This window comes from Sarcophilus harrisii, chromosome 5, assembly GCF_902635505.1.
Source record: "Sarcophilus harrisii chromosome 5, mSarHar1.11, whole genome shotgun sequence".
NCBI classification, from domain to species: domain Eukaryota; kingdom Metazoa; phylum Chordata; class Mammalia; order Dasyuromorphia; family Dasyuridae; genus Sarcophilus; species Sarcophilus harrisii.
This window is the reverse complement of record NC_045430.1, coordinates 37,077,741-37,140,629: the sequence shown is the minus strand read 5'-3', so window position 1 is coordinate 37,140,629 and position 62,889 is coordinate 37,077,741. Positions and strand designations below refer to the sequence as shown.

The following is a 62,889-nucleotide window of genomic DNA, read 5'->3' as shown; positions in this document are numbered from 1 at the left end:
AGTGAGGGAGCAACATTTCAAGTTGAAGGATTTCATGGCTGCAGAATATATAAGCCATACTTCAGCCAAGTTCAACTATTTTTTATACATTATGGTATATTCAAATACAATTTTTGGTTTTGTGGAACTTTGAGACTTGAGCCGTTACATTCAAAAGTGAGACTAATACGATATCAGGATAATGTCACATAAATTTTAAGAAACAAAGAAATTATAGGAAAAGCTCATAAACCAAAAAAGAATGGGGGCTTATTGTGATCCTAACACTGTCAGGACAGGACCTGAATTAACTGCCATAGCCTGGCGGTTTGTTTCTCTGGCTCCCAGTCCAGTTCATTCACCACTAAGCAGTCAAATTATCTCCCTAATCGATACATTTTAATTTAAGTTTAATTTAATTTAATTTTTCTCTTTAAATGAGATGGGGTGGAGAATCTTGGCAAATTTCACTGGCAAATTCATTCCCAAACAAATGTAATAATGAAATTCAAATTTAGAGTAAGTAAAAAGATTAAACAGAGGCAGTTAAGTCTAGCCAGATGGAAATAGTTTCAAATTACACTTTTCCCCCAATCAAAAAGGATTTATTGATGATCATTCACTATATTCCAGACACTAGGGACAAAAAAGAAATCACTTCCCTCCTTAACATATTAACAATATTGGTGGGGTTGTTATGGACAAGCAAATTAATGCACTGTGAATAGAGCTACATATTATCACAAAATGGATTTTGCCCAAAAAGTTGCCTAACAGGGAACTGTTTCTCCTCTGACCTAGCAACAGGTCCTTCTACTCTTCTAGTGGAAAAGAACCAGAAACTAAAGGGATGTTAAACCTTTGAAAACTCGTATGATCTGCCACAGGGTAAAATGAATGCAGTGCGGTGACCATTTTAATGCCAGGGTTATGCTATTCTACCCACTCCTGACAGTGAGGTAATAGACTCAGGATCCAGAATAAAACAAATGGTCAAATTGGGAATTCATTTTATTTGGCTATATTGATGAGAATTTTGTCTTTCTCTTTCTGCCCAGGTGAGATCTCTTGATCAGAGGAATAGATTTATTAGGAAAAAAACAAATTTGAAATTTTAGTTTAAAAAGTAAATATAAAAGCAAAAACTGGAAAACAGTGGAGAATCAGAACAGATGTCAAACATGGGAAACTAATGGGTAATATTTGAAAAGAAAAAATACTAATCAGGGATGTCAGTTACAATTTCATGGCCCCTTTTCTATTTGGGTTTGACACCACTGAATTAGTCTGCCAGAAATATATTAGAAAATGAACTTTTAAAAATGAGATTGATAACTCTCCAGGTTACAGTAAATAGGAGCACTTAGTACTTACAAATCAAAAGCTCTTTTATGTAGTAAATAAAGTATCCGTACCATTCAAAAGCAAGTTATGTGGCACTAAGTATGTTTGTCAGGATAAAGTACATTATTTGGCTCAATCTCCTGGAGATCTTTGAAAGGAAAAAGAGTTCTCACACCCAAAGCACAAATTGATTGGGGGGGCGAGGGGAGAGAAGAAGGGCCTTACCTACTGCCAGATTTTCCTAGGAGTGTTGACATACTCAATATTCAGGAATTGTGAATACTGGAAAACTGAATTAGGAACCAATATAATTATGCACTGATGCTATCACATTCAAAATTTATTTTCATTCTTTAAGAATGAGCATAACTTGGCCAGGGTAATGTCTAAACAGCTGATATTGGCATTAGTATTTTTTTTTTTAAAACCAACTATGGTTGATTTAAAATAATAATAGTTTTCTTGAGGGAGATCCAGATGCTTATTTTCCAACTCTCTGCAATTTTCAAATTCAAAGCTAAATTAAGTCAGTCTTTTCTTCTCCAGTACAGAGGAATAGGTGAAATGAGAATGGAAACCTTGTTAGGTTGTCCTGAAATCCTCCAATCTTTCTTTTCTTTTATGCAGAAATGAGGAAATCTACTAGTTTGTCTCACTTATTTTGTGGATTAAAAAAACCCAGTGTAGTCACACCATCCATCCATTATTGGGAAAGCTAGCCTTTCAATACTTTTTGCTCCTCTGCAATGTAATTTCACTCCTGCAAATAGCTAGTGGCTCCTTCCTTTCACAAGAGGGTTGGGATAGTTGCTACAACTCTAAAAATACATTAATATATTCATCTAATCAACATGAGGGCGAAGATACATTTATATTTTTACTTATTATTCTGCTGCCCCTCCACCTCTACCTAACTATACTTTAAAAGAATGCATCCCCTTCCCCCAGTCTTTTATTTTCAAAACAAAACACTGATTTACAGTAAATGTTAAATGTGTTTAAAATTCAATTGATCAGAGCTGTGTACAATTAGCCAAAAGAAAATAAGCATAGGATATTGATAAGATAGGAATTGGCTGTAACTATAAAATTCTAAATTTAAGTACCTCAGCCACACAACATTTATTTAATTTTTATTCTGATATTTTATCTCAAATATAAAAAGTCAAAATTCTTACACCAATCTTCAAAAGAAAACCATGCAGAACAATTAAAAATGTTTACAGCCTTTTGTTTCCTTAGTTTGCTTCTTTATAATAAGTGGTGGTTGTCAACAGAACAGACTTTTCTTGAAAAATTCCACATTAGGCCAACCCTGGTCCTGGGTCCATATATATGGCCCCAAGATTACTGCCTTAGTGGTCTCCGACATTCCAAGTTCTTAAGTGTTAACAAGTATGGCACTTACCCAGCTGGGAAACTTCAATTGTCCTTTACAAAACGGGCAGAAAACAGCTTTCTCCTAATGTCAACAAATCAAAATTACTAATAGTCTTTTTCTATAAATTAGTTTTATTTCTAATCCTAACATGGCATCCTGCCCACTCCAAGATAATTCAGGGAACAAGGATCAAGTACTTGTGAATCTTTATGCAAAGAAGACCACAAGTAATGTACCAGTGACTAACTGGCCTACTATGTGAGAACAATGTTTTAAAAAACAGAATGTAGTTTTAGAGGATTGGGATGAGAGAGAACATTCAGCCACTTCACTGTAGCTCATCTCTGTTTGAGCTGAAGGTGTCTTCAGCTGTCTCTGTACCCAGAGAAAGCTATCTATCCTCAGGATTTCACAAATGTGATTTTACTAAACTGGTCTGAACTATTTAACAAGAACCAATGCTGCGGTGATAACATTTTACTTTGAAATATGACAACTGTAAAATGTTCTGTTAAATTATACAAAGAGAAGCATTAGGAATCAAAACTAAATTAAAGGAAAACTTGCAAGTTGCATAGAGACTAAAGAGATCTGTACACTGAATGGCATTAAGGAATCCGAATATGGCACTACTAAGCCCAAATGTGCTGACCAAAAAAATTATACAACAAAATATTTATAGGCTAACAACTCTTAGGAGTTGGTTAACATCAATACTGTACATTTTTACATTTTTATCAAATACATAGTTTGAGTTACAAAATAAGAGCATGCATTATTACCTCTAAGAATACCATGTACAAGCTTTTTAAAAAATCCCCAGTGTCATAGAATGTTAAGTGGGAGTAGTTTTATGTACAAACATTGAGTCCATAAAACAAAAATCCAGTTTCTTTTGGCTGTTTGTAATTCAAAGAAACTTCTCAAATGACTAAGTTACTCTGAGAAACATCTAGCCCATGAAATTTTTCTAAGTCAATTTATGGGATTGCAAAGGGTTTGCCCAGAATGTGTTTTTTGGTTTTTTTTTTTTTTTTTTTTAAGATGTTTAACTTCCTGTACAAGGAGAAATAACATTTCTCAATCAAGTTACATAATTTGGAATAGGAAATTCTCCAAATGTTCATTTTCTACTTTCGTCATTTCTTTTGTTTAGCAGTAATACATTTTCAAAACCTATTTTCATGTTGAGTTAGAACTTGTACTTAAGATCTGGTGTGTTTGAATGGTACAAGATCTCATTTCAAACTGTGGCACCAATAATTCCTAAAAGTGTAACAGCACTCAATTTTAATTTATAGCAGCATTTTACACAATTGTGTTTTAAAAGTAGGTTAACGATTTGTATACTGAATAACAAAGTGTTTAAATTACATGGACTTTCCACTTTACACTCACTATTTACCATTTAGAATATTTACAAATGTTTATAGAATGATTTTTAACCCCACATCTCTTCAAAATGCTTTAAATTTAAAACCTCAGTTCTGACCTGATTAGGCTAGAGGTATTTGCATTTTAGATGGGACCCTTGGTTTTAGGTATCTTGTTTTGAGAGTGAAAAGAACTTAAAAACTCTCAGTCATAATCTTTTTCCAAATGAAGAAATGCAAAAGTGTCCCACTCCTAAATTTTTATTGGGAGTGAAATTTGAGGGGTTTGTAGAACATTTAAAAGGTTCTATAACGAGGTAAGCTCTCCATCATATACCTGGATATCTTAAATTCTGTTGGCTACTGATTGCCAGGAAAGATAATGAAGAGGTGGCCAGGGATTAAAAGGAATGGCAGAAACTGAATGAGAAAGTATTTGAGCTTGATGCCAGTGTGCTATTTGTAGCAGTGGATTAATGAAACAAACCAAATGAAAATGTCATGAAAATGATTAATTGTATAAAGAAGGGTTTTTTCCCCATTAAAAACAGTAACATGCTTTATCTAGGAAATTCTGCACAAAAAGGAGGTTGATGATGAATCTTAATGCTGTTTTTCATGAGCCTATTTTATTTATTTCCAGGGTGTATGTCTTATCATAGTGGTATCTCATAATGAAATGTCTTCTATACTCAGCACTGGAAAAAACTGTTTGAATCTTGAGGGAAAAGATACCACATGTATACAAAACAATACCCTCTAATAGAAGAGAAATGGTGTTTAATACACATCTTCTCTCTCTAATTTCCAAGTAAACAGGAGGGCTATCTGAAACAAAGTGGCACTATAAACATTTTAATATTTTGAAATTAGCTCTAAAATCTAAAAAACCACTATATAGAAGGCTTGTTTTCAATGGGTCAATGCTTTTAGGAAAGTACCCAGTCATCTCTCCCCTTGACTTCCTTTAAAAACAAAAACAAAAAACAAAACAAAAAACTTCAGACTACCACACTAGGTAAGTTGATGTGAAAACCAGAATGCAGAGTAGTCTGAAAAAACAAAAATAAAAATGCATTTTAGGCAAGGGAGAGGGCACACAGTTAAGGCATCTTAAAAAAAAAAAAAATTCCATATGGCTTTGGTTTACTGAAATATTTTTACACTGTCAAAGAAAAAGGGAAATATTTAAAAAGCATCTGAAAAATATGAAAACTGCTTGAATAAACAGCATTATGACAATTCAGGCAGTTTAAACATGTGGATGTCAAATACAGAAGACTTCTCCCTGTGAAACTGGGTATGGTCACCTAGATATTTATCTTACAGAAGATGGCAACCCCGAAGTCTGTGCAGAAGTTACATACAAAGAATTGTTGTCTGGAAGGGTGGGAACCATGGAATTTCCATTGGTTGGTGAGCAGCCCAACTTCAATTTTTCCAAATACTCAGCATGCACGGGTTTATGACACTGAAGAACTTTGATGGCATCTTCAACCTTGAACCATTCTCTCTTTCTTCCTAAAAAAAATAAAAATAAAAATAAAATTAGAATAACTATTAAAAAACTCATTTTAATCGCAGTTTGTCCCCATCAAATCAATTGAATAGATTAAGAACTCAATGCCTCTGGCATTTTCACTTTTTTTTTTTTTGCACATGACAAATATAGAAATATATTTTAAAAGATCATGCATGTTTAACCTATATCAAGTTTTTGTTTTGGGAAGATAATGGAGAGATGGAGAAAAATCTGGAACACAAAGTCTTAAAAAAATGAATGCTGCAAACTATCTTGTATGTGGAAAAATAAAACATTACTGAGGGGAAAAAAAAAAGTTTAATGCTGCCTAATGATCAACAGAACCAATTCCTCAGAATTTAAATAAAGTATCAAAAAGAATAACTTCTAAGCCATGGCTGTTAACTAATATATAAAAGTAGGAGTTTATCATAATACATTTTTTTTTTTAAAACTTTGGGTCATTTCATATAGAGTCTAAATGAATGAAGGTGAAGATGGTCAGAACCTGACAGGGAGAAGCAAAAAGTAGGGCCCCAAAACATGTATTGGCAGAGTGCTTAATTAGCTAAAATTACAACATTCTTTTACTGAACATGATCCATAGATTTTAATGGCTAAAATCAGGAGCCCAGATAAAATAACATTTAAATAATGTATTTTATTCCCATACTTTCTTCACCCTATCACAGCATGTAAAGTCAACTGGCCTATTAAAACACGAAGATTCTTTCTTAAATATATGGATGCCTTTTAGTCATATGATAGGTGATTTGACTAAGGCAGCTCCAAATATTAAATGACATGCACTCTGAAAACATGAGAGATAACTAAAAAAAAATTTGACAGAGCAGTTCAGATACAGTCCTTCACTACCTTTAATCCTCCCCAAATTTTTTATGCATTATGACTTTAATCAAACTAATTTTTGGAATTAGCTCATGGGTACCAAGACAGTCAATTCTATTTGCTTCTTTAAAAAATATTTTAAGAGATTATGAAGTGGAAGAATTTAAAAAATATTTACCTATGTTAACAGAATCCTCCCAGTCTTCCAATATTTCAGTGACAGTAAGAACATAAACATAAGTGCGATGCTTGCGGTCTTGATTCTGCTTGAATATGAAAAAGATGACATTTTAATCTACAGGCTCATGTTTTAACTATTATACAATATTTACCAATAGTAATATTATAAAACATTGTCATCAAAATTAAAAACAAGCATATATTTACTTTTTAATGATCTTGATGAGAGAAATAAAAAATGTATAAATCATCATGTAACTGAAGCCCAAAGTCACATGAGGTGGTACAAGGACAAGCCACTTAAAGAGACTTTTAGATAATTTGCTGCTCTATCAAGTTAGAAGTCTACTAATGTATCAAAAAGAGATGGTAACTAGGGCATAAAAAACGAGTGAAGCCAACACTGTCTCACTGCAAACCTCCCCCCAGGAGGAGGAAAAAAATCTATCATGTAAGAAAATCAGATTTCAAAAATGTTTGATTTAGTTTTCTTGTCTCTGATCCAAACAGTATTTAGTCATTCTTTTTTCCTTTCCTAAGTCACTGCATAGACAAGTATCAGAGTATTTATTTAAACTAGGGTTATGATTTTTTTTTCAGTTAACTAAAAATCACCAATTTCTATTGGTTAGTGAGCAGCCCAACTTCAGTTTTCCCAGAGGTTTATGACATTGAAGAACTTTATTAGCATCAAATACTTTGAACCAGTCTGCTTTCCTTCCTAAAAAGTATTAAGAGCAGTAACTGAGATTTTGGGGGGATTTGACGAGGCAACTGGGGTTAACTGACTGGCCAGAGGGTTGGTGTTTTATTTACTGTGCTGTTAAAACTTCCTTTTAAAGATAGCTTGTCCCAAACCATCTCTCCCACATTAAAAAAGACAAAGTATTTTTAACCTAAAGAAAGAAAGAGGAAGATAGGAAAGGAAGAAGAAATAAAATTTCTACGTTGGACACATCCAAAAAATTATCTTGACCAGAGTCCATCCACCACTTGATCGGGAGTCATGGAAATATTAAGATTTTGTTGAAATTTTGTCTTTATTAACTATTAATTGAACTGGGTTCAAAATATTCTTTTCACTTAGTAGTCAAAGCTAGGTGGTTAACCATGCTTTCAATAATCTTTAAATCCTGTTCTGCTACATTACCATATGGGTGAAGGCCAGGGTTCTTGTTCATGGCAGTGGAGTATAAATGATAGAAATCTATCAGAGATACCAGTGACAAATTCTTTTGCCACAAAACTGATCTGTGTCAGAGCAAATCAATGACAAAATCATAGGGGCTCTATCAGTATGTGAAGTGTTCAAAAAACCCTTCATTACAGTATAATGTGGAATTTTAAAAATAGTAACTTTCTATGAAAAAATATATGGAACTTTTTTCTAAATTAGCAAAGGTAGCAACTAGTGAGTGAGAATCTACAAAAATTCCCAGTACTTACCAAAAATTACACTAAAGACTTAACCCTGAAGAAACAACTTCCACATTTACCAGAAGATGGAGTTATTTCATCATTCAAGTTTAAGTATGTCATGATACAATAAGCAAGTCCTCATGACCAAATTGAAAAGGTCCTCAGAGGGAAGTATGCTAGTTCCAAGTCTTACTCGAACAGAGTCTCTTCTCTTAGCACTATCAAATGGTTTCAGTGTTCTGAGATGTTACTGTGTACTTTTAAGGTAGTGGCCACAATTATTAAGTAAAGGGGAGGCACTTCAGCTTAATGAAACAGACTTCTGGAAAGCCTCCCAAAATTCAGGTCTAGTGACGGAGCTTTGGAAACATGACTGATTTTTCTGTTACACAGAAAAGTGGTTGTTCACTAAACCTGGTACATTTATAGCAGATCCTTTGGGCCAAATAACTGAATAGTTCAAAGAACACTGTTAATCTGTAGAAAAGCTTTTACAAAAGGATTAACTAGAGACATCTAAGAACAATCCTAATACCTTTTAGTAACTATTTTGATTCTTAACATTATGACATGAACCCATCCCCAACAACATAGGCTGGATATTTTTATTCAAGCAACCAGCATTTATTTCTAATTTTGTCCAGTAAAAGTTTCACAGATCAATAAATTAATGAAGCTTCCTATCTAAGAGTTCCTGGACACATGTTTAAGATGTAGGGCTTTAGGGTTCTTTTAATAAATTGGGTTAACTGCTGCCCACTTTCCCCAAAAATATCAGCTTCTCAACTCTCCCCATCTTGAAATACTTGTAAATATATTTAGTTCAGTGCCCTATAATAAATGCTTGTTTTCCCCGCTCCTCCTTCTCTACCATCAAATATTGGGACTACAACAGGTCTAGACATCGTTTATTTCCATGGTACAAAACACCTATAAAATCTGGATATTTACAAGGTTGGGGTTTATGTGTTAACCACCCCACCCAAAAATAAGATCCTCTACTCTTGGCTTTCAGGATACAAAGAAGCTATGTGTCTCTAGACTGATTTGCCTACAGCCTCCATTCTTATTGCCTATAGGCTTCTGGCTAACTTTTTATAGAGTTCTTTTAGCTTCTTAATAGAATTTCTTAATCAGAATTCAGTCTGATGTGATTTGGGGGGGATTTAAGTATGTAGGAGCTAGACAATTTATCTCCTTTTCTTTCTTTCTTTCTTTTTTTTAAAGCAACTTGGTCTTCTAGAGTTGATATAGTTATAATTAAATTTGAAGTCCTTGTATTATCTTAGTTGGCTAGTCTTCAGAAAAAGAGATGGTTTATTTGCTTTGTCCATCCTTGAAGCCCTTATGGTTTGGTTAAGACCTGCCAGTGCTCATAATTTTGCTGGCCTAGTCTTTAAGAACCAAGCCTCCCCCTTAATGAAACACTAGAAAGTTCTCTCTATATCAAGATAGAGTTTAACAATTTTTGGTGACAAAAATTTTCTTGTTCTTAAGACATGCAAATGTATCTCTGCTTCATCTAGCTATGAGTTTTTAATTTGTCTTTGCTACAGAATAGCTGCCAATGATCTCAATGTGAATTTTCAAAAGCTACAAGGATTCTCCAGAACCTTGATGTGCTTATATTTAGTACTTCAGAAAGAACATCAGGTTGCAATCTGGAAACTTTTTCAAAGCTGGAAATGTGGCAACCCCTCTTGCCTACTGGGCCTGAAGAAGAAACTCATGATTTGTGTATGCTAGGAAAACAGCAATTTAAAAAACATTAAGCAGCTGAACAGTGATATTTTTAGAACTCACCTCAAATATCCCCAGAAGTCTGCCTAATTTTCCTCTGACACCAGCCTACAAATAAATAATAAATTAACTTTTTCAAAACACCAGAACTTCATATTGAAGTTTTTCACTAAAATATTTTATATTTTTATTTCTTCCTGCAAATGTTTATTAACACATTGAAATGTAAAATTTTTAACTAAGTTAATACTAGTTCTTTGAGTGAAATGTCAGAAATACTGTTTTCATTCATACCGTTATAAAATGAAATAGTCTCAATTATCCTTTCATTTAGGATATATTTCAAGATACTCTGCATTTCACCTTTTACCTGGCTTTGCTAGGTCTTAACATACCTTAATTAGGTGATGGTAACTAAATATAGCTACAACTTGTTTGCTTCAAAGAACAAACAAAATCAATGATTTCTTCCCTTAGATTGAAATCTCTATAGTCTTTATATTCCTATACTTTCAGTTAAGTTTGTTTCATAGCTATGGTTATGCCAAATGAGACTGGCTGTTCCTAGAACCCTTAGGGAATTTCCATTTCTCAAACACTCTAAAAGCTTGTAAATTGTACCTGGAAACAACAAGGTAATACAGGCAAGGGCAACTGTTATGCCTTTCCCCAGGGGAACTGAGTGTAAGTGTGACTTATCCCATCATATGACTGCTAGAATGTAAACCAGAAGAACCTGTACACCTCCCCTTTACTTTTCTGGACAGACAAACTATTCCCTGGGGGAAAGGGGAGATATTTTAAGTCACTAGGTTAATCCTTGGTCTCACCTCCTCATACACCTCTCTTACTGCAGCTCCACCTGGCTCTTCCTCAGGTTCCATTCCTCCACCAGGAACAATCCATTGATCTGGATACCGACTACTACTCACTAACAGCACCTGTTTGTTAGAACAAAGAGTAAAGCTTTTAAGTGTTAAATTAAAGTTAGTCAACCAAACATATATATATATAAGAAAAGGACACTACATGCAACTAACACATAAACTATTCCCTTTACCTAGAAAAGAACAGATTTCCCTCCTTGGGAATCCAGTTAAACAAGAATTCATAGCTACATACTAAAAAACAAAGCAACAACAAAACCCTAACATACCTGACTTTTTTTTTTTTTTTTTTTTTTAAAGCATTAAAGTATTTCATCTCTTAGTATTATTCAAAGTAATTAGTTAACCACCTCTGTATCTCTCTCTGGAGTATCATTATTCCTATTTTATAGATAGGAAAAGTTTAAGGGACTTACCAGCCAAAATTAACATACTGGTCTGTAACCTAGTCTAAGACATTATCATATTGAAGTTTTGCCAAAAACGTAATTTTAAAACATTTATTCATACCTGTTCCATAGATTACATCTTAATCTTCCAACATGAAGTTTTTTCTAATCCCTACAACTGACACACAACCATGCTTAATTTTTTTGACTGAATTAATAACTGAAGCAAAGAAAAGTATCCAAAAATCTTGACACTAAAGGCTTTAATTCTGACAATAATTCAAGTTACAGAACAAAAGTACCAATGCCTATAAGGCATGATACTTTTGCTGATGTTATAGAACACGTTATCTCAAAAACCATTTCACCCTTTCTCTTAGATAAGAGAGGTCTTAAGGGAGGAATGCTTTCTCCCTTTAATCTTCAATCATTCCTTAAATTAGAATTAGCTAAAGTTTATCATTCCTGACTTGCTGGAATCTCCTTTATGTTTCTAACCCACAAATATGAAAAATGTTTGGAAGAGGTCAATTCTGCAAGTTTTTCTAGTTTTTGAGTACATTTCTAATAAGGTTTAAGAGCTACCTCCCCCCCCCCCCAAAAAAAAAAAAAAGCTCCACAACCTTTTAATTATATTGTATTTTAGATTTAGGCTATATATATTATTACAAATAAGGTAAAGAGGCTGAGAGGTTTAATGCTGAATGCTGATAACAAAAAAATAATCTGGATTTGAACACAAACCTGTGCTTCCCTTCCTTCCCAAGAGATACCATTAGGACTAGTGTCAAATTGGGACTAGCTGTGAATGAATGGAATGAAAGGTGAATGTCAAAGACATCAAGACAAGACAATGATTTGCTTGTGAATTAGCAATTTAAGATTAAAAAAAAAAAAAAAAAAAAAAAAAAGTCAGGATGCAGTTAATGATCTTGCCCAGTCTGACCATGCCTTAATTGCTCCACAGAGTCTGTTGAATGTCATGAATGTCACTTTACAGCCATTACAAATTGTTCTCATCCATCCATCCCATTGCAAGTCTTCATATCTTCCTAATTCAATGCTAGTTACCTTCTACAGAACTGTTTTGGATAACATTCAAGATAAAAATTAAATCTGTGATTCTAAAAAAAACAAAAAACAAAAACTCTCCATTACTCTACAGAACTGTTTTGGATAATATTCAAGATAAAAATTAAATCTGTGATTCTAAAAAAAAATCTCTCCATTACTGGAAGTTACCTTCAATCTGGTTTATAGCTCATTTGCCAACTTTACTGGGCTGTGGCTGCTCTGCATGTTACAGCTTCTTGGAACCACAGTTGAGAGTTGGCTGAAGAGGAACACCAAAGGTAGATAAGGAGCCCTGAAAAGGACTTAGTCGCTCTCACACCAAAGTTACCAGTGCTCTCTGAATACTCTACACCACCCTTACACTGTGGTTCAATTAATGGCAACTGCTAATAAGAGAGAAGGCTATGAACATGGGTGATTAAGAAGATGGAAGCAAGTATAGTGAAATTAATATCCTGCATGGACTATGCTAATATTAATACTATTTGACCTTTACCAGCTTTCCTTCCAAGAAAGTGGCTAGGCAGTGTTAAGAGTGGTAAAGAACTGCTTGAAGTGAAAGTTACAACTACCACCCACTGGAAATTCTTCTATAGGCTAAACTTTTGACAATTATTTTTTAAACTTCCATCTTATATAAGGACAGTTAAGGTCAATTATACCACAAGTGACTGACCACATGTCTTCTACAATTCTGTATTACCAAATGAAAATCTAAAACTGTACAGCTGGCATTTGAGGTGCTGTGATTTTATGCAGTCAAAAGCAACAGCCCTTTTTCTGGCATGGACTCTTTTCTTATTGGACCTCAGGTTTCTTTAAGGAGCTCAGGTTCATATGCTGGTAAAGGCAATCTTCCCATGTTATTTTCTTTTTATTCCCAAGGTGATAACAGCCACAACATCAGCATCCAGTCTACCCAGTCTCTGGCCCTAAGCCAGGACAAGATATACTAAATAAGTTAGAAGCAGACCACTCTGAGACACACCTTCCAGAACATGGGTTGTAGGTGTTGAGGTGGAGGTCTTGGTATCAGAACATTTGGGCAGAAATCCAGCATTATTTCCATTGGTACCATGCTGACTATTATTAAAGGCTAGTGTTGACTATGGGGTAGGGTCACCCCTTCCCCCCCTTAGCATCAGTTTCCTTATCTGTAAATTAAGGATACTGCTTAATGGTATAGTACTGACCTCCACAACAGTGTGAGGAACTTTCAAAGTACCATAAAACAACTATTTGATTTCTGATTATTTAAAACTTTCTGTAAGCTCACCTTTCATGAAGTAGTATCCTGATTCTCCTGGTAAGTAAAATCGGGTGACCATTGATTGAGTTCCGGTTAATGTCAGAATAAGTCCAAGGAGATCTTTGAGGTGACTAATTATGTCCCTACTCTAGTACATTTTCATAATTTGTATTTCAGAAGCAAAGAACTCTCAGTATAGTTTTTATTTCTGACTCAACTTTGTAGTTTAAGTAAGCATGCTATTAAGTTTCTCATGTATTTCTGAAAGTTACACCTGTTGTGAAAACATGTTTTACACTTCCTTTTCTGAGTTTTAAAATGGTCTCTTTTTACAAGATGCAATTTTAGACAACATGATTCAGACATCTTTTTTTCCTAATTTTTTTTTTAAATTAAACTTTTTATTTACAAAACATATGCATGGGTAATTTTTCTTCATTGTCTCTTGCAAAACTTTTTGTTCCAAATTTCCCCTCCCCCTTCCCCTAGATGGTAGGTAATCCAATACATGTTAAACATGTTAAATCTAACATATGTATACATATTTATGCAGTTATCTTGCTGCCCAAGAAATCAGATCAAGGAGGAGAAAAAAACAAAGAAAATAAAATGCAAGCAAACAATAACAGAAAGAGCAAAAATGCTATGTTGTAGTCCATACTCAGTTCCCACAGTCCTCTCTCTCTGGGTGTAGATGGCTCTCTTCATCACAGGATTATTGGAACTGATCTGAATCAACTCACTGTTGAAGAAAGCCACGTACATCAGAATTGATCATCGTATAATCTTTTTGTTGTGTACAATGATCTCCTGGTTCTGATTTCACTTTGCATCAGTTCATGTAAGTCTCTCCAGGCCTGTCTGAAATCCTCCTGCTGATTGTTTCTTATAGATATGTTATTCTAATTATTGTTCTGTAAGAAATGACCAACAGGATGATTTCAGAAAGGCCTGGAGAGACTTACATCAACTGATGCTGAGTGAAATGAGCAGGGCTGAGTGAAATGAGCAGGACCAGGAAATCATTATATACTTCAACAACAATACTATATGATGACCAGTTCTGATGGACCTGGCCATCCTCAGCAAAGCAATGAGAGCAACCAAATCATTTCCAATGGAGCAGTAATGAACTGAACCAGCTACGCCCAGAGAAAGAACTCTGGGTGATGACTAAAAACCATTACATTCAATTCCCAATCCCTATATTTATGCCCACCTGCATTTTTGATTTCTTCACAAGCTAATTGTACACTATTTCAGAGTCTGATTCTTTTTGTACAGCAAAATAACGGTTTGGTCATGTATACTTATTGTGTATCTAATTTATATTTTAATTAATATATTTAACATCTACTGGTCATCCTGCCATTTGGGGGAGGGGGTGGAGGGTAAGAGGTGAAAAATTGGAACAAGAGGTTTGGCAATTGTTAATGCTGTAAAGTTACCCATACATATAACCTGTAAATAAAAGGCTATTAAAATAAAAAAAAAATTAAAAAAAAAAAAAAAAAGAAATGTTATTCCATAACATTCATATACCATAATTTATTTAGCCATTCCCCAACTAATGGGCATCCACTCGGTTTCCAGTTTCTTGCCATTAGAAAAAGGGCTGCCACAAACATTTTTGCACATGTGGGTTGGGTCCCTTTCTCTTCTTTAAGATCTCTTTGGAATATAAGCCCAGTAAAACACATCAGCCATTTTTTCAACCAATTTAAGAATTACATTAAGATTTGACTCAAGATCTGGATAGCAATGTAACATGTGTAGTATCAAATTCTCACATATACAAAAGGAGGTAGACTAATTTAATATGCTTAATATTATGCCTCTTCAAATTAAGAATTTCCGTAAGACACTAAAACCCATTTATATCCACCACAGCCCTCCTTTTGAAATTACTTAAAATTTTGTTCTTTTAAATGAAGTTATTCCATGATTTATACATATTTAGCATAGCAATTTCAGCTTTTGTGGCAGTAACTCCAGCTTGAAAATTTCCTAATTGCAAATTAGTTTGCTTGATAAATCTATTTGATTTGTCTATCAAGCAACATTTGTTTCAAAAATATGTGACTGATGGATCGATTTAATGGGCTACTCACCTTGGTAACTTTAATTCATAATCTGGGGAATAATTCAATATTCACCCACCTGTTGGTATCTGAATAGAATCCTCATTAAAAAAAAAAAAAATCATGATTTATCTCATGGTATCTGTCCTATAAGCACCTTTTCAGAGCATGTCATCAATAATGTCATTTGCCTAATGTCATTAATAGGATTTTTAAGGGGGAAAAAACCAACTACAGGCAATTGTGTTTCAATTTTCACAGGCTGTGACAATAGTAAACAGTGTTGAGTAATTAGCATTTGTTTGGTACTAAAACAGACAAGAAAGTTTTGTTCCACAACCCTCTATCATAACAGTCAAAAAGATGGAGATATCTTGAAGTTCCTTTAGGCAACTTCTTGAAAATAAAATGCTTTTTAAAATACTCACAGATAGACTGCTACATAAAATAATCTTCATAAGTCAATTTTCCTTATGTTTCCTTCAAGGACACGCACAATTGCAAATGCAGTTTTCAAAGACTTAGTAGAGATGAAAGAATAGACTTATGAGTCAGTATTTACTAATATTTTTTGAACCCCCTTTTTGGCCAATAAGAACCATCTATTTTCTACTTTTCACCTTTTGAGCGATACTTCTGAAATAACAAAGCATTACCTCAGTATCCTTAAGATTGTCATGTTCAACTATGCCCAAAGGGCTATCAAATTGTGTATACCCTTTGATTCAGTCTCTACTGGGTCTGTATCCCAAAGAGATCAGAACCATTGTGATGGATGTAGTTCTTTTCAACAATGAAGTGATTTAGGCCAATTCCAATAGACTTGGGATGAAGAGAGCCATTTGCATCAAGAAAAGAAGACTGTGGGACCTGAATGTAGATCACAAAATAGTACTTTTCTTTGTTTCCTTGCTTTTTTGTTTTCTTTCTCATTCCTTACCCTTTTGAGCTGATTTTTCTTGTGCAGCATAATTATGGAAATATGTATAGAAGAATTGCACATGTTTAACCTGTATTGGATTACTTGCTCTCCAGAGATAAAAAAAGTGGGGGGAAAGAGGGAAGGAAGAAAAATTCGGAATATAAGATTTTGCAAGGATGAATGTTGAAAACTATCTTTGCATATATTTTGAAAAAACTATTATCAAAATGATATAATATTATTTATTATATCATGTAATTTCATAGATTCATAAATCATTAAGAATAAAAAATAAAAATAGAACTTAAAAGATTGTCTTGTTCAGGCTTCCTCTTCTCTAACATCTATTCTAAACATGCCTGTTCTTGACTATTATGAGTTTTTTGCAAGAGAGAAATAATGTGATCTTTTGCTCTCTTCCTTCTGTTAAATGATTTATAAACATTAAAGTTCAAAGAAATGTCTTTACTTCCTTTATTTTTATCAATTTTTCATTTTTTTTTCCAGTCAGATTATTTACTTGGGTCAAGTTGACCCTCAGTAATTTTAGTCTCTTGTCTTTAATCCTTGATACTGATTTGGACCTCTGCTAACAAGCTGATGACCCAATTGTACAATTTTCTTGTTGAAGCTTTGTTTTTCAGTAGTGTTGTGACTCTGTGGTCCCATTTGGGGTTTTCTTAGCAGAGATACTAACATTTCTTTCTCCTGTTTTATAGCTGAGAAAATTGAAACTAAAAGGGGTCAAAGTGAGTGACTTGACCAAGGTCACCCAGCTAGTAATTATCTGAGGCTGAATCTGATTCCATACTTGGTGTATTATCCACCCCACCCAAATCTGATCTTAAAATGATTTCTATGTTTGTACTCCAGGCCATGCTACATCTTAAGCATGTATTATAGGATCCCTCCTTAATCAGCTCCAGTGACTCCCTAATATTCTTTGGATCAACATTAGCTTTTTTATATTTACTTTTTAAATTTCTTTACATTTTTTCCAACCTAATTCCAAACCTACAATTCTAGCATCATTTTACTACAGGTTTACCTGGAATGTTCTACATTCTTCACCTCCCCCTTCACAGAATCTTTTTCTTCCTTCAAAGCAAAGCTAAAAGCATAAACCTTTGAGTATTCCCCCGACTGGTTGTACCCTCTGCCTCAGTCTAAGGTGACTGAACTATTTTGTATTTATTCTTTATATGCTTAACATAAGTGAGCACTAGATGGTACAGTGGCTCAAGCACTAACCGTGGAGTCAGGAAAATTGTCTTCATGAATTCAAACCTGACCTCAACAGACACTTACCAGTTATATAATATGGGACAAGACACTTTAACCCTGTCTGCCTTAGTTTCCTCAGCTGTCAAATGAGCTGGAGAAGAAAATGGAAAATCACTCCTGTATCTTTGCCCAAAAAATACCAAATGGGGTGACAGAATCAGACACTACTGAAATGAGTGAACATGCTTATATAAGTATTGCAAGTAGGAAAATTTTCATTTGTATCCCCAGTGCCTCTTATATGCAGATTAATACCTGTTGTTTCTCTACTATTTGTCAGTATGGGGAACTTAATTTTAGAAATGACAATCACAAAATATACAATTGTTATGAGAACTGAGCCATGGATATCCAAAGATGGGATGAAGGAAATAGAATAATGAAGACTTTGGGATCGATAGCTGAATTGAGAGCACATGGTTAAGATGGTTACTGACTTTATCTACCAAAAGGGCTCTCAGGTGGAGATATTATAACTATCTCAGAACAGAAAACTAAAAGCAATGGGTAAAACATTGCCAAAATTAAGATTTACTGGATTTAAGCAAAACTTCCCCACAAATAGGAACTTTCCAAAGAGGAATGGGTTGTACACAAGTGTACAACACTTGTGAAAGTCTTTACCCATATGTTGGATGGTGATTATGTCTTTGAATGTTGTAGAGGGGATTTCCATTAAAGCTCAAATTATTCTGCAATCCCTCAAATGCTAAGCTTCAATGACTGATCAGTGACTCATCATACCTGTTCTGCCTTCCTCAAAGGGATTATTAGAATAGCTGAATCCCCAAAACTTTTTGTAAGCTATGAGTCACATAGATGGCAGGACAAAATAAATAGCTATGTCACTGGCTTGAATTTGAACTTACCCCGGCTGAAAAATGATTACTCCAGAGGACAAAGTACAGAGTAAAGCAGAGTAAAGCATCATGTTTAATCGATTTCACTTATATAAAATATCAAAACATACCCCAGAGTAGGTCATCAAAATCGAACATCTTATTAATTATCTATTTCTTTCTTCAATGACTATCTCCCATCCCGACCCCAAAACTATATACTCATAGGAAGGAATTTGAATTCTTGAATTCCCTTTAACTGGAGGGATTGGTATTTTAGGTATGTATTGTACAGAACCAAGGCTTTAAGGCATTAGTGTAAATAAGAGTTGATCCTAGCTTTCAGAAGAGATTAAGAGATGAATGCAATGCTCACTTTTCATATTCATAACCTGATTAGCCAATTAAAGTGATAAAACCTGATAAACAAATGAACACTCTTTTCACTTATACTTTCAGCTTTTTTATGCTTTCTCCAAAAACAAGATCAAGTTCAAATTACTATTTTTTCCCATGTCTTAAAAAAATATCTTCTTAGATTGTGGTTTAAGACCCCATATGGAGCCACACAAAAATGTAGAGGACACAAAATTGTGTCTAATTATCAGTAAATTTTTGACATGTACACTTATGTGTCTGTGATCAAGTAAAAATTTTCTCAGGTAAAAAGCCTCAAAGTAAAAAAGTCTAAGAAGTCCTGTTGCTAAACTCAGCAATCTGGGCTGCAGTCTCCATCTATATTAATAAACATTAATTTAGCAAGTATTCACATGAAAATGCCACAGGTCTATTCCTGTTTAGTGATGTCAAGTATGGGTTCTCCTTCAGTCCCAATAGGCAACTTCTAGCATCTTAAGAGCAAGAAAACGGACAACCATGTAAACAACCACAAAAGTACCCAAGGACTGAACAGCAATTAGGAAATTTAGAATTAGGAATTTAGATTAGGAAAAGGAATGCTAAGATAAAAAACTGTTACTGTCCCCTTTTGTAGACAATGGTTTTCGGAAGAATATGTTAATCTCTTACAAATTCACTTTATTTCCTGAATAACATTTTTAAAACTTCAGTTATGCACAACATTTTTTTACTAGATATCTGAGGCTCCTTGAGGAGAGAGCCTCCATTTTATTTAAATCTCAACTAGTGCCAAACTGCTAGGCAGAGAGCATCTATTTGATAAATGTTCAATGTAGTTTCAGGTTTATCTTCTCCAACTAAATAATATTTCAACTCTTTGAAACAGGGAATTACTTTTACAATGTATTTTGGCACAAAATTAGCATGCTACTAAAACAGAGCTAAATAAAATGTCTACCCTTAGAACCTCTTGGTTCCAGACCCTCAAAGAACTTGCTCTGTCTTTTCTAACTAGCTCCTTTCTCCTAGTCCACAAAAAAACTAATCAGGTTTTTCCTTTGCTAAGCAAAACCAGGAAAATTTCACATGACCTGCTAAGCCTACAAAAGTATTCTTTTCTGATCGTCTTCGCTATTAAATTTCCTTGCTTCCATTTACTCCAATTGCTGTTGCATTCCTTCTCCACTACGTTACTAAAATCTTTCCAAGATCACTTTGTTCTTTCCTTTTTTGATTTCTCTGCAGCATCTCACTATCTGCCAGCCCTTCTTTTTGAAACCTTTCTCCTCCCAAACATTCCATAACACTAATAAGGGGGCCCTTCCCCCTTTTTAAATGTTCCTCATTCTCTTTTCTGACCTTGAAGCATGGGTGACACCTGTAGTCCTCTCCACACCTTATGCAGGTATGGGATATTACTATAGCAGATGATCTTACTGAATAGTGCTAAATCCCTGAACTTATTCTTAGAACCTAAAATAAGCAACAGTTGGGTTTTCTGCAAATTTTCAGATATAATTGAACACTTTTAGTTTTGTGATGTTTGTTGATATCCTAAAATCAAAGAGATATTCAAATATTAAGACAATGTGAACTCAGTTTAAAATTTTTAAAGCACCAAGAGTTGGAAGAGATTTCACAAGTCACCTAGTCCAACCTAATTTTACAGATGAGGAAACTGAAGCCCAGGGAGGTAAAGTGGTTTGTTTATCCTCTTTTTATCCAAACCAGACACAGATTCACCCAGAGACTGACTGTGAAAAGGGCAAACTACAGCCTGTAGGCTATGCCTAACAAGGAATACACAAGCTCGCTACAGACCTGTTTAATATTGGCAGAGTAAATCAACAGCCACACAAGTGTATATTTTTTATGGGGTCGCTAGGTGGCACCACAGCACAAAAGGCTGGGCCTCAGACAACAGTGAGGTATCTCCGGGCAAGTCATCCAACTCCCAATCACTTTTCTCATCTGTTCAATGAGCTGGAAAAAGAAATGGCAAACCACTCCAGTATTTACCAAGAAAACCCCAATGGAGTCACAAAGAATTGGACACAATTTAAAAAATTGAACAAAGTTCTATCACCAGAATGTTACATACTGAATTTGAAATACTCATAGTAAAGCAAAAAAGCTTAAAACAACAACCTTTACCTAAAAGTATTATACAGGCCACTAGTTTTTTTCTTTATTAAAAAGTTTCTAGAAATAGGTAAGGTGGAGGAAATTTATTGGAAGGAAACATAATACAATGGAAATATCCCTGAATTTGAAGCCAGAGAATCTAGATTCATCATCATACTTTTAAAATTACTAGCCATGTGAACTTGTATACTGCAAAATTAGAATGTTAGATTAGATGGCCTGTGAGGTCCGTTCCAACTAAGATTCTGAAGAAAAAATAAAGGCTCCTAGAATTTGGAAGTATGTTCAAAATACAATATTCTACATATAAACATGAGCTCACATTAAGGATATCTGCAAATATCACCGAACTGTAATTATATACCCAAACTAACTATGGTGTAGTTCTAAAAGATAAATCACTAGTAACTGAACTATTGATGTTATAAAGGGGCCTTTTCAAAATTCTGAAGTTACACAAGGTGATCACTATATGCAAATGAAATAATCTCACTTGGGGGCAGCTGGGTGGTACAGTGAATAAAACAGAAGCCTTTAAAGTGAGGAGTACCTGAATTCAAATCCAGCCTCAGACACTTACTAGTTGTGTGACTCTGGGCAAGTCACTTAACCACAAGTGCCTTGCTTTAAAAAAATAAAAAAAATAAAAATAAAAAATTTCTACTACTAAAGTTACCTTCTAAGAATTCCCATATAAAATACCTTAAAGATCATAATTTTTTCCCCCTAAGAACCCTGAGGCAATATTATCTATCCCCACTTCAGTTGAATACAAAGAGATTCAGAGGTTATGGTTCTATCAGCCACAAATGTGGGAGTTGGGGGGGAAAAAACCAACTCAAATACCATATAACCACTACTGAACCTGGTGCTCTTAAACCAGGATCCTTTAGAGTTGGAAGAGACCTTAAAAATTCTTCCTCCTGGCCAGATGATAAATCTCACTCTAACAATCTTCAGCAAATGGTGACATAACATGTTAACTTTTTGCTAATAATGGGAATTTCTGCCCCTTATAAAACTGTTTTCTGTTTTGGGAGGAGTGAAGGGTAGAGGAGGGAATGGTATCAGAATTGAACAAAGTAGCATAATTTACCTCTCCACCCTAGTTTTCTAGAGGATAAGCTGAGCAGTGGATATGAAACAATCTCCACTTGTAATATTTCATTAAGACCAGTTGAGAAAATATCCAATAACCATTTCCTTGCTCATGTTTTTCTTCAGTTTGAATACAACATTGAAAAATACTTTCCTTTTAGAAAGACATTTTATGAAACCCTTTAAAGCTATGATTGCAAAAGTTGTAAAAAACAATAGATGTAAAAACCCCAGCCCAAAAGTTTCAGCTAGCTCAGTGATGAGTGATACACTTAAGATGGAAATATATCACAGAATGGGTAAATTTTCTGTGACACAGGAAGACATAGTAATAATCGTATAAAATAAAACTATAGTAATATGGCTTGGATCCATTAAAAGGAATACCCATTGGCTGCATCACAAATCCACTTAAGATGGAAATATATCATGCTGGGACTTTAAGGGCCATAAATTAGACTACCATACTAGTTCAAGAGAAATTTGCACAAAACAAAGTCAAAGTGGTTGGTTTCAAATTTGATCACAACAGTTAAGGCAAAGGTCAAGGTATCAGTTATTGCATAAGTCTATTATTTGAGGTCAAGAAATCTGGTCATATTAAGTCGTGAGCATTTTATTAAATTATCATTAGCTCAAGAGTTTCTTGGGTCAAACATCATTTTAATAATGTTAATAATAATTGTTATTAATAATTTCTGTCTACATAAAACATTTACATGTAAATATATTCTTGCCATACTTAAGAATGCTAATAGCTGACAGAGTCCTGGATTCTGCCATTAAAAAAAAAAAAAAAAAAAAAAAAAAAAAAAAAAAAAGCACATATACAGCTTGAAGATTAGCTTGCCCTCTCCCTTCCTACCCATGTCAAAACTGTTATATGAATTTTAAAAAATAATTTTGTGCCTTGAGATGTTAGGGAGTATCCAAGATATTCCAAAACCAAGATGGATTGTATGTGGCACTTGGACCACAGGTTAATTTTTTTTAAAAAACACATTTGAATACCATCAGTAAAAACGTTCAACCTTCCATTTTGAGGGGAAAAAAAATCTTTTATAAAAAATATTTAACAGCTACACACAGCAACTCCTAGAGAATGAACACTGTACATATAATAGAAGATATGTAAAAATATACTAGTCTCAGAGTTCAACAAAAACAATCTGGGTTTCAGTCAGCTACTTACTAATGAACATTATGATGTTGACCAAGTCCTTCTGAAATCATTCTCAATCTGTAAATTGGTGACAGTGACTTACCTGCCTTCTTCAGTTTCTGGAATAAGTGAAAATATGAAAAGGCTCTGAAAACTCTAAAAATAATATATAAGTTATTTCGAGATTGTTATTCCTCAAATAGGAAAGTGATGTAATAAGTATAATCAATGATTATGTTGCAAAATAAAGATAAGAGTTGTATTCTAGTAACTAAATCATTTCAAAATTATGAAAAAGTCAAATAGAAAACTTGCTTTAATTTTCTCAATAGTATTGTCTGACCATAAAAATTCAATTCAACTTTCTAGATTTATTTTTCTATTCATTCCCAATATCCCCAGAAAGATTTGGGAGTTTTTTTTTTTTTTTTACTATTTGTAATAATCATTAATGTCCAGTTTTTTTGTTAATAGTTTCTATACTAGATTAAATTACCTTTAAAATAATGAACAGAAACTTTCAAGTTTAGAATTTGTTTATTAAAAAGTATCATATGACCAGTTCTGATGGACCTGGCCATCCTCAGCAATGAGATCAACCAAATCATTTCCAATGGAGCAGTAATGAACTGAACCAGCTACGCCCAGAGAAAGAACTCTGGGAGATGACTAAAAACCATTACATTGAATTCCCAATCCCTATATTTATGCCCACTGCATTTTTGATTTCCTTCACAAGCTAATTGTACAATATTTCAGAGTCTGATTCTTTTTGTACAGCAAAATAACGTTTTGGTCATGTCTACTTATTGTGTATCTAATTTATATCTTAATATATTTAACATCTACTGGTCATCCTGCCATCCGGGGGAGGGGGTGGGGGGTAAGAGGTGAAAAATTGGAACAAGAGGTTTGGCAATTGTCAATGCTGTAAAGTTACCCATACATATAACCTGTAAATAAAAGGCTTTTAAATAAAAAAAATAATAATAATAATTGAAAAAAAAAGTATCATACAGAGTTAATATAAAATGCCAAATGGCTAAATAGTACAAGGTTTCTCTTTGACTTTCTAAAGGCCAAACTGTCACAAAACATACCATGATCACTCAAATCCACACTTAAATAGCCTAATCCAAACTCTCAGAGCTCTACAATTATTCAAGCCAACTGAAACACTGAATTATTATTTATTGTATACAGTGTTAATTTTGGTACTCTAATCCAAATTTCTATCTTTCTAAAAGAATTCCAATTCATTTTAGAGAATCAAGTATCTAGGACAGCTATCTACTGAACAGTTGCTACACTGTTCATCCAGTGTAATGAAAGGTCATTTAAGAAACAAAGTGATGATTTTTATTAGGAGTGAAAGTTCAAGGACAGACATTCCCAACTTCAATAGATATTTTCTATTAAATAAAACCAATAAAATCTGAGATAAAAGCAAAATTAGAGTAGTTTAAGAAAGAACACTTCTCTCGTTTCCTTGAATCTAAGTTCCTCTCTAACAATGAGAATGTTTCTTCTATTCTGCCCCTATTGCAAACAACTAGGCATAGGACATGGAAGATAATTATACATAAAAACAACAGAAAAAGCACTAAGCATTGGAGTTGAGAAACTATTTATATAAATTATATAAAGAGGCACCAGAGTTCAGTTTAAACATTGCATCCTACAAGCTATTAGACTTAAAACACAAAACAAAACAAACCCTAAATGAAAACACGACTTAATTTATTTCAAAAGGAAAGGCAATTTTAGGTTTAGCAATCTATCTTATGACTATATGAAAATTAGACATTTTTCTCTATAATGGAGAGAACTCTGGTTTTCTCTGGAGGGAGAAAGAAAAAAAAATCATTAAACTAGTTGGTGCCTCAAATTTTTTCATTTGTGTGTAAGGATTACTGAGTATGGAAGCACTTAGCATACTACATATATAGACTAAGAGTATACCTCAAATGCCTACACACCATTTTGCCTGAAACTAGAGGTAAATTTTTTACCTTCTCTTACATATTAGTGGTTTGATAAAAGAAGTCTTTTCAAGACTCACATAACTCCATCAAAATAATCTTAACTCCATATTTTAGCTCTTATGGGTTTGCCATCCACATATGGCACAGAAGATGCATAAAGTCAGATTTTTTTACTGTCAATTTGTTAGACTTGACCAAACTTATAGATTAAAAGGTTTTAGTAAAGAAGTGTTGAAAAAAACTGTTGAAACTTTTTTAAATAAATAAAATTCAGAAGGAAGCACAATTTTCAAAATAAGATACAGATTTTCCTTTTTTTTTTTTTTTTTTTAAAAGCAAGCAGTATGAAATAGAAGATTATATATGAAACACTGGATCTCTATGTTCTACTATATGTGGAAATGGATTTTTGAAGTTAAGAATGAAAAATAAAAATGAAAAAGACCAGAGGCAGGATTAAGGCTGCTGAATGCTCACTACAAATGCATGGCACCTAAGTATTACTTAGCAAATCTATGTTAGTAGGCCTAGATTTGAGCTTAAGAATGGGATTCTAAATAAGCTATCTTCCCTTTTATTTTCCTTGAAAAGATGGAAAAAATTGGTTTCCAAATGGTCAGGTTTCTTTAGCTCCAAAGCACACTTGTCAAGCAGCAGTGACTTGAGCTTTGGCCTCTTACTACAGGCATCTGGGGGGCAGGCCACTTCATTCTCGTGCACTCTAGCCCTTCACTTGCAAAATAAGGAGTGGACTAGGCAAACTCTACCGAATAAACCTTGTTAGGAAGCAGGATAAGACAAAATATGCTGTCAGCAAGATACACATTCAAACCCCACCAAGATTACATCTAAGCTGTGCACAAGTCAGTGAGCCTCTCTGGGCCTCAAATCTAACTGAAGGGATGAATTATCAGAACTATCAACCTGGCTGGATTGCATGAGGATAAAAGGAGAATGTTAGCAAAAGTGCTGCGAAAATGGCAATTGTGATACTTATACATCATATCTACAGTAAAATACTAAAGACTTGGCTGGCTTGCTACTCACAATCAGGGAAATGAATACAGAAATTAATGGAAAATGGGCCAGCCTCATCAAGACTATTTTGTGTCTTTATTAACAATTGTGTAGGGGCCATATGAATGATTTGAGCTAGTTTCTAGAAGGATTAGTGGCCAAAATCAGATTTTGAGGACACACACAAAAAAAAAGCAAAACAAAACCCAAGAATATACAGTAAGGAAATTTACTCTTAACTAGAAGAAAATTATTACAACAGGCAATTCCTGCAGTTTAAACACATTTGGATAGAAGGTTCTGTCCCCAACATTTTAACTGCTTCGCTTAAAAATTGAGGATTTGAGAAAAAGATCCAGAAATGTTCCATACTAAAGAATTTTCTCCCATAAATAACATCCAACTTCATTCTTTTAAAAGAAATCCTTTTGAATATGTGATCTTTCTCACTTTTAAAAATAGTATAATAAACACAACTTATCATTTTACTGTTGACTATGGGTCAATTTTAATGTTTCTCAAGGCTTATTGAGTTATATGGGAATCAGCACTAGGTCTTATACCTTCTTTTATAGTTTATACTTCCCTTAGTTGCCATTCTCCCCAATTTATTTCTGATCTAGATAATCCAAAACTGCCAGAATTATATAAAGTACAACCAGGACAATAAAATACAAGCACTATAATGTTAAGACTTTCTGAAGTCTGGCTTCTTAAGGCTTTCTTTGCTTAATTTTTGGCTATATCTTACATGCAAATTTAAATCTTACTGAATAGATTTAGCTGCTGTTTGCACTGTATTCAAAAACTTTTGCTTTAATTATATCCATGAAATGTTAGTAGGAACTTGTGGTGAAAAACAAACAAAAAAAAATTCAATGTCTTAATTGAAACTATCTACATTACTGTCTTATTGTGGCACAGGAATCAAGTCTAGGTGATTTGTTACAAGTTCTGGCAATTTCCAAATCAAACTGAAAAGACAGATACAATGACAATGCCAATTATTGGGGAACCAATTTACATAATTTGAGAATTGTAATTTTTTTTTAATCCATAAAGGAACAATATTTAGGCCAATGTTCAAAGCCTAAGTTTGGGAAATGATTTAATAGTCACTGTGTGACAGAGTACCTGCAAATATAAAATCATGGATCCTTCTGGTTTCAATTAACATAGTAGCAAAAAAAATTTGCAGGGTAACCATCTTTCTCTTTCCCATAGGGTTATAGTTTTCAACAATTAACTTTTATTTATATAAATCAGGATAGCATAAGCAAAGATTCTGTGAACTAAAATTATCAGCACAATAAAAAGGAAAAAAAAGGAATGGAATGCTTCAGCATGAGTAAGCACCTACTACGAATTCAGCAGTTTGGGGACTGTTATCTTCTACAACTCAGAGAAAGCATAGAACACCATAAGCAAAAGCATAGTAAAAACAAAAACAAAACAAATAAGGTTAATGTTAGAATTCAGTATGGTAGAGATAACCCAAAGGAACAATGGAAGCTTTTTTGTTCTGATTTTTTTTGACAGCTTAGAGAATTAACCAAAATGAATTTATCACTAGGGCTTTTCAGGTCTCAGCAAGCTGAAGTCACAGACCAAAAATTCCCCATCTCCAACAACGCTGTTGTTCAGTCATGTCTGATTCTTCATGACCCCATTTATAATTTTTGTGGCAAAAATATACTGAATTGATTTGCCATTTCCTTCTTCAGCTCATTTAACAAATAGGGGTTTCAGTGACTTGCTCAGGGTGGTCACACAACCAGTAAATTTCTGAGGTCAGATCTGAATTCAAAGTTTAGTCTTCCTAATTCCAGGCCAGGGACTCTAATAATACACTGTGCCCGTCTACCTGCTTCATCTCATACACATAAAATATCAACTGCATATTTCCCCTCTCCCTTCCTCCTTAATCTCATGCTTCAGGATCCCCACCCCAAGGAATATAACCCCCAAAAGTACTTGCTCTGTATAACAACCAAGTCTTCCTAGGCCAGTGGTACCACCTACTGGCTAGCACCGAGAACTGAGATTTCACCAACCCTTCCAAGACTTACCCCAATTCTCCCTTCCTTCCCCCCCCCTCCCCCCCACTATCTTATAGCTTTCTTCCTCTATTAGTTCCACCTAGGGAAATTTCCCACAGTGAACTTCAGAGGAAGTTCCTTCTGTGAGCCAAAAAACCAAGTCTAATCAGTCATCTCCTAGTTCACATTTACATAAGCCTCTAAGATTTACAAAACATTTCGCCTTCAAAATAATAAAATTGGAGTTTTAATTTAATCAGCAATAGTAAATCCTTATGACTTTTGTGGGTCAGATCATACACTTACTATATATCCCCCTCTCTGAACAGGGAAACATACTGTAAACAGAATCTAGGTAAACGATAAATACGACTTGGAGTTAACTGGGAACATTTCTTGAACTCGATTATGTATTCTACACACAGGAAGGTTTTAAGTTTTTTTTTTTTTTTTAAAGCTATGGATTGCATGAGTAATGACAGAAAAATTGCATTTATCTTCCATCTCACAGCTATCTTTCCCTATCTCTTCACATATCTCTTGTCTAACACAATCATACAAATCCAGACTCCTTATAAGGTGTCCTGAAACACCTTATAAAGTCCCTACTAGGTTCAGAATTTTTTCCACTTGCCAATTAACTACACTGAGTTCTATCAACTTGTTGGAGATTGAAAATGTCCTTTAGTGCCTAAAACTGTACTGCAGTGTCAGCCTGGATGTCATGATTAGGATGAAATTTTACCTGTAAACAATACCTCACACATAGATTACAGAACTCAACCTTAATTACCTAGCACACAACAGAGAACCAGGAAATGGGCAAAAGATCTAAGATTATTTGAAATAGATGTGACTTTAAGAGTCCAATAAGACTTCAAACTCAGAGCGAACTTACTCTTAGTTTTATACACAGTATCAACAAACTGCTTACCTGGTCTCCAATACATTAGAAACTGGGCCTCCATACCCATCCCAACTGTTTCTCAACTTGTACCTAGAATCTAAGAACTTTGACAGCACCAAGAAAAGCTGATCCCTGTCATTAAAGATGACAGAAAAGAACTAATTCAAAAAGGCAAAACTACCTTGGGCCTTTTACTGAGGGAGATAGAGAGCCCTACATAATCCAATTGCTTCAGTAGGTATATACATTTATGTTTAAAATGATTGCTACTTCAGGATAAGCCTCATTTATCTGAAAATTCACTTAAGAATGAAAGGCTAAACTTATAACAGTTTTCATTCCTAATACTTTTATTGTTAGCAGTACTTTAAATGAATTAAAATTTATGGAACATTTCAATTAATGTAAACATTTTCTGAAGACTTAAGTAGAGTCTTTCAAAAATTTAATGTGTCAATTTTGATCACAAAATTTACCTTCTAAATTGCACTCAGATGCATTTCTAAAGCTTTATTTAGGACTAAAAAAGTATAATTCAAGCTATTTTTTTTTCTTTTTTTAACCAAACTTTTCTCTCATCCCATTACTTCATAATTTTTGTACCTGGGGTCACAGACATTTCTATCAGACTTCCTATAGACTACATTGATAAAGTTTCAGAGGTTTGAACAAACTCAAAACTTACTTTTTCTAGTCATCTTTCCCCCACCCAAACTGACTTTTATCTCTAGAATGCTTCAGCACAACTTGTTTTATAATTTCCCAAAGAAATTAACCTGAGAACCTTGTTCTTCCTAAAAAGGACAATCAAACTCGGGTGTTTCTGAAAAAAATAAACTCATTAAATTCTCAGGTGTTCCTGAAATAAAGCTAAGGCAGCGCTCGAAAGGACCACTACAGAGTAACATGGTTACTATAGCGAGGATAAACTACCACAGTTGTGCACTTAGTAGGACACCCTTAAACTAATTTAAAAAAATAACAAAAACCTGATAATTCTGGGTTTAGGGGAATTGGTACTACTACAAACGAAAATCAGCGCTTAATTTTAAGGATTCTCAAAAATTTGTCCTCTGCTAGGCATTTTAAAATGGAAAGAAATGGGGTTCGCTGCAGACGTGGCCAGAGCAGCCTATAACACCATCTTCCAAGGCAAACAAACACAACGCCCGTGCAAGAAAATCTTAGGGTGCGCGGCAGCTCCCCCCCCACCAAATCACAAATTGTCGTTATCAGATGGGAAGTTTGGGGTGTCAAAGGTGGGTCAAAACGGCGACCGACAATTGGAAAAAAAAAAAAAGGCGCCCCCCCAGCGAGGCTCCGGCCCCAAACAGGGTTCTTCGGCGTCTGCCTCGGCTAGAACCCGAGGCGTCTCGGAAAGAACGCGCGCGGTGGGGGCGGGGGCAAGACAAAGGACACGGTCCAATACCGACGGGAGCCCATTTACAAAAGAACCGTAGCCCGTACGCCCCCCGCCCAGGGGGCTTCTTCCCCCCGGATTGGGGGGTGGGGTCTCCCCGCTTTCTCTCGCTTCCCTCCCCTCTGGAAGCCCCCCAGGGCTCCGCCGGACGCCAAAAATGCTCCCCCAGCGCCCGGGAAGGTCGGCCGGGGGTGGGGGAGACCCTCCCCAGCGGGGTCCCTTTGTTCCCTCCCCCGCGCGAGGCCGGGCGGGAAACGGGGGCGCACCCACCTCGTCCTCCTGCTCGCTGCGGAAGCACAGGCAGGCCGCCCGCTTCTTGAAACCCTCGCGGTCGTAGGTCCTCGTCTGGTTCGGCTTAAACTTCATCATAGAGGCGGATTCCTCCTCCTCCCGCCGGGGCTCGGCCGCCGCCAACCCGTCCGAGGTCGCGGGGAAGGATGGAAGGGAAAAAGAGAGGGAGGAGGGGGCGCCCGAGGGCCGGAGCCGGGAGCGAGGCCGCTGGCGACGAGCGAGCGAGGGAGGGAGCGAGCGAGCGAGAGGCCGCTCCGGGGGACTAGAGCCCGCGGGCCGGGGAGGCTGCGCCGCTGCTGCCGGAGAAGCCGCGCCTCGCCATGGGGCCCGCCCGCCGCCCGCCTCCTCTCTCCGTCCCACCGGCCGTCCGCTGCCCGCAGTCCCTCAGTCGGGCGCCTCGTGACCGCCGCGGACGGTTGGCAGCTCGCTCTCGCGCGGCGGCGGCGGCGGTACTGCGGCGCGCTCGCCTCGAGCTCGCTCTTTTCCTGGCGCTCTCGCCTCGTTCTCGTTCTCGCGCTGGTTCCTCCGCCGAGGCCGCTCGCATTCCCGGTCACTCTCTCCCTCTCTCTTCGCCCCGCCCCCTCGGGCCCGCCACCACGCCCCTCCCTCCCCTTTCTCTGCCGCGAGACACCTCCTCGACCGCACGGGATTGGTCAGAGGCCGAAACAGCGCTCCTCCCCCTCCTAAACCGAACCTCGCATTCCCTGGGCGCGAGACGACTCAATGAAGCCCCGCCTCCTTTACCCTCCCTCCCTTTTTTTTTTTTAATTGAACTTGGCCTGATGCCAGCATGGTGCACTTGCGCCTGCGCCTTAAGGCGATTGGAAGAGGAGGAGGCGGATCTGGAATGGACCGCCTGCGGCGGGCGCGCGCCTATTTGCTCTTGGGGGTCGGCGGGCGGCTGTGGAGGTTGGCGAGGGGAGGCTTTGACCCTGAGAGAGCTGAGGAACAGCCGGGCAATTTTTGCCCTTAAGCCCTCACCTTCTAGTCCAAGCGCCTTTATTAAACGCCTAGTGAATTCCAGAGAGACCGTTTGTCTTAGTGGAGGCAATCAACACGCCTTAAAAATAAGCACCAATTGTGTATCGCAGGGAACCGAACAAGCATTTATTAAGCACCTACTGTGTAGTGTCTTAGTGGGAGAAAGAACAAGCATTTCCTTAATAAGTCAGTGTGCACTATCAGAGTTGGGGATGTGAAAAAAAGCCCCCTAGAAAGTCCTGCGGCAGCTTTTTTACCCGGTTCTGTAAATTATGTTTAATTTCCACTCGATTTGTGGGGTTAATAAATAAACATTAACTCGTGTATCTTAGTAAAAAAGGAGCTAGACCTCAATTAAGTCAATAAGCACTTATTAAGCACCTGCTGTGTGCCAGGCAAGGAAAGGCAAAAGCATCCTAGTTACCTTTAGGTCACATACACAAACAAAATATAAATCAATCAACCAAAGAAGGACTAAAGACATGTTATGTGCCAGGTAAAAGCAGCTAAGTGGCAAAATACATCAAGTGCTGGTCCTAGAATCAAGAAAACTAGAGTTCAAATCCAACCCCAGGCACTGATTGTGTAGGTCACTTTAACCTTATTTACCTCCATTTCCTTATGAGTCAAATGAGCTGCAAAAGGAAATGTCAACCGCTGCCAAGAAATCTCCAAATGGGTCATGAAGAGTAAGACATGGCTAAAATTACTGAACAACGACGTGAGCCAAACCTCTGACTTTCCAACAGCAAACCTAAAATGCCTATTGATGAATGAGGAAACTGAGTCAAATGAGTTAAATGATTTGCCCAGTCTTGGAAGGCTGGATTTAAACATGGCCCTTTATCTACAGAATCACTTGGCTGCTCCGGTTTCCGTGGGTCTGTAAAACTGAAGGAATGGAATTATATCTAAGGTCTCTTATAGCTCTAGATGTTTGGATTACGGAAGGGTCATGAGGGACAAGATTTCATGTTCCTCCCCAGACTAGCATAGCAACTGCAGAAATAGTTATTTAATGAATGGGCATTTCCAGGGTTGTATACATCTAAGTAGAGACTCTGTGCTCATTTACTCACCTAAAGTAGCATTTCTAGAAGATAGGTACCAACTGATCAGTCAGTAAAATAATAAAAGCATAATTTGATTAATTATAGGTTAATTCAGTAAAGGTAGAAGACAGTTTAAAATGTGATCAAGTTCCACCCTCCCTTTTCATGGATGAAGTTATCTTTTGAATGACTGACTAGCCCGAGATCACACAGAACAAAGATTTTTAAAGATAGAAAAAAATTAAAATATTTTATTAATCTGTCCCTCCCCCTATACCCTCCTCACTCCAATCTGGAAGAATTTCTTTTTAATCTTTCTGTTTATACTTACATGCCTGACAAAACAAATCTTCACCTTAGCCATATCGGAAAATTTATATTTCTACATTTTTAGTTCATAATTTCTCTTGATAGGTAGCGAGTAAGTATCCTCTTCCATTCTTTTGGACTCCTCCTTTGTCTTTGCATTGATCTGAGTTTTAAAGTCTTTCAAAATTCTTTTTCACAGATCAGAGATTATAATCTAGCTTCTCCAATGAACACTAAATTCAAGGACATCATGATTTAGATTATCTTTTTTATGAATAGCAGCAGCATTTCTGCTATTTTCCAGATAATACTTTTGTGACTTTATAATTCTGAAAAAGAAGAGTAATTATTTTCATCACATGCTTCCTGAAAAAAAAAAAAATCTGTTGACATCTATAAACACCCTTCCTTTGTATAATGAAGTATTCTCTAAAAGTCAGATTTAAAAAATTGGTTAATCAGATTCCTTTTAATATTAGGACCATACTTGTACTTAATAAAAGCTTCTTCTCTGGATGACAGACACAGTACCCTATCCACTATACCATAGTGCCTAAATAGAAAATTGGGATTTTCTATGTGTAGTGTCCCAAATGATACAGGTTTGTGGTATGGTTAAAAAAAAAAATTTAGAATCACAGGACTTGGATTTATAGCCTTGCTCTGTTCTTACCTGTGTGACTAAACAAATCACTTACCTCCTCTGAGCTGATGTTCTTCATTTGTAATATGAAGGGTCTGATCAGATAAATGGCTATTTGCAGCTCTTGACCCATGATTCTGTAATTTATTATTTTGTAAAAGAATGAACACTTTATTTTTTTTTCATTTAGCATTTTATTTCCCCCCAGTTATATGTAAAAATGATTTTTAATATTCATTTTTAAAAATCTGCCAAGGAAGGAGAGGTTTACTTGATTCAAACAAACAAGAGGACAGTATCTTATTTGTTGGGGTTGTGTGTGTGTAGGTGCATGTGTTTGTGTGTGTGTGTAACTTTGATTCTTATAACACATCCCAACAACAACAAAAGGTCCCAGCCTAGTATCATTTACACTCATTAGATATCTGTAATATGCTAGTATTACTTCAAATAGGCACAATTTAAACAGACACGGGCTTGCTAAAACCAGAAGGGGCTAGGGCTACACAGGCTTGATCTTTCTGAGGTCAAAATCCAATTTCATCCCAACTTGACATTACTCCCTTTACTCCAGTACCAAGAACTTAGAGCATAGGAAAATTTATTGTTATATTTTCAAGCTGTTTAAAATTTCAGAGAAGGAAAAGGTGATATACTCTTGTTTGTTGCTCAAGATTTTAAAGGATAACAATTATGTATTTGAGACAACATGGTCTGTATAGAAGAGACTTAAATACTATTGGGACTGACTCACAGTTACCAGAAGCAACACTACAAAAGACAAGTTTCCCTATATCTTAATTTGCCTTAGTGTAAAACTATGATCCTAATAAGTGTTCCTTTCCAATTTCAGGGATGCTATACAGGTGAATAATAACCACTCCCATTTATAGAGTCCTTTCTTGTGGGAAAGGTAATTTGAGTATTGTTATCCCTACTTTATAGAGGAAAAAAATAAAAGATTATCAAGGGGAAGGTGACTTTCTCAGGATTTCAGAACTAGTTTCAGAAAAGCTATGTTAGCACCATTTGCAGCCAGGCAAAAGGCATACTACTCTATCCCCATTCATTTGGGGCTATCATTCACTGGGATACCATAATGAGGTTACCACTGAGCAGGTTGACCCAAAGGTGGAAGAGTAGGGTATGTAGAGCCTGGGAAGGTTGACATGGTTAAAGGGGAAACTGCTATCTGATACTTTCCAATTTTAACTCCTTATTTTGGATAACGTGGTTCAGTGGATAAAGAGCTGGCCTTAGAACCAGGAAGACCTTTCTCTGATACATCATTGGCTGTGGCTCCTTGGATAAATCAATTAATCTCTTAATCCATTAGGAATGTAAGAATCTAAGCTGTAAAGCAAGTGCTAATCTATCAAAGAAAATTTCCTCATTCTGAGTTTCTTAGACCAAAGATTTCACAAAGGTCAGTTCTTATTCTTGTTAGCTAGTTGCAAAGACTAGCTGTTACTATATTGAACTGAGAAATGCTGTTGTAGTGGAAAGGACTTGAAGCCACTGATTTCATCCTGGGTCAAAAGCCAATCTTAGTTACAGTCACAGTTCTGAGTGTCAGAATCAGAGGTCAAATTGGATCAGACATCAATGATTTTCAGGCTAATGCCCTTTTGAATACATTATCTTGTCTCTTCAAGTTGAGTTTGTGTTATCACCCAAGTAAAATAATGCCAATTGCATAAAAACAATGGAATTAATCTCACATTCAAAATAATACAGAAGATATTTTTCTTGGGAGAGAAACATCTCTTTATTGGTATAACTAGTAGCAATTACAAGAAGGCAAAATATGAATTAAAATTAATTTTTTACTTTGAGCATAATAGGGATTTTACATATCACTTTATGTAGATTGTCTCATCTTGATGTGCACCTTAAACCAACTTATTCCTGAATTGCTAAAACAAGCCTATTCTGTTCCTGTTATCAAATCATAGTGAGATGAATTCTCCTAGATTGTCCTGTTTACACAGAATGATTTGAAGTTGGTGTCCATTGTTAATTCTTCCATCCTGCCTTCAACCTCTGAAACTGTATTACTAGCATATTTGAGACAACCTTGATTGGAATTAAATTTTCCCAGATTGTCTTAAAGTCAATCTCAACATCTCAATACACATCCTTGTCTCTCCCTAGATCCTACCTCCTCCCCTCCGCCCCACTCGTCTGTCTCCTCAAGAGACTTTAAAAGTCACGTCCTCCCAAAAGCAAGTTGCCCAATCAGTTTGACTCTCCCTTGCCTATTCATATTGTGAATATGAATATTGAGAACAATATGAATAGCTATTTCATGTAAATAAATGGGAAATTTCTGTTATCTGTGATGGAAACCTTTGTAATGATTGTTTCATGTCATGAATTGAACCATTATGCTATTTTCATAATATTCTTTTACAATTATATTTTCCCAAATCTATTTCATATTTTTATCATTTCTGGTGCCTTTATTTTCACTTCAATCTGATCCTCACAATAACCCTGTGAATTAGGCAAAATGATATCCATTCCACAGATGATAAAATAGACTTAGAGAAAGTTAGGAGCCTTTCTCCTAATCATTAGATAATTAAGTTTTGTAACTGAGGAAGATTTGAACCTATGTCTTCCTGATATCCAAGAAATTATTGTCTAAGCTATACTTCCTCCCATTTATATCTTACAATGTATAGAGGCTAGGTGAAGGTGAATAAAAGTTCAGAAAACCGTGGTGGACATATACATGCAGCCAGTTTTTGTTAAACATTATTAAAATTTTATTTTTTTTTATATCTTTTGTTTTTATGTCACATTCATTTCTGAATATAATCCTACCCCTCAATCAGTGCAATCTCTGCATTGAAGGGAGGAAGACCTTCCTAAGCCTTTATTTATTTACCTATTTGTCTATCCATCTATTTATATTATTTAATAAAGCTTTTTATTTTCAAAACATATGCATAGTTTTCAATGTTCCTCTTTATAAAACCTTGTGTTCCAATTTTTTCCCTCCTCTTTCCCTCCCCCTCCCCTAGATGACTAGTAATCCCATATATGTTAAATGTGCAGTTCTTCCCTACATATATTTACATAATTATCATGCTGTACAAGAAAAATCAGATCAAACAAAAAAAAATGAGAAAGAAAACAAAATACAAGTAAACAAAAAAAAAAAAAGTGAAAATACTATGTTGTGATCCACATTTTGCCTCTATAGTCTTCTCTCTGGGTGCAGATGGCTTTCTACATCACAAGACTATTGGAACTGGCCTGAATCACCTCTAAAACTTTTCTTTAAAATTATTTTAAACTTTAAAAAGTTTTTATTTAAAAAAGAAAAAAAATTGCCATGCACACAGCAGACTAATATTCAATTCAGACAAAGATTTAATGTAAAGCAAAATATTTTCACTATTAATTAGAGAAATGTAAATTAATTCCAAGGTACCGCTTCACACCCCCAGATTGTCTAAGATGACAGAAAAAGATAATAAACGTTGAAAGGGATGTAGGAAAACTGGAGTACTGGTACATTGTTGGTAGAATTATGAACTGATCCAGTCATTCTGGAGAGCAATTTGAAACTATGACCAAAGGATATCAAAATGTGCATACCCTTTGATCCAGTAGTGTCACTAGTAATAGTCTATATCCCAAAGAGATCAAAAAAGAGTTTCATTTCCTACTTCACAGAAGTGGACCCAATTACATTTTATCTGAGAGATTGTCTATGAAAGTTTTCCTCCCATTTTTTTTCATTCCTTCTATTTGAGGTTATATAGGTTTTCTTTATACAAGAAAATTTTAATTTGAAATAATCAAAATTATCCTTTTTATCCTTTAATAAGGTTCTCCCATTTATAATAACATTTAAGGTCTGCTATTGCTGAATCTACTTCCTTTACAAAAAAAGTTTTCCTTGGTTTCTTTGAAGTTCCTGAACTTTTGCTTTTCAAAATGAACTTTATTATTATTTTTCTAATTCAGTAAAACTTTTTTTTTTTTTTTTTTTTTTTTTTTTTTTTTAGCAATTTAGTTAGGGGTACATTGAATAATAGATTTTTAGATAAAATTGTTATTTTAAAAATACATTGGTTTTCCATATTCAGTTTGTTTGTATAAGAAGTATTTTATGTTTATGTTCATACAGTCCCAAAGCTTTTAAAATAACTTTGCTATGCCTCAGTTTTATGAAAAGTGTTATTCCATAAGAAATTTAGAAATAGTTTACCAATTTACAGACTTTAATTATTTTATTTCCTTGAATCACATTTATGGCAGGACAACTTGTTTCAAGCAAAAAAAAAAAAAAAAAATACCCTTGCACTCTGTATGTGGTTCACTATAGCTAATGAACTCATCTTTGTAGAAATATTTTTCCCTCCTTTCCTGCCTTATCATTGCAGAAAGGTATATGCTCAAATAGTTATCAGCTCTTAAAAACCATGACTCAACATTTTGACTTGTCTCTCCAAACCTTGGTATTTTAGACAACTATTTCACTTTCAGGGTTTGTTCTGTTAAGAGCAATTCTCTATTTATGTTCAAAGGGAAAAAAATATTGATTAAGAACGCATGTTTAGTAAGGAATATAATTCAAATGGTCCTACAATGAGTCATAGGACTATAAAAATATTAAATGTGTAGTCATAATAACATTAGGCCTTGGATGATCAGAGAAACTAAAAATACATTTTATGAAGCATACAATATAATGCTTTCCAAATTGTGAAGTCAAATGAAAAAAATTGCTTACCTATGCACATTAGATGAAAATGAAGTCTTAGTTGAAATGATACCATGAATTTTAAAATCCCCAGCTATTAGAGAGAAGGGACCTCAGAGGCCATCTAGTCTACTCTCTTGTTTTCAGAGTTCAGTAAACTGGAGCCCAAGAGATATTAAATGATTGACAGGGTAAAAAAGGCAAAAACAGGTAAGATTCAGGGCCAGGTTGTTTGACTCTGGAGTTTTGGGTCCCTTCCATTATAGAATGTTGGTTGAATGAATTAATAAATTTGTCTCCTCAGATCAGAAGGGAGTTAGTTACTCACTAGCAAATATGAAAATTGTCTTGATGTTTGTATTATCTAGCCCTTCAGTTATACACATACACACAAAAATAAGATATGCAAACATACCTACAAAATAATATATGTATGTATATATGTACATATATGTATGAAAATACACATAAATATATATCCCCTTCAGTTTTAACCATATATATTTATAGATAGATGTGTATTTTTATAAATATATTAGTGTACATATGCATATACATAAACATATGTAGTTAAAACCAGAAACATCAGAGTAAAAACTGGGATCTAATGACCAGGTTAGGTGCAGGGTTCAAGATTAGGAAATCTCAATATGACTTAGGTAAAAACTAGATTAAGTAGAATTTGGAGCTGAGCAAAAAATCCTGAAACCCAGGACATGGGAACAGAAGTACAGATTCATCAACTACTTGTTGAATTAAACATTACTTAAATTTATATGAATTTTAAAGTTTACAAAGCTTTTTAAAAAATGATAACACCTCTTCTCTGTCACTATGGGAGTAGTTGAAGTGACACCATTTTTAGGTGACAAAACTGAGCCATAGAGAGATGAAGTGAGTAGTTTGGGGCCATTCTTTTAGGTTTAGTAAGAAGACAAAGTATTGAATCCAGACTTTCCAGTTTTGAAACCAATTCCTTCTCTACCCCATCATATTATATTCTTTGGATTCAGTCAATCAATCCCACAAATATTTAATAAGAAATTATGTGTAAAATATTGTACGAGGCAGTTTAGGATACAAAGAGAAAAACAAAGGGTCCCTGACCTCAAAGAGGTTACATTCTATCTAGGGAAATAACAGCATACAGATAGAAATACATACAAAGTAATGAAATTTGGCCTTTTGCTTGGCTACATTCTAAAAGGCCTCCAGGAACAGCTGGTGTGTTTGGGGCTCCCTGGTTATCTAGGCCATACAGGATGACTCAGAGCCTTGGCTAAGTGGTCACCACACCCTGAGGATAATAGGTAAAAGTCTCCTAATGGTGTTTTCTATTTATTTATTCACTCATTTTGGCATGGATGATAGAGGTGTGGGATAAGCCTATTCTAGCCGAGCTTTTCTTTAATTTACTGATTGTCTAGGGTTTGTTTTTATTATTTATCCACTCATTTTGCATTGGGTAGTTTACAACAGAGTTTTCCTTTGATGTGTTGATTATCTAGAGTTTTGTAGACTTCTTGATGACTTTACGCAAAAGCCTCTGTGTATTAGCAACATTTATTTGAACATTTCCACTCATAGTGGTCACAGAGATGTGCTCATTTTCCTACCTGATTCTGCATGCTGATCTGTATTTAAGGAGAGAATTTCCTCATCCTAAAGTTCCCTATATTAATGAAGTCATAGGTCAAGTGCCTGTAGAAATGGCATTAAGAGCTGGCATTTACATGGATTTAAGGTTTTTTAAATACTTTACAAATATTTTATCATTTTATTCTCACCACAACCCAGGGAGGTAGGTACTATTATTTCCCCTTCCCCTCCTCCATTTTCAGGCAACAAAATGGAGACAAACAGGTACAATGATGATCACACAGCTAAGAAGTATCAGATGCATCATTCCCCAATTGATAAATAATAAAAGGATATGAACAGACAATTTTCCGATGATGAAATTAAAGCCATTTATAGTTATATGAAAAATGCTCTAAATCACTATTGATTAGAGAAATTTAAATTAAAACAACTCTGAGGTACACCTTCCACTTCTCAGATTGGATAAGATGACAGGGAAAGATGATGATAAGTGTTGGAAGGGACATGGAAAAACTGGGACACTAATGCATTGTTGGTGGAATTGTGAAATGATTCAACCATTCTGTGCATACCCTTTGACTCAGCAGAGCCATTACTGGGTCTGTATCCCACAGAAATCATAAAAGAAGAAAAAGGACGCATGTTTGTAGCAGCTCTTTTTTGTGGTAGCAAAGAATTGGAAAAGGAGTGAATGCCCATCAATTGGGGAATAACTGAACAAGTTGTGGTATATGAAGGTAATGGAATATTATTGTTCTATAAAAAATGATGAACAAGCTGAGAAAGTTTTAAACAAGGCCTGGAAAGTTTTACATGAACTGATCCTGAGTGAAACAAGCAGAACCAGGAGTACATTGTATACAATAACAATAAGAATATGCGATGATCAACTATGAAAGACTTGGTTCTTCTTTGTTCAGTGATCCAAAGCAATCCCACTAGACTTTGGACAGAAAATGCCATCTGCATCCAGAAAAAGAACTAAGGAGACTGAATGTAAATCAACACCTGCTATGTTCTCTTCTTTTTTCTTTTCTTCTTTTTAATTTTCTCCCATGATTTTTCCCTTTTACTCTGATTTTTCTCTCCCAATATAATTCATAAAACAGTGGTGTATTAAGAATAAACTAAAAAAGAAAAAAAAAGAAGTATCTGGCGCTGGATTTGAATTCAAATCCTCCTGATGAGGTTTAGCACTCTATGTATTAAAACCATATACTTGTCTCTTCAGGTAACATTTATGCAGTTTTTTATGGTTTGCAAAGTACTTTAAGATGTTAATTCATTCGATCCCTAATCCTAATAATAGTTATATGTGTATCTGTGTGTGTCTGTATGTATACTCACATACACATTCAATATTGCTTGTTCAAATATGGTTCACTATAATGACAATTATAATTGGTCATGATAATAATTATCATGTCATAATAACTGGTCATGATAATTCTCAAGATAGCTGGAAGGTTATATAGACATCTTGTTAAGGTTTGCAAATCATTTGGAATACATAATCTCATTTTAGCCTCACAAAAACTCTGGGAGGTAGAGGATATTATTACCCACATTTTGCCGATGAGAAAACTGAGGCCCCTGAAAAATTAAGTTATTTGCCTTATCAGTGCTCTAAATCATTATTGATCAGATAAATGCAAATTAAAACAATTCTAAAATACCACTACACTCTCAAATTGGCTAAGATGACAAAAAAAAATAATGATGAATGTTGGAGGGGATGTAGGAAAACTGAGCCACTAATACATTGTTGGTGGAACTGTGAATGGATCCAACCATTCTGGAGAGCAATTTGGAACTATACCCAAAGAGTTATCAAACTGTCCATACCTTTGATTCAGCAGTGTTTCTACTGGGTTTATAACCCAAAGAGATCTTAAAGGATAGAAAGGGACCCATGTGTACAAAAATGTTTGTGGCAGCCCTTTTTGTAGTGGCAAGAAACTGGAAACTGAGTGGATGCCCACCAGTTGGAGAATGTCTGATTAAGTTATATGAATGCTATGGAATATTAATGTTCTATAAGAAATAATAAGCAGGATGATTTCAGAGAGACTGGGAGAGACTTGCATGAATTAATGCTAAGTGAAATAAACAGAACCAGAAGATCACTGTACATGGCAACAGCAATATTATACTATGATCAATTCTGATGGACAGAGCTCTCTTCAACAATGAGAAGATTCAGATCAGTTCCAATGGTTTTGTGATCAAAAGAGCCATCTATACGCAGAGAGAGTGCTGTGGGAACTGAGTGTGGTTTACAACATAGCATTCTTACTCTTTTTGTTGTTGGCTTGCATTTTATTTTCTTCATCATTTTTTTTTTCTGGTTTGATTTGATTTTTCTTTACAGCAAGATAATTGTATAACTATGTATGCATATATTGGATTTAACATATATTTCTACTATGTTTAACAAATATTGGATTACTTGCCATCTAGGGGAGGGTGGTAGGAGAAGGGGGAAAACTGGAAATCCAGGTTTTGCAAGGGCTAATGTTGCAGAATTACCCATGCATATGTTTTGAAAAATAAAAAGCTTTAATTTTGAAAAAAAGTTGCTTTCCTTATCACACAGTTTGAGGTAAGATTTGTACCTAGCTCTTCCTAATTCCGAGTCCTGCACTCTACTATGCTACCCAGTTGTATACAAGACAATGAAATCCATTTTTATATTATCCCAAATAAAAAAAATAAAAGCCCCACATTAGTAATTGAAATACATTTTCTCAGTATTATGGATGAATTAATTTTAATTTCATTCAACAGATATTTGGATTAAATAATAACCTCCTTGACAGGAAGGAGTGTACTTTGCCTTTTTTTTTTTTTTTTTTTTTTATCCTTAGCACTTAGCATTACCTGGCACATTTGTTCTTGTTCTTTTGTCTATTAGTAGGTTTTTTTTTTTTTTTTTTTTTTTTTTTTTTTGTTTTTTTTTTTTTTTTTTTTTTTTTTTTTTTTTTTTTTTTTTTTTTTTGGCAAATATCCAGCTCATTTGACTTATGAGGAAACATCAGAGGGACAGAGGATACTAATGAGGTATGGTTACCACGACTGATTGATGTGGCAAGATGAGATTTCTCAATGAGATTCCTGGGAATATGATAGAAAAGTCAAATAAATCCATAAGGGATGGAAGGGAAATTTTTTTAGTACATAGCATATTCCTCCCCCTCTCTACCCCCTATTTTATTATGATTTTCAAGTGCAGTGTGGTGGAAAGTATGGTAAAGGTTCTAGGTTCAAATCTCAACTTATTACCTATATGGTCTTGGGCAAATGACAACTTTTCTAGATTTCAGTTCCTTACTTATAAAATAAAGAGGTTAGTCTAGATGACTTCTAAGTCCCTTTAACCTCTGAATCTCTTGACTTTTCCTTCTTTTGTAGAAAATGAATGTTGAGGTCTAGACCAAATGTTGAGGTCTAGATTTGGGGTACCTAAATGAAATTAGGATTTAGTTAAGGTGTAAGTGGCAGGTTTGGGGTACAGGAAGTCAAACAGAACTCCCCTGCAACCCCTTGGATTCGGTGCAAGGATATAGCGGTAAATGAAGTCTAGTAGCAGCACGAGTCCCCAATAAAAGCATTTATTAGCCCGAGAGCTAGATTGATAAAAGAGGTTTAGAAGTAGGAGATAGGTGAAGGTAGAGATAAGGAGGGCACTGGACAGAGGGTCCAGTGGACAGAGGGTCCTCACATGGCTGGCATGTTTGGAATCTCTGCAAAGAGGGGTTCCCAGCGTGGCCCTTTTATGATAGGAGACTTAGCTCAAGGGGCTTTGGGGTGTAGCCCCCAAGTTGGCTCAGATCCGGGTGGGGCTGGGACAGGTCCGGATCTTCTATTGGAATTCAAAGGGACCAGGATTTGTGAGTCAAAGGGTAATTTACATTAACTAGGGGGGATTGGGAATCAAAGATTGGAATCTTTCCCACATCATGAACAACATGTAAAAGTGGAAACATTGACTATCCAACTGGACAATGTAGTCTATTCTGCTCTTACTCCCTCTTGACCTCTTGAATTTATGACCACATTCTTTACATGACTTGTTCAGTTTTGGAACCAGAGAACTGAGGTCAGGACCTATTCTGATTGGTAATGTGTGAGATGGGTGTGAGACCCCCTTTCCCAAATTAACTAATCAGAGACATCTTCAAGTACAAAGAAAAAGCATTTATTTAGTCCCTGCAGACAGAGCCCCAGACACACACCTGGGAATCATCCCAACTCCAGCCATGTGCTTGTAGAACCTGACCAGCCAGAAATAAAACATCCCGTTAAATAGGAAAAGACCCAAGTCTTTTCATTGGATAGACTGAAAGGACATAACCATCCTTCATCAATGATCACCGATGTTGTCTGTTTTCCACAGGTCACAGTCACTTCCTCTAACTTCCTGAGGGTCTGTCCTTTTAGAGATTATGTGACTTCCAGGGTCTTTCTTGGACTCAGAGTTCAAGACCTCATCTTCCTGCTATGGGAATAGGGACCATGTGACTTAGTCTCTCTTGCCATTCACATGTCTCTTGTTGTACTTCACATTTCATCCAATTGCCTTAGGAATTAGGGTTAGAGTTGCCATCTTTCTAATTCTAACAAATATAATTCCTTTCTATAGTCCCCTCCAGTCTTCTGGAAACAATAATAAAATCAATCCTGCAGCAGCTTCTGGAAAGGGGTGTACAATGTTCATCCCTAAGGTTCCTCTCATGATTAAAATTAGCCAAAAGTTTCCTGGTTGACACTTCCTTATTTATGTTGTCTTTCTCTATTACAATACCAGTTCATGGAGGGCAGGAAACTCTTGCTTTTGAATTTACATGCATAGTACTAAACAAACAGGGTTCCACACTTAGTAATCAATAAATGCTTTGCATTCATTCCTTAGTTCATTGTCAATTTGTTAATTATCTACCTAAACTGCAAATCATTTTCTTTGGCCTTGAACTTTTTTCTTTGTTTGCCTGAAACTGAACCTTTAACATTTATTTTTATGGCATATCTTAATTTATGAAAATGTAGGCCACTACCATGTAACTGACAGAGGCAAATTGCACTGGGAAATGATAAATTTTTAAAATGTATAGATTTTTCTTCATCAAAGAGCCAGTCAGTAGACTTTGCTGATTTACTACCCCATTAAAAAGCCCAGTGAAAGTGTGACCTTAAAGTTATCATTTTGAAACATTTATTTATTTATTTTTTTTAAATAACTTTTTATTGACAGAACCCATGCCAGGGTAATTTTTTACAACATTATCCCTTGCACTCACTTCTGTTCCGATTTTTTTCCCTCCCTCCCTCCACCCTCTCCCCCAGATGGCAAGCAGTCCTATACATGTGAAACATTGATATAGAACTTTTCTTACTTCCCTTTAAATAGTTGACAAACAGCTTGTGAAAACCCCCTTCAACTCATATTAGAATGTAGGGTAACCATAATAAGAAATATTAAAGAGATCTGCTTTGGGAAATATGTACAAATGATTAGGCATTCTTCATACCAATTAATGATGTAGGATATTTCTGTGCCAAGTTTGAATTTGAAATATGAAGTTGCTTTGAATTATGTGAGGACCACCCCCCTCTTCCTCCTTTTCTTCCCAGACCCTTCCCCATGCCCTACAGAATGCCATTTTTAATTCAGACTGATACATTCATTTCACTTAATAATATCTGGTTGGAAGAGCACTAGACAAAACTGAAGATCTGAATAGTCTTTGTGGTTCTATTACTGTTTGGAATTGATGAGGGCAGCCCTGAAACTCTCTCTCACTCCCTCTCTTGGACTTTGGTGGGGGGAAGCTTGGGAAACTCCCTCAGAGAATATCTCCCGTGAGAGACCTGCTCCAGGGAATCAAGATAAAGTGATTTCATTCAGTTATCTGGACGGACTAGTTGAGTCCAAGACTACTCCTACTTAGCCCAAGCTGGAGATGGAGATATTGATTTGGAGATTAGTCCAGGGATACTCATTCAATTCCAAGATTCTTTATTTTGATTTCAACTTAAACTGCTCCCAGCCCCCACCAAGAACTGTCCATATAACAAGCTTCCTTCAGCCCAATTTCTTGCAGAGGACCTAATTATGTCAACGAAACTCTCTCTCCCCTTGGCATAGCTGTGACCTTCTGCCTGCTGAAAAGACTCCCTCTTTTGATCTCTCTCCCTATTTCACCTCTCTGTCAGGATTTCTCTGCTACCCTGCCACTAAGGAAGTCAGCCTGCAAAAGCTGACTTCGCAGTTCTAATATAAACTTCTTTTTGTCAGTTTAACTTTTTGGATTCATAAATTCATTTACAAAGGACCTGTACTGACCAGAAGGGGATTCCCACAACTCCCTGCCTTGTGCTGAACCTCATCACTTTTGGCTCCCTGACCAAGAATCAAGAGGAGTAGAACCTTATCATTTGGTCCCCTGACTGGGAGTTGAGGGGAGCTGAACCTCATCAGAATATTGATCTTGATGAAGGTACAATCTCTCTATGACTCATATATAAAATGATGCCTATTCCATCTAATAGGGTCCTTTCAAGGATCAACTGAGAGAAAAGAGATGCTAAAACTTTGTGGGAGATGAGGGGAGAAGGGGAAACTTCACATACTCAGTGTTTTAGTGTTAAGGGAAAAAGCTCCTTTAGGTTCAAAGTGTGTGGGACAAGTGCAAGACCCCCTTTCCCAAATTAGCTAATCAGAGACATCTTCAAATGGATGAAAAAGAGGGGGTACTGAATGGGACTGATTGGATGAAATATTTCTCAGTTTTGAGTCACATGATATTTATTGCCAGAGCTGGGACCCGGGGGAAGGGTCATATGATCTCTGGAGGGATGAACTTTGAACCCTGAGATACAGAAAGTTAGTGAAGTTGCAGGAAGTGATGTGACCTTTGGGAGGCACCCAACATTGGTGACCATTGGTAAAGGATAATTCCGTCCTTTTAGTCTATCCAGCTGACGGGGGTTCCAGGAGCACATGGTGGGAGTTAGGAGGTTCCCAGGTGTGTCTGGCCCCTTCCCTGACGGGATTAAATAAATGCTTTCTTGTTATACCTGAAAGTTAATTTGGAAGAGGGGAGTCTTGCATCTGTCCTACACAAAAGCAAATGAAAAGATATTATTATGTAATCAAGCATGATGATCAATTATGACAGACATAGCTCTTCTTAGTAATGCAGTGATCCAAGACAATTCTATTAGACTTAGGATAGAAAATGCCATCTGAATCCAGACATAGAACTATGAAGATTGAAGGCAGGACCAAAGCATATTCTTTTTGCTTTTTTTTTTTTTTTTTTTTTTTTTTTTTTTTTTTTTTTTTTTTTTTGTTGTTGTTGGTTTGTTTGCTTTTTATTTCTCATGGTTTTCCCTTTTGCACGGATTTTTCTTTTACAATGTGACTAATATGGAAATATGTTTAAAATGCTTGTACATATATAACCCCCCCCAAAGAAATCTAATCACATATGTAAAAAAAAAAAAGTATATTATCATGAGGAAGGATCCCTTTCCCCCCTCACTCCCAGAAAACAAACAAACAAATAAATGGTATTGAGATATGGGAAAAACTCCATTGAAATATTGCCCTGAACAGGAACATCTTTATAAGAGTTCCAAGGTTATATCAATCTTGTCTATAAAATGCTACTATTAACAGGCAGCTGGGAACGTTGGAAGCAGGGGCTGCACTTGGAATCAGGAATTTGAATTTGAATCCCACTTCAGACACTTACAAGCTATGGGATCCAGGACAAGTCTCTAATCTTTCATTGCCTCACTTTCCTTAGCAGCAAAATGGGAATAATAATAGCACCTATTTCACTTTTTTGTTGAGGATCAAATAAGATAATATATAAAATGTCCCCTATGTATGGGAGCCCTCCCTCCTCAGCTCCTTCTACTGATTTTCCTGACTTCCTTTAAATCCAAACTACAATCCCACCTTTCCCAATCTCTCTTAATTCCAGTGTTTTCCCTCTGTTATTTCCTAGTCCTGCTTTGTTTATATTTATTTGCCTGTTTTCTCCCCCATTGGATTGTAAACTCCTTGAAGGGAGGGATTGTCTTTTCCCATTTTTTTTTTTTTTTTTTTTTTTTTTTTTTTTTTTGGTATCCTGAGCTGTTAGGCACATAGTAGGTACTTAATAAGTAGGTACTTACTCTGACTGATTGATACGTTTCACACTCAGAGTGCTATGTAAGTGTTACTTATTATTTCTCTTATCAAGAATATTGCTTACTTTAAACAAAAATTGGAATTAAAATTTAAAAAAATTAGACTTAAATGGACCACATCAATAACAAAACCCACAGAAATCAAATGACAATCTCAATAGATACAGGAGAAATATTTTGACAAAATATAGCACCCATTTCTATTAAAAAAAAAAACTAGAGAGCATCAGGATAAAGGGAGCTTTTCTTAAAATAATAATCAGTATCTATCAACAGCAAGCATTATTTTTAATGGAGAGAAGCTAGATGCATTTCCAGTAAGATCAAGCATGGCACAAGGATGTCCATTATCACCACTATTATTTAACAATTGTACTAGAAATGTTGGCTTTAGCAATAAGAAAAGAAAAAGAAATTAAAGGAATTAGAATAGACAATGAGGAAATAAAACTATTACTCTTTGCAAATGATATGATGATATTTTCAGAGAATCTCAATAGACTTTGGATAGAAAAATAACATCTGTATCCAGAAAAAGAACTAAGAAGACTGAATGTAAATCAATACATACAATGTTCACTTCTCTTTTTAAAAAACCTCTCCCATGGTTTTACCCTCTTCCTCTGATTTTTTTCTCCCAACATGATTCATAAAGTAATAATTCATAAAGTATTTTTAATACTTTAATTATTAAAAATAAATTTACTAGGGGAAAATTGGATTTAAGTCAAAAATGATAAAATTGGAAAAAAGTGGAAAAGTCAAAAACAGGGAAAAATGCATCCTCTGAGATGAAATGTGAGATAGAAGAGTCAAGAAGACTAGGATTTGAATCTAAATTTTATCTGTCACCTGACCTTGGGAAACTATTTATGTGAATCTCATTTTCCTTCTTTGTTAAAAAAGAGGGAGAGAGATAATATCTTGAGGCACTTAGCCCATATGGGCTAATGAAAATGGAATAACATATATAAGGTGTTTTACAAATTTTAAAATGTCATATAAATACCAGTTATTATAGACTTAGGATTTCCATGGTGTATGGAACCCGAGGTGAAAAAACTCCCTCCCCTAGTGTGGATTGTTGAATGTTTTGCTGTTTATAGTCTTAGATACTTCCAGGGACCCTGAAAAAAATGGAGTGTTTTATCCAGGATCACCTTAGCCCAAATGTACTAGAGGCGATCAGCTATAAACTCAGGTTTTCCCAGTTCAAAGATCTTGCTCTACTCATTATTCTAGCTAGTACTTAAAAGCAACTTTAAAAAGCAATGATTAATTAGGGAAGAAACATAGTATAGGTTACAAATGGCGATCCAAGTCTTGGTTTGTGAAAGTGTTCTATGGAGGAGCTCAAAAAGAAGGCACAGTTTATCAGAAGTCCAGCATCCCTTTAAAACTCATGAAAGATAGTCCCTGACTGAGCTTGGAGGATAACAGTTTCTTTGTTCTTCATTGAAATAATTTGCCAGCTGTAACTGCCCCTCTTTCTCTTCCCAGGATTTGTTCTGTTCATTTATAGACTATTCATTAGAGAACTCTTCTGTAATGTCAGGTTATTTCCCTTAATCTAACAAGCATTTGTCAGCCACCTACAATATGTCAGACAAGACGCTAAGTACAGGATAAAAAGCTTGCTTCAGTGGGTTTCCTTGAGGTCCTGAGGTTCTAGGTGGAGTTGGCAGAGAAAGACTGAAGTATTGATGGAATTACTCCCTGAAGCAAACAAGAAAGGGCCCTCAGGGGGATCAGTTTAACTTTATAGTCTCTTCCTCTGGGGAGTTCCTAGGTAGTCCCACTTTTCTATGTTCATTCAGAAATGAGAATTATATCAAACCTCTGAGGTTAAATCTCACCTATAAATCTGTTCATGATCCATACTATTTTTACTTTTGAGGTTATAATCCACCTGGGCACCTTATGATGTCTCTCTCTCCTCCCCTTCTCCCCATGCCACATGGTATCTCTCCTCTCATCTGAAATTGAAATGGAACACATCAGTTTTACTTAAAATCCCAGGATGATAATGACTAAGGCTACCTAATAATTAAAAAACTTTTTCCTCTTAGACAATTCAAACCAAATCAGCAAGTATTTTTAAAATACCTATCATGGGCCAGAAATTGTGTTAGGAACTGGGACTAAAAGATAAAAAGCAATAAGGTCTTGCATGAAGGAGTTTATATCTATATTGAGTGTGATTAATTCATATGTTCCCTAAACTGGATCAAAATCTGTGTTGTCATTTTGTTGGGGGGCAGGGGCCAAACCCCCAAAATACTGGAATTCTAGACTGGTGTCATGAAGTGTTTCAGAAGAATTTGTAGACTCAGACCCATTTCCAAATCAAGAGACAAAGATTTTATTATTATAATATTACTATCACATCAATTTTGTTTAGGTAGAGTGCATGTGATATTGTACTGTGTAGCTGCCTTCCTGAGGAGCATTTTTATTTCTTTTCTTCCCCGCTATGAATAATACATAATAAGAGCTAATGGTCATTTGGTCCTTACCCTAATCATCTTATTTAATAATCATAATACTTGAGTACTATTATTGTATTTCCATCTTAAAGATGGGAAAACTCAGACTGAGAGCTTACATGACTTGTCTAAAATCATACAACTAATCAATTTTTGAGGCAGGATTCAAATTCATGTCTTCTTGATTACAGGACCAGTGCTTTGTCAGTTCCTCTCATTACTAAATAAGTAATTTTTCCTCAGGATCTTAGATGCGAGAGGTGGAAGGGACTTTAGAAACCATCTAGTCAGACTTCCTATAAGTGGGGAAGCTGAGGTCTTGAGAGATGAACAGATTTGACAAAGATCACACAGGTACTAAGTGATAAAGCCAGGATCATAGCCAAGGCCCCTGATACTGGATTCAGTCCCTTATATCATGATGTCTCCTTAAAAAGCCCTTTTCCCAGGAAGCTTTCTCTGGTTCCCCTGGGTTATAATGGGCATCCTCCTAGGATTTGCTTTTTGTTCTTTTCTAAGGCCCTTATCAAATAATTCTGTGCATGGGTTATCTGGGTAAATATCAGAGCTGTTTCCTAGACTGAAAGCCAAGAGGCCAGGGACAAAGTCTTTCCTTGACTTGTGAAATAGATACTTTATTATTCCTCACATGCCTAAGAGCTTAAGAAAAGTCTATTGAATTAAGTATTAGCTAGAGAAGGGCTTCTTAAACTTTTTCCAGTGGTGGCTCCTTTTTGCCAGAGAAATTTTTACTTACTTAGCATGTAAATAGGTATACAAACCAAACATTTGCTAATAAGAAATCATAAATAAATTTATTTTAAAATAACTCTTTGGTATATAAATAATATTACCATTTATTACATACTAATAAAATGGATGTGCTTATTTTTTTTTACATAAAGAATTAAATCTTGGTGGAATATTTGATAACTTTTATTGTTGTCAAATTTTTTATACCCCAACACATTCAGTTATATGGCCCCAGATCCACAGTTTAAGAAACTTTGAACTAGAGAAATGTCACAATAAATATTCACTATATACTCTTGTGTTCTGTGTGCCATAGGGCCCATTCAGGTATCATAATGAAATAAAAGGCTGCCTTCAAAATGTTATCTGAACCAGGTTATAGATTCTGGCAGTTGAAGAAATTGAGTGCTCATCTATATAGAACATGTTACATTTTACATCTTAGAATTTGTGAAGTGGGAAGTGTCCTATTTCAAAGCTTAAAGCAAAGAAAAAGAATTTCTAATGTCTTTCCTCATTTCTCCCAAGTCTGGTCTCCATTAACCTTTTTTTTCCATTGAAGTTGATTGTTTTGTCTCAAAATCTTAGTAGATATATGACCTTGGACAAGTCACTTTATTCCTCTAAGCCTCAGTTTCCACATATGTTAAATAGGGGTAATAATAGTGAAGAAGTATCATATATGTGAAGTACTCAGGTACCAGGTGGTGGAAGAGTGGTTCATAATGGGAAGAACTCACCTGAGACATTTATCACAGCCACAAAGGATGCCATTTATTAACTCTTATTCTTGGGTTAAATGACTTTATCCTAAAATTTACTCTAATCTTTATCGTAAATACTGGGAACAGATGGACAAATGGGAGAGTGGCTGCCTTTTATTCTCTCAAGCAAAATCCCTACTAAAACAGTGCTAGGGTTTTTTGTTTGTTTGTTTGTTTGTTTTTTAGTGAGATAATTGGGTTAAGTGACCTATAACTAGGAAGAGTTTGAGGCTGGATTTGAGAGCTCAGGTCTTCCTGACTCCAGGGCCAGTAAGCACTAATTTTTAGAGGAGTGAACTGACTGAATTTCATTTTCTTGGAATGATTTTGTTGTCTCTCCTAATCTTATGGCTATTTTTATTATTACTGTTATTAGAAGGATGTTTTCTGGCATTTTGCTAAGGATAATATGCAAGACATGGGGTAAAAAAAAATGAAGGAAATACATGTTTAGAAAAGAAGGTGGGTTGGTTACCATAGTGAAAGGAAAGCAAAAACAGGTGCTTGTTCAAACTGTAAACTAGCACCTACAGAATGTTTCAAAATGCTTCCAGACATTTGCAGGATTGGGGTAGAGGGATAAGTAATAATATTAACAATAATGATAATGATAAGCATTTGTTAAGGGTATGAAGCTTCTTTAATTATGTTGTCTTATTTGATTCCCAAAGAGATTTGTAAGATAGATGTTATTTTCACACCCATTTTACAGATGAGGAAACTAAATTTGAGGGTTTTATGTGTCTTGCCTAAACTCACTCAGGTAGTGAGTAAATAAGATAGAATTTAAACTGCAATCTTCTTGAGTTTAAGGCCAGCCCTCTATCCAACTTACCACCTTACCAGCTAGTCAGTCAAAAATATTTAAGTGCCTACTATGTATTAAGCACTGTGCTTAGTACTAGGGAAACAAAGAATGGGGAAGACAGTAAATAAGCAGCTGTATATATACCTAGTTCCTGGAAGGGATGTCACAGGATATTAAATCTACTCCCTTATTTTATAGCTGAGGAAATGGAAATCTCTAAAAATTGAATCACCTATTCTAAGCTCATAGAGATAGTAATCATAAGACTTGAACCCAAATCCTTTAATTCCAACAGATTCATCTACCATTGTGCCACCTTATTTACCAACCCTGTAAAGCAATAAGATTCTCCCAGTAGCTAAGTGGTAAAGTATATGAGCAAATAGTTCTCAAAAGAGGAACTTAAAAGTATTAAGAGCTTGCTTGCCATCTAGGGGAGGGGGTGGAGGGTGGGAGGGAAAAATCAGAACAGAAGTGAGTGCAAGGGATAATGTTGTAAAAAAATTACCCTGGCATGGATTCTGTCAATAAAAAGTTACTATAATAAAAAATAAAGTATTAAGAGCTACATAAAAGAATGTTCCTTATCACTAATAAGAAGGGAGGTGCATATCAAAACAATTCTGAGGTTTTTCTTCAACCCTTGTAAATTAGCAAAAATAATAGTCACATTAATGCATCATTGATGGAGTTGTGATATGGTATAACTATTTTGGAAAACAATTTGGAATTATATTAATAAAGCAACTAAAATATTCATACCCTTTGAGCCAGAGACTCCATTCCAGGGTTTATACCTCAAGAAAATTATTGATAAGAAAAATGTCCCTATGGACTCCAAAATGCTTATAACACTTTTGTGATAGCTAAGAATTGGAAACAAAGTATATGCCTAACTTTTGAGAAATATAATTAAACAAATTGTGGCGCATGATCATAATAGAATAATACTGTACTCCCAGGTTCCATGTTATGAGCAGAGAAACATGGCAAGAACTATATGAACAGATGCAGAGTAAAGTAAGCAGTTAAAAAAAAAAATTACACAGTAACTATAGCAACATAAATAACAATTACACACCAAAAACAAACAAACAAAAAAAGTAAATGTAATAAAATTATAAAGATCAAGTAGGATGAGAGATGAGTAGATATCTCAACTCACCCTTTGGCAAATGTGGGAGATGCACAGATGTTACATATTTTTGGACTTTCTTAATGTATACATTAGTTATACTGATTTTTTTCTTCTTTAAAAATACCAAAAACTATCATTTGTCATGTGGAACACAGAAAATAAAAAGACTGTAAGTTTTCAAGGAGATTACAATCTAAAGGGAGAAGTTACACAAAAAAGCTGAAAAAATAGAGGTGGAGCTCTGTGTTCTATCTTCCAAGGTCCCAGGGGAAGAGATGACAGTGAGCTAGATCATTTGGCTAGAGCTAGAGACAAATTCTTTGAAATAAGGAGCTGTTCTCTTTTCTATTTTATTGCCCTTTCCCAGTCAATTTGCCTTATCTGTCATAAATGCTTACTTTAGACTTTTTGAGTTGAATGAAGAGTTGATGGGTGAGAAGTGGTACCAGAGATATAGCAGAGGGGCATTACCTCTTCAAGAGGGCACAATCAAAATCCAAAGTAGAGACTTCTTCAAGCTTTAATCTTATCATACTGACCTTGCTATCCTGATCAGCCTCCTACTTGGTGGGGGGACATAATTACTGGCAAATAATTAAAGGCTTGTGGAAAAATCTTAAATGCCAGGCTTAAAAAAAACAAACAAACCCATAGAGCTCATTATTTTAAAAGTTATTTAAATAATGCTTTCAGATTTGTAAATTGCTAGGCATTAATTTTTAGAAAAACTACCCATAAAGCAGTTTTATTAATTTTATAATGCTACATAGATATAAAAAGCAGAACAATAATATAACTAGTTTCTTAAGAGATATTTACTTTTGGAGTTTAATGATTCTGTCAGTGGCCTCTAAACCTATGGAATCTATACTTTTTTGCGATGATCATCGTGGAGCGATTAAAGGGTCAGAGTAGCATAGGACAGTGAAGAATGAGGCAAATTAGAGAATATCATTGCAGCATGATTCAGGCAAATATTGGATCGAAAAGGTTGGAATCATCATGCTGCCTGAATTGTAAAGATCTGAGCTCAAAGTCTAGTTTGTATTAGGCCAGGTTAGATATTCTGTTTATCCTCCTCTGGTTTAGGGAAACACATTGGAACTAGAGGATATGGATATACATTTATCAAAATACATAAACACATTTTAGAGTAATTGCATTTTTGAAGCAGTTCTACCAGACATAAAAATTTCTTTTAAAGTAAAAGACTATAATTTGATTTATTTTTCTCCCACTTGATAGTATTTTATTTTTTCCAATTACACGTAAAAATAGTTTTCAGCATTCTTTTTTTATAAAATTTTTTTCAATTTTTTTCTTCCTCCCTCCTTCTTCTCTATCTTTCTCAAGATAGCAAGCAATTTAGTATGGTTATAAATGTACAATGATTTTAAACATTTTCCCACATTAGCCATGTTGTGAAAGAAGAATGAGAACAAAAGAGAAAAACTACAAGAAAAAATGTGAAAATAGTATACTTTGATTTGCATTCACACTCCATAGTTTTTTTTTTTTTTTCTGAATGTGGATAGCATTTTTTATCATGAGTCTCTTGGAAAAAGTCTTATATCATTGCATTATTGAGAAGAGCTCAGTCTATCAAAGCTGATCATGACACAATGTTACTGTTACTATTTGTGTACAATGGTTCTGCTTACTTCACTCAGCATCAGTTCATGTAAGCCTTTTCAGCTTTTTTCTGAAATCTACCGGCTCTTTATTTCTTTTAGAACAATAAATAAATTCCATTACAATCATATACTACCACATATTCACCCATTGCCCAACCAATGGGTAGAAACTAATTTTCCAATTCCTTGCTACCACAAAAAGAGCTTTTATAAATATTTTTGTCTATGTGGGTCCTTTCCCCGTATTTATGATTTATGATATATCTGGAATATAAGCCAGTGGTAGTATGAAAGGGTGTGCACAACATAATTATCATTTGGATATAATTCCAAATTGCTCTGCAGAGTAATAGGATCAGTACATAACTCCATCAACAATGCATTAGCAATCTAATTTTCTCACATCCTCTCCAACATTTATTATTTCTTTTTTCCTATTAGTCAATTTGATAGATTGGAGGTGGTACCTCAAAGCATTTTAATTTTTATTTCTCTAATCAATAGTGACTTAGAACATTTTTTCTTATAACTATAGATAGCTTTCATTTCTTCATCTGAAAACTACCTGTTTATAGCTTTTGACCATTTATCAATTGGGGAAGGACTTGTATTTTTATAACCTTGAATCAGTTTAAAAAAAAAATTTTTTTTAGGAATAAGGTCTTTATCAGAAACTGGCTGTAAAAATTGTTTCCCATATCTCTGTTTTCCTTCTAATTTTGGTTTCTTTAGTTTTGTTTGTGAAAACCCTTTTTAATTTAATGTAATCAAATTTATCTATTTTGCATTAAGATAATTTTAAAATTAAATGAATTGAGATATTAAAAAATAATAATTAGGAAATAAGCTAAATTTTCTTCATTTGCTATTTTCAACTAAGGATCTTGGTTTTCCATTTTGAATGTTGATCAGATTCTACTTCTCAAATATGGCTTTCAATTTCCAAATAATTTTGCAAGGCTAATTTTCCCACTTGATTGGAAAAACTACAAATCGGTCCCATAACAGATTTTCAAGGGCAGACAATAAAGGACATCTTTAAACTGGGATACACTTTTGATATTTTCAGAACAATTATGAGAAAGCAAAGAAATATCATATCTAGGTATTCATCAGCTTGTTGCCATGTTTTCTAGCAACACAGCTGGTATGTGAGGTTTAAAAATATCCCCATCTTTCATGCAACATCACTGGATAGGTTGATATCATTTTGTTAGTGTATCATACCTTTATTTGAAAATAGCTTTTCTGGGTCAAAAGTGATGGATAATTTAGTAACTTTTCTTCTATAATTCCAAACTGAAATATGTAATGGCAATACATCAATATTCCTATATTCCTGCAATTCCTTGTATAAAATCTTCTATGTTAGAGCCAGGATTTGAACCCAAATCTCTTGACTCTAGAGAATACATCTTTTCCCTGCTACCTCTATATTGGAGGTACAGGTACAGGTACTCTATATTGAGTATAAAATAATGTTTAAAAAAATTTTAAAGGTACTTCCACTGCAGATTCCTTTAGTCAAACATCACTTTGATGCCTCATCATGGTATGGAGGTGACCTTAGGCTCTTTAATGCAGAAATCAAGCTTTAGCAAGTCTTACAAATTGAGTGAAGTCTTTTTTGATGTTCCTAACTGACAGTGTTCATTCCATCTTCCATTTTATTTTTATGTTCTTGTAATTTTTAAATAATGAGTGAGGGGGCCAATTCAGATTCATTCTTTTGGGACAGTATCAATAAACATGTAATACATGATTCATGGGTCTAAAGCACTGAAGAATATAGGAGACACTAAAGGATATAGTAAAAGTTAATAACACATAGATAGTCCTACCTCTCATTTTGTAAAAATAGAGTTTGTAATCTGGTAGAGCAGTTGGGAGGTAGGTTAAGGCTTTCACTTTTATGTGTGAATTTCCAGCACCTTGGACAATGCTCAACACTAAGTAGTCATTTGATAAATGGTCATTGAATGATGATCAGATATCTGAGGTCATTTCCAATTCCAAGATCTTATAATCTGTTGATAATCATATCACATTGTTTTGAAGGCATCTGCCAGTTCTTCATTTGACATTGTCGCCAGGGTTAAACCAATGGTGACCAATTGGTATTTATTAAGCCCCATAACATATGTAACATTAAAGTATCTGAAAAAAAATTCAGATCTGTGACATTCTTGAAGAGGGGATGGGGAGACCATAGTGATAGTTTCTGCTTATGCAATGCCTTAAAGTTAGCGAAAGGCTCTATATTCCTTATTTCATGTCAGACTCACAATTATGATATAAGACTTAAAGCAGCAAAACTCTTTATAAGGAGCTCCTTCTACCAATGCAGACTGGCATTCTGAAAGAGTTGCTAAGATACTAAGAGGTTAAATGACTTGTCCAAGATCATATAGCCTGGAGGTTCAAAGGTAAGACTTGAAATCACGTTTTCTTGATTGTATTAACAGCATAATGTTTTGCTGATTTCTTTTTGGTCTTTAGTTTTTAGAAGTTCCATTACTTGAGTAAGATTTGCTATTTCCTGGCTTATGATTTTTATTTTATTTTCAATTCTTTCCTCTAGAACTTTTATTTCAGTTTTTGACTCATTTCTTTTCTCAGTGTATTCATATAATTCTCGTGTAAATTTCATAAGTTTTCCTTTGAGTCTCTGCTTGGAATATTTATGGAATTATTTGCTCTTTTTAGGGAATTCTAGATTTGTAATAATTTTTGATTCTGGTTGGTATTTTCTTCAATTTACTCACCTTTCCACCTTTGGTTCCTGAAGAATGGTGGCTTCCCATCAGGATCAAGCTCCACTTCCTGCTGCATTTTTGGCTTTGTAGGTTGGGCCTGCTTAGTCTTGCTAAGTCCTGGCTTCCTGAGGTGAATTCTTGCTGTTCTCTCTCCCTTCAGGATCTTTGAGATTCAGAGTTCTAGAGCTTTAGGGACCTTTCTGGCTTGGGTGGTGTCATGGATAGAGCTCTGGCCCAGAGTCAGGAAGATTTGAAAGAGAGGATGCTCTGACATTTACTATTCTTATGACTCTGGGCAAGTCTCTTAAACTTTGTTTATCTTACTGCTTCATCTGTAAAAAAAAAAAAGGGGGGGGGAATAAAAATAGAACAAGTTCTATTTGTGAGGATAAAATAACATTTGTAAAGCATTTAGCACAGTGCCTGGCACATAATAACTGCTTTAATTATATTAGCTGTTCAGAATGGCTTAATAAGTTATGTTATATGAATGTAATAGAATACTATTGTTTTATAAGAAATGATGAATAAACTGGTTTTAGAAAGGCCTGGAAAGATTTTCATGAACTAATGCTGAGTGAAATAAGCAGAACCAGGAAAACATTGTACACAGTAACAACAAGATTGTATGATGATCAGTTATGACAGATTTGCCTCTTCTCAGTAATTCAGTGATCCAAGGTAATCCCAATAAATTTTGGATGGAAAATGACATCCAAATACACAGAGAAAACCATGGAGACTGAATGTAAATCAACACAGGCTATGTTGATATTTTTATTCTTAATTTATTTTCTTTGTCTCATGATTTTTCTCTTTTATTTATTTATTTATTTTTTTTTTTGTTGAGGTAATTAGGGTTAATTGACTTGTCCAGGGTCACACAGTTGGGAAGTATTAAGTGTCTGTGGCTGTGTTTGAACTCAGGTCCTTCTGACTTCAGTGCTCCATCCATTGTGCTTTTCCCTTTTATTTTGATTTTTCTCTCTTAACATATTTCATAAAGAAATGTTTTAAAAATGAATGTACATGTATAACAAAAAAGTTAACTATTATTATTATTAAAATCAGAGTGAAGTGTTTAGGACATCAAAACTCTTGGCCCTAGTATGTCAGTCAGTTAGTCAAAATTTATTAAGTGTTTGCTATGTGCCAAGCACTATGTTAAGCTTTGATAATACAAGTCTGACTGTGGCAGTGCTAAGTTGGTTATTTTTGCTTCCACTCCTTGGCACTTCCATGGTTCTCTACTACAGCTTTATGACCATCCTCTCTTAGAGTTTTCTCAAGGGAGCCCTCCATGTCTTCTGCCTCTGGACACAAAAACTGTCAAGGCAGTTCTGATGATCTTGTGTTAATGAGGGCCTCTACATTCAGAGAGAGGACTGTGGGAACTGAATGTGGAACACAAAAAGCATTTTCACTCTTTTTGTTTGCTTGAATTTCATTTTCTTTTTCATTTTTTTCCTTTTTGAACTGATTTTTCTTGTACAGTAAGATAATTGTATAATTATGTATGCCTATATTGGATTTACATATGTATGTGTGTGTGTTTTTTTTTTTTTTAACCATGTTTAATATATATTGGATTACTTGCCATCTAGGGGAGGGAGTGGGGAGAAGGGGGAGCAGATTTGAACACAAGTTTTTGCAAGGGTCAATGGTAAAAAAATTATGCATACGTTTTGAAAACAAAAAGCTTCAATTAAAAAATAATAAAAAGTTCCTTCTCTACCTAAAAAAAATTAAAAGCATTGTAGAGCCCTACAGCAACTCTGTGATGGAGGAACTATTATGATCCCTATTTTAAAGGTGAGGAAACTGAATCTCAGAGTTTAGAGAATTTCCCTGGATCATACAGGGTCTCAGGAAGGATTTGAAATCATGTTTTCTTGGCTCCCAGTTTTACACTCCATTCACTATGCTACTGAGTTGCTTTTTATATTTATACTTTGTAAATATTAAAGGCTAATTTGGTTGTTAGTGGTGACAACTAAGATCTCAGAGACATTTCAGACATTCAGAACTACAGTAGACAAAACTTGACAAATGCGAAGGAGAAGGAAAAAATGAAGATGACTTGATGGTTCCAAACTTGGGTGTTTTGGAGAATAGTGAGGCCTTTAACAGAAATAGGAAAGATAGAGGGGTAACATTCTGGGGAAATTCAACTCAAACATATATTTATCAAGCACCTGTTATGTATTGGGCATTATTGTAGGTATACAAAAAAAAAAATAAACAATACCTGCCTGAAAGGAGTTCATATTAAGAAAAGCAATGAATTACATTTGGGATATGCAAAATCTGAACTGCCAAAATGACATCCAGGAAGAAAGATTCAGCAGGCAGCTGTCATCCAGCATTACAAGAAAGTGATCAAGACTAGTCATGGAGGTATGCGAGTCACCCAAATAGATATGATCACTGAAACCTGTGTGGTTGACAAGACCACCAATTGAACATACAGAAGAGAAAGGCTAGAGCTCTGGGATACATACATACATACAGAGCAGGACACGAGGAATGATGTAGCAAAGCAGACTAAGAAGTGATTAGACAGATAGAAAGAGAATCAGGAGAGAGCAGTGACATGAAAATCCCCTTGAAGGGAAAGAATCCAGGGTAAGGAAATAGTCAATAGTGTTAAATGTTGTAGAGATGTCTAAAAAGAAGAGTACTAAGAAAAAGTCATCAGATTTAATAATCATGAATTCACTGGTAGCACACAGACTCACTTCCCTGGAGAAGAAGGCTTCAATTCTTGAAATCACTCCAATGAACTACATGGCACTAAAAATAGCATCAGGAGATATTAGGAAAATGATGAGGAGCAACTTGTCCAAGCCAGTAACAAGTGGAATGACAGTGAGGGAGTAACAGAACCAGTCTAAGAGTTGGCTCTGGGACCTTGTCATGGTCCAGAATTTCATCTGCTGGATCCAGGAAGTTTAATACAGAAACTTCTCTATCACTATAGCCCGTACCAATTTCTCAATTCAGGGAACTTAGAACCCAGTGGGAGATGAGGTATAAGAAGAGATTGAGAGACAATACAATGGATGGCAAAGAATACTGTACCTGAAGCTCTGGCTGTTTATGTATGGATGGATAAAGGGTAGATACTGAATATGTTTTTGAGGAGGTCAGAGTAGCATTTTGTAGTTTGAAATACACATATAATAAATTCACAAGATTTTCTCTTAATCAATAGGTACATTTATTCAGGAGAAGAGTTGCAGACAAAAATGAAGAGGTAAAATAAATACATACCAGGAATCCATATGAAATGGATTTGGGAGAGCCATAGAGTTTGCAAGAGAAGGGTTTGGAAGAAGCCATTAAAGGAATATGCCATGAAGTGTGAGCATGCCATTGACTGGCAGGCTAAATCCATAGGAATTTAGCAGACTAACCAGAGTTAGCTATGATAAGGAGAAAGACACCACTAAAGGAAAGCTGTGAGAAATGGATGGGCATCTTGATTTCCACAGTTATGAAAATTAAATTGGAGCAATAAAACTTAAATCAGAAAACTGAAACCCACAAGGACATCAAAGAATAATCAAGGGTGGAAGTTATCTTTCCCTAAAAGAATGTCAGCTTCTTGAGGGCAGGGATTGATTGTTATAATCAGGAGTAATGGTCAAGATTTGAAAAGAATCTTTTGTTCCTTGCCCTTTGCCCTCCTCTGTTATCTTTCCCCTTCTAGAATGGAAGTTTCTTTGGGGCAAGAACTGGCTATGTGACGACGGGTGGAGATTCATGTTGTATAACTTCTGTAACATACAATTAATGGGGAATTAGGGGAGGGACTTGTGTTTTAGGAGAGGAAATAAAATGCTGCCTTTGGAGTTTCAAAGAAGTTTCTATTCACATAGGCACCCATTCTTGCAAGAATGTAAAATAAATCTTTCCTTCATTCATTAGAGTCCATGGAGTTCTTGGTAAGATGTTTTGTTTCTTATAAAGATATTAAAGAGAGGATGCTATGAGGAGAGAGAGTACTTCATAGTGGGCTTGGACATGAAAAGAATTTAGCAAAGATCTTCATCTTAAGCACATCTTTTATAGGGGAAATATAACCCTGGGGATTTCTCAGGGGAGG

At 35.3% G+C, this 62,889-nt stretch overlaps 1 protein-coding gene across 6 annotated transcripts; it reads right to left on the bottom strand.

Annotated features, from left to right (window-relative positions):
- Positions 1-2,378: 2,378 nt before the first annotated feature.
- On the bottom strand, positions 2,379-31,467 carry NUDT4 (nudix hydrolase 4). 6 transcript variants are annotated; one of them, XM_031939075.1, is made up of 6 exons: positions 30,916-31,467; positions 10,618-10,728; positions 9,851-9,895; positions 6,627-6,714; positions 5,445-5,598; positions 2,379-2,785 (listed from the first exon to the last, which is right to left on the bottom strand). In XM_031939075.1, the coding sequence occupies exons 1-6, from the start codon at positions 31,012-31,014 to the stop codon at positions 2,746-2,748; spliced, it is 537 nt and encodes a 178-aa protein (XP_031794935.1). In that variant the 5' UTR covers positions 31,015-31,467; the 3' UTR covers positions 2,379-2,745. The 6 variants fall into 6 exon arrangements, with proteins under 6 accessions (XP_031794935.1, XP_031794936.1, XP_031794937.1 ...); XM_031939076.1 differs by having other exon boundaries at positions 6,627-6,711; positions 30,916-31,466; XM_031939077.1 differs by lacking the exon at positions 30,916-31,467 and adding an exon at positions 13,414-13,758 and having other exon boundaries at positions 2,441-5,598.
- Between the last annotated feature and the right edge of the window lie 31,422 nt (positions 31,468-62,889).

Excerpts from the sequence above, each read along its gene's own strand:
- NUDT4 (XM_031939073.1), bottom strand. The coding sequence starts at position 31,014 with ATGATGAAGTTTAAGCCGAACCAGACGAGGACCTACGACCGCGAGGGT. Across the intron at positions 6,715-9,850 it reads GACTTCTGGGGATATTTGAG|CAGAATCAAGACCGCAAGCA; the intron begins GTGAGTTCTAAA and ends TTCATATTCAAG. Across the intron at positions 5,599-6,626 it reads GGAGGATTCTGTTAACATAG|GAAGAAAGAGAGAATGGTTC; the intron begins GTAAATATTTTT and ends TATTTTTTTTAG.